Here is a 71043-nt window from a genome sequence, read left to right on the forward strand (position 1 = left end):
CTCATGGTCCTACACAACGAGATTCCAACAAAATATTAGTATCATACTTACATAAATAAAGAAAAATGATAGTAGAAACAATTTCTTACATTAAAACGACTACATGTGTAGAAGCAACGCGCCGCTGTATCCGGATGTTTCGATTAAAAAACATGGGCCAGGAAACCACAGTCACAGTTAGGGACAGGGATGTCAGGAGGGACGGGGACATCTTTGCTAGACGCGTCGGGGTATAATTCTCGAGGACGACACCGTTTTCGTAAAAACTCCTCCCGAAATATTTCTTGCATCTAACCAAACGGATGTAATTTAATAAACATAAATCAAAACATCACAAATAAATATCAATGAGAACCATAACTACAATACAACCAATTTCTTCCTAAGAACCGAAAGCAGTTAACATTAAACCCTAAACCTAGGGCTTTTCATTCGATGCACAACAATGAACCCATAACATAACTACATGTACCTAGGTTTGCTAGATTTTCTACGCCTTAGCATCATCCTATGTTTGTATAATACATATATTGAGGGATAGAATGAAACCCTAAGTGATGATGATTATTACGTTCAAAAATCCATCTAATATATACCGAATCGATACGAAAAAACTAGAAGGGAAGCGAGAATACCTTGCTCTCGAAGATCTATGGATCAAATCAAAGTTTCCAAGGTCCAATATGCCGATTCGTGAGGTAGGGTGAAGTGGGGAGAGAAACAATCCGAGAGGGAGGAAAAAGAAGAGGAAGAACGCTCGGGCATGAAGCTTGGCCCGGGTTAAATGGCAGGGAACTCGGCGTCGAGCTCGGACTCGGCGCCAGTCACTCTGGCGCCGAGCTCGACGCCAAGATCTACGGTGCCGAGCTCGACGCTAGAGTGACTGGCGCCGAGCTCCCTGCCACATCACCTTCCATGTTCGCGTCGAGCCCAGGAGCTCGGCGCTAGAGACGCTGGCACCGAGACGTGTTAGATCAATGCCAGCATCAATGGCGCGGAGCTAAGAATCCATATTCTGAAATCTTTCCTCTAAGGGTCTATTTGTGAGAAACTTTCAAAAAATGACTAAAATGTAAAAAAATCGGTGATCAGAGTCGGAGACTTTGCGGGCGCTGCGGACGGTGGTGGGGGCCACAAGCAAGGTGCGTCCGTATTTAGAGTTGGAGGAGACTAAGGATGTCAACGGGGCGGGTTTGGATCGGTGGAGTGTCTGGGCACCTAAAATCGAAACCCGAATTTAAAATCCGAATTCATCCCGAACACTGATTCAGGTTAAAATCTATCCTCAAAACTAAAACCCGCGGATCCCCGAACAACGACGAATAATCCAAAACCTAAAAAAATCACAACAAATCAACAAGAACAACAATATAAAATATGATAAATTAGCAAAACAGATTGCAGATAACAAGATGTAACCATGAAAGTACTGGTAGGCAGCAGCTACAAATGTACAGAATATGTATAGAATAAATTAGCTAGCCATGTACAGAATAAATTAGCGAGCAACAGTCGCAGCTAGCCATGTACAGCATCAATTAGCAAGCAGTAGCAACAATTATCCAGGACAAGTAGGCACCTGCTCGCCTCCGCGACACCGCCCCCCGGCTAGGTGCGCCCTGCGCCTACGAGCTGCCCGCGGCCCCTGCTGGGCACGCCGCACGCATACGCTGAGTGGGCAGCGCCGGCTGCTAGCTGCTACGGTGCTGCCTTCTGGATGGCGGGCAGCGGCCAAGGCAGCCGTCGGTGGGTGCCTGGGTGGGGTCGAGCCTCGAGCACGGAGCACCGAGATGAGCACGGATCCACGGTTCCACACCGAGAGGAAGAGGTCAAGGGCACTATAGCTCGAGCTCGAGGCGTCCCTACGCCGCCGCCGCGCGCCCGACTACGACTGCCCGAGCGACGGCTGGGTCTAGGGTGACCGGGTGAGGGTTCTGAGGGAGAGGATTTCAGGCTTATATGCTAGGGTTGTTGATGGGCTGCTAGTGGGCCAAATTATTTCGGGGCTCCGATACTGGTCCACGGGTGAAACTAAAAACCCGCCTCAAACCCGCTAACTTTCGGGTATCCGAACCCGAAAAACCATGGGCGAGAACCAAACACCAAAACTGAAACCGCCAGACCCGAAAACCGTGGATATCCGACCCGAACCTGCACCACTGCCATCCTTAGAGGAGACCTTGCGGGCACTGCAGACGGTGGTGGGGCCAGCAGGAAAGGCGCGCCCGCGAAATTTTCATTGGACGAAACCTGTCCTCGTTTTTTAAGTAGTAATAGATAATAGATATAGCGTAATAGGTATCAAATATAACTTGGTAAACACAGATATATACTTGGTGAACAAAGGCATATGGTCCCGTTCGGCTTGCTGAATTTTGACTGAAACTGGCTAAAAATAATATTCTGACTGAATTGTTGTGAGATAAAAATACTGTTCCGACTGAAAAAGAAGTCGAACAAGCCGGTTTCTGGATAAGCCGAACGGGGCCTATTCAGGCTAATCATCGAGAAGAGCAGCGACACAGATATAGTTATTGTGGCTAATTATTATTTAGAAAAGGCAGCGACTACTAATATCTGAGATGGTTCAGATTCTTAATCTTCTTAGGAGGCAGAAGCACGGAGCTGAGTGTGTTGCGACTCAACAGCACAGCCCTTTGTAGCTCCATAACATGTTCCATGTACCAGTTGTACAAAGAAGTCAATATAGGCCTTGTTGGGCTTGTTGAAACTTGGCAGAAAGTGGCTGAAAAACACTGTTCTGACTGAAATGTTATGAGAAAAAAATACTATTCTGGCTAAAAAAAGAAGCCGAACAAGCCGAATATAAGATAAGTCGAACGGGCCATATAGTCTAGCAAAAAAAAAATAGTCTAGCACAAAGCAAAGAAAGTGGCGAGTTATAAAGCTGTACTCATAAACAAACCCCAACGTTGGCACCCTTCTTTGGGTGTTGCGCTTCTAAGATCCTTCAGTTGACGAAATAGCCCCAAGAGAACTGACGATCAATGCCTGCTTTGGGTGCTTCAAGAGTGGAAGGTTTTCAGATTTGCCCGTTGTCATGGGAGCACTTACAACCATACTTACCGACGGTATGATCCTAATTGCCTAAATAAGGTGAAGTCCGTCAAACTTTGTGAGGTGAGTCCAAAACAACAAAATGGTGGAAGCGGGAAAGCAGGCGAAGCATATGTGAACGGTGAGAAGACGAAATTCGTGGTCACTGATGACCTGCGTGTTCTTCCACTCTCCTTAGCATCACTGTTCAGATTGTTAGGCCCCGTTTAGATAAAAAAAAATTGGATTTTGGCTACTGTAGCACTTTCGTTTGTATTTAGCAATTAGTGTCTAATTATAGACTAATTAGGTTCAAAAGTTTCGTCTCGCGATTTCTCACCCAACTGTGCAATAAGGTTTTTTTTTGTCTACATTTAGTACTCCATGCATGTACCGCAAGATTCGATGTGACGGGTACTGCGTAAAATTTTTTGGAATATAAACAGGCCCTTAGTGAGGCCAAAATTTAGATAGAGAAACTTGTGGAGAAAGAAATCACACTGACCAAGCCCCAGGTATCTAGTACTACGAAGTTTTTTTTTTATCGGTATAATTTGGACGCATACAACCAACACACTCTACACTTACACCACACGTATACACACGCGTGCGCGTCCGTACACGCAAAGAAGAGATTGGGAGGCACATCGCCTCCAGTACGTGGGAAACACGCAGTACCACCGAACGCGCACGCGTGCGTGTACCCCTAAAATTTCTGAAAAAATTCCAAAAAAAATGCGATCACCAGGGTTCGAACCCTAGTGGGTAACATCCCACTGGACAGCCCTAGCACTAGACTAGTGACCACGAATTTCATCTTCTCCCCGTTCACATATGCTTCGCCTACTTTCCGGCTTCCGCCATTTTGTTGTTTTGGACTCGCCTCACAAAGTTTGACGGACTTCACCTTATTTGGGCAATTAGGATCATACTGTCGGTAAGTATGGTTGTAAGTGCTCCCATGACAACGGGCAGAATCTGAAAACCTTCCACTCTTGATTACTTGAAGCACGCAAAGCAGGCATTGATCGTCAGTTCTCTTGGGGCTATAAAATGGCTCATGAATCATCGGAGTGGACGCATACACCCGTTTCTCTTCAAGGCCAATTTCTCGAGCTACCATGCTCCCCCTCATCATTTCATCCTCTAGGAAGACAGCGTGTCTCGCTTCCACAAACTTTGTATGTCTGTCTGGACAGTAGAAACAAAAATCTTTTGACTTTTTTGGGTAGCCAATAAAATGGCAACTCACTGTTTTGGGATCTAGCTTCTCAAGGTTTTGGTTAAATACTTTAGCCTCAACAGGACTCCCTCCACACGTAAGTGGTTTAGTGAGGGTACTCTTCCTGTCCACAACTCATACGGTGTTTTGGGCACCGACTTACTTGGTACTCTATTGAGAATATGAATGACAATTTTTAACGCCTTCATCCACAGGCTCAACAGTAAGGTGGAGTAATTTATCATACTGCGCACCATATCCATTAGGGTACGATTACGTCTTTTAGCTACTCCATTCTGTTGAGGTTCGTCCGGTGTAGAATACTGGGCTACAATGCCATTTTTCTATAAGAACCTTGCAAAAAGGTCTAGAAACTTGGTCATACGGGGTATGCCGACCGTAGTACTCCCCCCCATGATCGAATCTGACCATCTTAATCTTTAAATTGTGTTGGTTTTCAAGTTCTGCCTTAAATATCTTAAATTTATCCAATGCTTCTATTTTTTCTTTGATTGGATAAATGTAGCCATAACGGGAGTAATCATCTGTGAATATTATGAATGAATCATAACCATTCACACTCTTTACAGGAAAATAGACCACAGATGTCTATGTGAATAATCTATAGAATTCTTGCGCTTCGTTTGGCATCTTTCTTAATTTTCTTTATATACTTTCATTTTATGCATTCTCTATATTGTTCTAAATCTGAGAGCTCTAATAGAGGAAGAATATCATTCTTAACTGGTCTTTCTATTCTCTCCCTCAAAATATGGCCTAAACGACAGTGCTATAATTTCGACAACGCATCGTGAGCTATCTTTCGTTTTCTGTTTACATCCGCAGACAATGATACATTCTTATTACCGCACGCAATGTTCCCATCATTGCATACAACATTCACATCATCACATAGTGATAACAAATAAAGCTCATTTTGTAAGATAGCAAGACTAACACATGCATTATTAAATGTTATCTTACATTTACCATTTCTAAAATGGCAATCATATCTATCATTGTCCAAGCATGAAACACTAATCAAGTTTCTTTGTAGGGAGGGAACATAAAGTACATCTCTCAGTAAAAGTGTGAAACTATCAGCAAGCTCTAGAGAAAGATCGTCAACGGCTTCAATATCTGCTCGGACTCCATTTGCAACTTTAACGTGTCTTTCGCTTCTTTGCGTAGTCCTCATCGAACGGAATCCCTATAAAGAATTAGCAACATGAACAATTGCGCCTGAGTCAATCCACCAAGTAGATTTCGAATAATGTACATACAGGGATTCATTTATGAACGTAATAATGTTCTCACCTTTATTTGCCATGGTCATCTTTAAGTAACCGGGACAATCTTTCTTATAATGTCCCGTCTTCTTGCAATAGAGATACTGGTCTTTCTCTACTGTGAACTTGTTCTGCTGAGGCTGATGCAGTATGGGACCCTTTCCCTTTGACTTTGAGAAGAAGTTAACATTATTATTCTTTTTCTTGTTGTCTTTAAGATAATTGATAGTGCCAACATTGGTAGCTTTTATTCTCTCCTCTTGCACACACGTAGCTATGAGCCTCTCTATGTCCCACTTATCGGGTTGTATGTTGTAGTTGACAACAAAAGTGTTACATTCCTTTGGCAAAGAAGCAAAAATCAGATGGATAAGTAATTCTTCCTTGAGAGCCTGATCCATTGGTTTTAGTTTAAATGCTAAATTGCTCATCCTTAGTATGTGCTCTCTTATACCACCATTTTTAGAGTATATCTCTGTCACTAGCTGCTTTATCAGCTGGGTAGCATATGTCTTTGAAGAGCCAGTGAACTAACTTTTTATTCTATCGAGGTACTCAGTGACGGTGTCACACTCTGGGATTGAGCCCATAATTACAGGTTCAATCGTGTTCTTTATCACAGCCATATATTTTTTATTGGCAGTGATCCACTTCCTATGTTTAAGGTCATAGGACATTTTTGGGATGCCAAATCTCTCTCTCTGGTTGCCTAAGTGGCATCAGCCTCGTTTGTCTCCCTCACCGGTGCCACAGGCTCAGTGGGACACAGTGAGGTGACTACCCAGTCCACCTCAGCTAGGATAAAAGGACAGGTCAAACTTTTTCTTCCACTCTATGTAGTTATCACTTTTGAGAGTGGGGATCTCTTTGATACAACCCATCAAATTGTATCCGCCTGAAAACACAATTCATATAGAGTGAGAACATAAACATAATAATAACAATTGCATGTCTTAGTTCCAACGTTGATCAAAATTTAAACATACAATTGTCCTCTACACTAATTTTACATCATCGTTGGGCAGAAATAGAATTAATGCATGACAAAACTCATCATAATATTGTCATTAATCAACGTTGGTCAGAATAATAACAGTATTATAATAAACTAAAAATATATCTATTTTTCAAAATTAAATTCTTCCGTTGGTTCGAATTTAATAATGAAAATTACAACTTTAAATACGCAGCGGAAAATAATTCAATTTGATGAATTTTACCCACAGGAAAATTCGCTTTTCTATTTTCTTTAAGCCATTTATCCATTTTCTAGGAAATAAAACTTTTACTGGAAAAAGAAAAACAAAAATTGACTCAAATCTACACTGTTCCTTCAGCCCAGCCAGCAAAACGGCCCGGCCCACTCTACTTGCGCGCGTGCTGCCCGCACCTAGGCCATAGCCTGGGCCTGGGCCGGCAAAGCCGCACGGCTATGCGCGCTCGCCTGGGCCGGCCTCCGGCCCAAGCAATCTGAGCCATCCGTTTTCATCCGACGGCCGAGCGTCAATGTCGTAGGATCAAAATCGTCGCGCGGCTGCCTCCCCGGTAACCCTAGCTTCATTTCTCTTCATTGCTCTCTCTCTCTCTCTCTTCGCCGCTCTCCTTTCTCTCCTCAGCGCAGCAACAACAGCAACCGAGCGAAAGCAAGAGCGAGCGGTGATGGCACCGTCGCCGGTCCCCTCGTCGGCGTGCACGCTCCCTAGCGGGTGAGCACGCCGCCGTCGAGCGGTATGGGCGGCGATGCCCTAATCCCCTCCAAAACCTTAGATCTGACCCGGCCTTCGTCTCCTCCTTCTCTGTCTCGGAGACGATGACGGCCCCGTTGTCGGCCCTCTCTCCGGCGCGCGCGCTCCCCAGCGGGTGAACGCGTCGCCGTCGAGCGGCCTGGCCGCGGCGCCCATTTTCCGAGCACCCGCCCACGCGCCGATGAGGCGACAGCATGGTACGGCGGCGAGGTAGGCCTCTTCCTCTTCACCTTTTCTTTTCTTTGATTTTCCTTTCTTCTTTTCTCGGATCTATCCGATTTAGGGTTGGGGATGGGATTAGGGTTGAAATTAGGGTTTGGTTGGGGTTAGGGTTTCAGTGTTGTTCTTCTTTCTTTTACCCAGTTAGTATTAGGAAAACCCTCTTCTTTTCTCAGACCCAAACGGATCTACTCTGTGTTTTATCGTTCACCCGTTCTAGATCTAAAACTCTAGAAAACACTGGCTCTGGTACCATTGTTAAAATCTTATATGATCACTAGGAGTATAGATCTAGCTGGGTACTTGCTGTTGAATAGAATTATGAACCCTAGAACGTCTACTAATGCAGTAACAATAAGTAGAACGAGAGAAAGGGAGGGGTAGAAGATGGACGTGTCAAACCTGACACCGCAGTGGAGGAGGATCCACTCGCGTCCGTCATGGAGTCGGTGTCTGCGCTAGGGCAACGACGAGCGGGGAAGACGGGTGGTGGCGCAGTGCAGTGGTCGCCGGTGACGTAGTCCGGTGGCGGCGCGGCTGGTGGCTTCCCGTCACTGGCTGCGCGCCCTCTAGATCGGGTTTAGGGTTTGTCGGTGGGGTGCTCGGCTCAGGCGAACCTCGTTACTTGAGTCGCCAGCCTCCACCTCTATTTATTGCGTAGTGTGACAGGGGCCCTCCAGCCATAGTGGACTGGGCGTCTCCGATCAGGGCGCGGATCAAATGGCCAACTGAACCGTTGGGCCTAGTTTGGGATTGAGATCAATCTAACACTCCCATCTATGCTCCTGTAAAGATTATCGAGGCAGCCTTTTGCTGAGCACTGACCAAATGACTTCATTACGGATCCTAGTGGAATGCTTAACAAGCCAAAGAGAGAGTCCACGAAATCGCCTCCGACTTCGGCATACAGCAAAGCAGAGTTGTTTGTCATCTGAAGAACCCTGATCTTCAGGTTTCCTAGCCTTTCCTCGTCCTCGATTTCTTGTTTAGGATTCAAGTTCTGAACAAGCGTGTATAGGTTTGCATCATCGTGTGGGACAGGAACATCGAAATAGTGCTCCGTCAGAGGTTGCTTGGTTACGATCACATATTACCTCATAGGAGGTAATATATATATATATATATATATATATATATATATATATATATATATATATATATATATATATATATATATTGTAAATTTATACCTAATAATAAAGAGGTAAAATTTCAGCTATTTTTTGGTCCATCTATTTTTTTCGGTCCGTCTTTCTCTAAGTACCTGACAATGGATATTTTCTTCCATCCATACTTATATATATAATAATATGTGCTCATACGAGTTAGAATAGCTCTTGTCTGGCGTGATACGGAATCCGATTCCAAAACGTATTCGGTTGTGTATGTGACCCGGAATCATAAGCCATGCTCATATATTCATCCATCACCTGTGAGTAATGTAAATAGAACTCTTAATAATCAAATAGAAACGGATAAGAGTTTATTTCTTTATTGTTCTTTATTTTGCTCTGCTTTCTCAATTTAGTTCTCTGTCAAAAGGAAGGCAAACTCCGGTTCGTAAATTCACGTCCGTACTCCATGTTATTTATTTTATATTCTCAGTCCGTTTTATAAAGAAGCAAACTCTAACTCTATCTCCTTTTACTTTCAAGCTTATAGAGTTTGAATGTTTTACAATAACCTCGTGGTAATCTTTCTAAATATTTTGCGCAAATATTATGCAGTGGTAACATGTTCCAACTCGAACTCCGGGTGCGGATCGGCAGAGATATGATTTATGGACGGAGACATATAGATATATCACATCGTATTTTTAGTTTGAAATTTAATTGATTGAAGCTTATCAGGCGCATTAATTTATATTTTTAGATATGTAATGAGCGGCGGCGAGGCCGGTGTTCTGGTACGCCCTCGTGGCGTTGAAGAGAAAAAGGCGGCGGGCACGAGCACGACCATGACCAACGCGGCGTCGTGGTGCGCATGCCCCAATGGCACCATGTTCGCAGCCGGCGGCGGCCTCCGCATTGTCGACAGGAGCACCTTCTGCTCAGGTGACATCGTCGCGTAGGACTTGGATGTCGGTGGCCAGATCGGGGTCGTCACGGGAGTCTCTAGGGCACTCGACCTGGTTCGTTTCGACGACGACGGACGACGCCGGCAACAGGGTGTCGTGTCGTGGCCATCGGAGTAGCTCCCACGCAACTACGGCATGTTGGTTTATCTCATAATCTATATTTTTCAACTTATTTTTTTAATTAGAATAATATTTTTTTCTCACCGAGCAAATAAGCCGGAACCGTGTTTCAGGAGCCAAGCTAACGGGGCCTACGTCATGTCTAGGACGCTCCGAGGTGTGGACGTGGCGTTCAACGACGGCGCACTCTGCACGCTCACCGGGGCAAAGCGTAAACAGGTAGGAGCCCAAGTGTAAACGGCCGGCAGACGAACAGCGTCTTGTACCTGGGCTAGCACGTCGTCGTCCCGATGGATTAAGGCCTTAGTTCAAAAAAGTTTTCTCAAAAAAAAATGTTACACTAATTATCACATCGAATCTTGCGATATATGTATGGAGTATTAAATATAGAAAAAAAATAATTGCACAGTTTAATTAGAAATCACGAGACGAACGTTTTAAATCTAATTAAACCATAATTAAATACTAATTACTAAATAAAAAACAAAATACTACGGTAGCTAAATTCTCAAATTCTGTCCGACTAAACCAGGCTTGAAGGCGAAGTCAAGTCGCATCAGGGGCACCATCTCCAGAGCAGACTTGCTGACGTGCTCGTGCACTGGGTCGCTTTCATGCATCTGGCCACCAACAAGGCGCGCTTATCCAGTCGTCGGCGCCTCCGGCATGGCAGCCCAACGCTGAGAAACTTGCACTCCTCCCTTTTTTTTTTGAGAGAGAGAACAGGAGGGGCCTTGGCCCCTACAGGAAATTTATTTATTTAAGATAAATGCAATAGTCGAGGTTTACAAAAGAAAATTTAGGGAACCAAAAAAGAAGTAAAATAAATCCAAAAGAAATCTACGACTGAATTAATGAAATGGTCTGAAGCCATGATTCAAATCTTGATAGTGCACTTGGCTTAACCCTGAGTAGAACCAAATTCAGTTTTTTTTAAGAAGGTGCGTTTGCAGTTACGCACATCTTTTTTTTTCTCGAAAACACAAGAGAACTGCGCTTCATTGTATTAAGAAGATAATAAGAAGGGGGTAAGAACCCATACAACACAACACACACAAAACACATTGCAGCAGCAGCTGCTGCTACTAGGAAGCTAACGCGCCTTAGACATAGAGGACGCTAACCACCCAGAGCGAGGGCATCCAAGAGGGATAATCCTCGAGCCCCCGCCAAAGACCACGATCTGCTGTCATCTTCCGCTACAGCAAGAGCGCCTGCAACACTTGGGGTTGCACCATCAAAAACACAACTGTTGCGGTGTCTACATAAGGTCCAAGCTCCTAGGATCACGAGAGAGTTGATTCCTTTCCTTGCCATGTCACTAGCAGCACTGTTTACTCTCCCACCACGAGTGAAAGGATATTTCTGTGGACTGCGGGGAAAGGGCTTGGAGTCCCATCCGAGAAAAAAAGCGGAACTAGAATTCTCTTGTAAAGACACACTGAACTAAGAGGTGATCAATGGTTTCTGCAGCCTGATCACACAAAGGGCAGTGCTCAGGATGAGGTAGTCCACGGCGTGCAAGGCGATCCGCTGTCCAACAACGGTTGTGAGCCACCAACCAAACAAAGAAGCGGCATTTGGGCGGCGCCCAGGTCTTCCAAATTCTTTCACAGGGCTCAAAAGATATAGACCCCACAAAAAATCCCTTGTATGCAGTCTTGGCCGAATACTTTCCATCTGAGGAAAACCGCCAAATATGCCTATCTTCAACACCCGGTTGCAAAGAGAAATCAGACAGGATGTCCCAAAGGAGGAGGAAGTCAACCATTACACCGACCGTGCGAGCCCCTTTTATATCAGAAATCCAAGTCTGGTTGGTAAGGGCATCCTGGACAGTTCGTTGTTTGGTCTTCCTTTTAGGGATAGCGGCAAAAAGACGAGGTGCAAGATCTGCGATACATTGGCCATGGAGCCAACGGTCTGTCCAGAAAAGGGTGTTCGCTCCATTCCCAACTTCGGAGTACACAACCACTACAAAGAAGGCTCTAACTTGATCTGGCACATGAATTGGAAGATTAGCCCATGGGTGATATGGTTCTGTTTTTTGTAACCAGGCCCATCTCATTCGCAATGTTACGCACATCTGGCTGAAGCCCTTTGAAGATGAAGTCATTCCTTGTTGTCCAGATGGACCAGCACATCATTATGATTGCTACCATAAAGAATTCTGACTGTAAACTGGCCTTGAAGATTGTCACAATTTCAGGGAATGTGTTCTCCTGCTGGACATCGATTCTGAGTAGATTCCAACATTGTTTAGCAAAGTCACAGTGGAGAAAGAGATGGTCCAAGGTCTCTTCTGTCGACGAGCTGCAAAGAATATAGTTATAACTTTCAATGAGCATGTTCCTTCTCCTGAGGATGTTTCTGGTGCTAAGCCGGTCTTTGAGTAGTAACCAAAAGAACACTTTGTGTTTCGGCTGACATGGGCACTTCCAGATCCATTTGAAGGCTGGATGAGTAACTGGGTGATCTACCAATGCTTTGTAGACTTTGGATGATGAGAATAGATGTGAACCCCAAGTGTAGCTCCATTTGTCCCTTTCTTCTGATAAATTGATGGTAAGGAGGTTAGATTGCAGGTTTTGCATTTGTGTCAGAGCTATTTGGGAAATTGGGAGATGAAAGAGTTCAGAGAAGGTATCACTATTTCCTTTCTGGAGTGATGGCAGATGTGCAAATATTCAAAAGCCCATGCTAGGCAGTCCTGTATTGTTCTAGTGTGGATAAACCCATATTGATTCCTGTGCACCAGCTTGGTAATGACTGGCTGAAGCCTGTTAGCAAGAATTTTGGTTAATAGCTTGACCGAAGAATTTAAGAGGGAGATGGGCCTGTAGTCAGCAATGGTCATTGGGCTATCCACTTTTGGGACCAGAGTAATGTGAGAGGAGTTGATGCTTCTGAGACAAACACCATTTTCATGGAAGGCTCTGCACAAGTTGTAGATGTCTGATTTGATGATATCCCATCATTTCTTGTAAAACTCGTTATTAAAGCCATCAGGGCCAGGTGACTTGTTGTTGGGTAAGTTTTTGATGACTTCATCTACCTCAGTGTTGGAGAAGGGAGCTTCCAGGACATTCAGATTTTCAGCCCTACAAATGAAGTAGGCAGGATCAACCAGGAAGCTTTCAAATTCAGCTTTTCCCAACCTAACTTTGAAGTCCTCCCAAATTGCCAGCTCCTTGTCTTTGTGATTGGTGACAGTGGTTCCATTGGGAAGGGCAATCTGAGTAATGAGGTTTTTTTCTGTGTCTTAAGGTTGCATTTGCATGAAAGAAAGAGGTGCCAGCATCCCCCAACTTAGCCCATTTGATGGAGCCCCTTTGTTTCCAGTATGTCCTTTGTTGTTGTAAGAGCAAGAGTAACTTTTCCTGTAATAGATCTTTAAAGTTCCACTCCTGTAGGCTTAGGTCTCTGTAGTCCCCCACCACTTCCAACAACTGAATGATCATCTTGACATTTTTTATCAAAGTTCTCAGGTTAGTCATACTAGCTTGCCAGTCCCTGAGTATGTGCCTCAGATTTTTGAATTTGGCAGTTATTATCTTTGCTTCGTCTTGCTGATTTGTTGGACTAGACCACCCTTGTTGGATCAGGGGCAGAAACTAGCTGTGGTCCATCCAGTAATTTTCAAACCAAAAAAAGTTTTTCCTTGGGATGGAGGTTGAAATAGTGATAGCACATGGGCAATGATCAGATGGGTCCATTCCAAGAGCTTTAACCGATGTGCTGGGGAATGAAGACCCAGTCCAATTTTTCCAGGAGGGGAGAAGGCTGTTGCTGGTTGGACCATGTGACTTCCTTCCTTGTAGCTCAATTTCATTTAACCCCAAGGTGCTAATTGCATCATTGAACATAAGCATTTCAGAAATGTTGCCCCCTGGTCTGTTTCTGTTTTCAGGTTTCCTCATTAAGTTGAAGTCACCTAGGATGATCCAATCAACTCCATCTGGCATATGTATATCCTTCATCCAATCAACAAAGGTCTGCTTTCTGTCAGCAGTGCATGTGCCATATACACAGGTTAGGATCCAGTTGGCATTATTGTGCAGGGATGTGAATTCAACAGATAGTGCAAACTCATTACTAAATAGGAGTTCCCCAGCAAATAGGGCACTCTTCTAGGCCACCAATATACCCCCAGATGCCCCCACAGAGGGCAGGCACTCAAATGAGTCAAAATCAGCAGGACAGATATGGCCCTGTTCGGTTCCGAGCTCCCAAAACTTTAGTTCCTAAAAGTTTTAGGCAGCCTTCTAAAACCTCCTAAAAAAGTGTTTGGTTGCACCTCCTAAAACTGACTAAAAGCAATAAATGTTGTTGAACAAAGACACTTTTACCCTTCTTCCTCCTACCCCTGCTACCCCTGCGAGCAAAAAGCTCTTCCTCGCCAGCGCCGCTTCTCTGCACCGCGCCGCTTCTCCTCTTTGCTCCGCGGTCGCTGAGTGAGACCCCCATGCCAACCATCCCCACCCCCAACGCAGCAACGCCCGCCCGCAGGTCCCCGCACGTGAGCCCCGCCCGACCTCTCCACCTCACCGCCGCTCCACGTGACCCCGCTCGCAGCCGCCCCAATGCCCGCCCAGAAGCGGTTCTTGGTTGCGGAAGCTGCCGTCGATGGCGGATCGAGCGGCGGCCGGATTGGGGGAGCAGCCGGCGCCGAGGAGAAGTGGGGGCATCGCGGCCGGCCCGTGCGGCGGCGCGAGGGAGCGGGGGCGGTGGATCCAGCGGGGGATGGCGCGGGCGCCGGCGTGGAGGGAGGGAGCAGTGCGCCGCTGGGGGACACCGGAGGGGGCCCATCACCACCACATCAATGGGATTGGGGAGGTCCATCATGGCCGGATGCGCCGAGGGAGGGAGCACCACCACCTGCTTCCCGTGCTTGAGATCCATGGGGGAGAGGGCCCGCCGCTGGCCGAGGGTGAGGAGCCGCCGGGAAGGGGCGCCGCCGCCGTCGGTGGAGGGTAGGGGCCGCAAGAGGCCCGCCGCCGCCAGGATGGAGGGAGAAGGGGGCGTAGGATGGAGGCGCGGGAGGGAGGGAGGGTGGGAGAGAGAGAGAGAGGGAGGGGGCAATAAATGAGGGGTAGTGGGGTCCAGGAAGGACTTTAGGAGGTTTTAAGAGGGAGTGGAGCTTCTAAAGTTTTTGGCATCTTCTAAAGTTTTTAGGAGGTTTTAGGAGGGGGTGTTTGGTTCTTTAGGTAAATTATATCCAGATTTTAGCTCCTAAAGTTTTTAGAAGCTAAAATCTGAATAAAATTTAGGAGCTATTAATATGCCTCCTGGAAATGGAATGCAATTAGGGACAAAGTTGTTGAAGCTGCATGTGCCATTGTGTGTTTCCAAGAAACGAAAAGGGATCACTTTGATTTACAATTTTTAAGACAAAGTGATCCCCTCCTAAAATTTTAGGAGCTAAAGATATCTTTAGGAGCTAAAATCTGTTACCCGCTCACATAACACGCATGCACATGCTAATAATATGCATGTCACGTATCCACTCACCTAAAATGCATACACATGTTAACACAAGCACACACATGCAAATCATAAATTTTGTAACGCTAAAAAAATTTGCATACACACGCTAAAAATCATGTCACGTATCCACTCTCACCTAAACTGCATACACTCGCTAAAAATTTAATGCAAATCAAAATATATGAAGTCCAAAGTTATAAAATAAAAAAGATTTACCATATCTATCATATCACGGATGTATCAACCAAATCTTAGAAAAAGATTTTCTATTCCTAAAACTTTCCTTATTTATCATAACTAGCAAATATGCTCGTGCATTGCAACGGGGCGTATGTCTTGCATGGTCATAGACAAGCATCAGACATTTCAATTGGTTGTGTAATTTGAATCCATAGCGAAGTTGGACATGTGCTACTCGTGTGTTTAATTCTTGTCCTGCTTTCAGCAACTTTAAATTAAATAAGTTATCACATTTCATTGAAATAGATAACTACCAGTTTATATTTGTGCTAAAACTATTCAAATTCATTGCTCTACTTACATAAACTGGCAGTTATCTATAAACTGGCAGTTATCTATTTCAATGAAATGTGATAACTTATTTAATTTAAAGTTGCTGAAAGCAGGACGAGAATTAAACACACGAGTAGCACATGTCCAACTTCACTATGAATTCAAATTACACAACCAATTGAAATGTCTGATGCTTGTCTACGACCATGCAAGACATACGCCCCATTGCAATGCACGTGCATATTTGCTAGTTATGATAAATAAGAAAAGTTTTAGGTATACAAAATCTTTTCCTAAGATTTGGTTGATACATCCGTGACATGATAGATATGGTAAATCTTTTTTATTTTATAACTTTGGACTTCATATATTTTGATTTGCATTAAATTTTTAGCGTGTGTATACAGTTTAGGTGAGAGTGGATACGTGACATGATTTTTAGCGTGTGTATGCAAATTTTTTAGCGTGACAAAATTTATGATTTGCATGTGCGTGCTTGTGTTAACGTGTGTATGCATTTTAGGTGAGTGGATACGTGACATGCATATTATTAGCATGTGCATGCGTGTTATGTGAGCGGGTAACGTGTTAGCTAGTGCATGTAACGTAATTTCATTTGTAACTTTAGAATTTGATAGAAAATATGTTTGTAACTTTAGGATTTGATAAAAGTTTCTATGCTATATATTATTTTGGTGACATTTTGTTTAATTGCTGCAAGCTCTAATACTGATAAAAACTATATTAATTTATTGAAATTTCGTTGGAAACATCACACGTATTATATGTGTATATGAATCGAATAGTTCAAATTTAAATTTATATTTGGATATCAACTTGATTTTGAAGACAACAAATATCCACGTACTTTATCTATTATTTTATTAGAATAAATAATTGTGCATGTTCAAATTTAAAACACGTCTCCACGGAAGGAAGGAAGGAAGGGCCACGCCTCGGTCGCATATAGAAAGGAGGGATGACGCGCTTGAGTCTGTCTCCGTGATCGAAGAGGGGATTCAGCAAGATTTTTTTTTTTTATTTTCCTAGCTTAATTAATCAATTAATTAATTTAGAAACTCAAAAAAATCAAGAGCTCAGATTTATTTGAGATATTACCTACCATAGAGTTGAAGCTAAAATTCTAAAATAAGAGTTCAAGCTCTGTGATAGACAAACCTTTTCTGAACTGAACTGTAGAACCTGCTGCTCAAGAACAGCTGGATCCCGCACACCAAATTTCTCGAAGACAGACATCATAAGAGAGGTCAACGCTGGCGCAACATGGAGATCATCAGTGACGATAAACTTCAGGCAACCTTTGACAAAAACTCCATCCTCTGAACAAGCAGCAGCGGTTCCAGTATCGCCATCGTATTTTAGGCACTGCCCAGAGGACTCCATGACCTTTCCGCATTCGCAGACCGTGTCAGGGAACGAACTGAACGCGTTGTCGCTGTGAGCGCTGCAGGATGTGTCTTTGCAGACGTAGACCACCCTTGGAACGCTTCCATCGACGTTGATCTTGAGCCGACAGCAGTGTCTGGAAGCCGCGTTGAGCGGTTTCAGAAGCATCGCCTTGCAAGCCTTGGTCTGGAAGTAGTCGGTGCTGAGATCCTCCACGCTCTTGTACACCTCGTCGAGACACCCCATCTGAGACTGCTTGTCCAGCAGGCGAACGACGGTGCCGAGAGGCATGGTGAGGAGGCCGAAGAGCACGTCGACGAACTCCTTCTCGGACTCTGCAAAGAGCACCTTCCTCTTCTCCTTGTCGACAAACAGCTTCACACCAATGGTTGGCGCTTTATTCTTAGCCACCCTGTTCGCTTGTTGGTTTTAGAGAGGCTTATTTAACCCGCCAACAGTGTTTTCCTCTAAAAAAAAAAAACCAGCACCAGCCAGCCCAAACCAGCACCAGCACCAACCAGTGAACACGCCGATGGTGGTGATTTTGCTTGATGAAGTGGTATGGTTTCTGCTTGGGCTACATGAAACGTGCAATGCAAATGTGATTCCTTAAAATACCTGGTGCAGCCTGCGCTGAATGGCCTGGAATCAGACAGGCCACGGTATAGAAAATGAAAGGACAAAAAACTATTTGCAGTTCGCACGAAGAGTCGGGGGCATTGAAGCGCTAGTTACTTCAGAAACTTCTCGTTTTCCTGTTTTCCACACGGAGAATTTAGGGCTGCCATTCAATCCAGAGACGATAAGTTTCCTATTTGTGTGAACTGCATTTCATACCGATGCCAATTTATATATCGTTATAAAAAAAAAACTAGCCCGTGATACGAGCAATAACAGGCTTTCAGCCAATTTAGGCCCATAAGTCGGCCCTCCAAGCCCGTCAAGGGGCAAGGCCCCGTGAATTACCTTTGTTTCTACACCTTTAGGCAGTTTAAATGGCGATTTATAGCCCTTTGACGGCTAAGGAGAATGCCGATGTTTCGGTTCATATGAAACATGATATATCGCAATTTAAAAGTGCATTCAATAGTTGTATTAGATAGTTTAGATATAGTGACCCACTAATTCGGGCTGCACTGAGTGACTTTGACAACAACAAATGTTAGTGGCATGATTTTTTTATGAGGCACTAACATGAATACAGGATCATAGATAGAACCAAGCGACATTTGTGTTCATACTAAATAGAATAAACTATGAGATGGTTACTTGATAGTTTGAATTTTGTGTTTTTGTCGATGTCAGGTGGCCTTCTACACAGTCATGATCGTCAACCAGGGCTTTCGATTTTGTTATTAGAATTTTTTTGGCCACCCATAAATTACCAAAATTCGACGGAATTTCACTGATTTTTTTTAAGACTTGAACATGAAGTATGATATTTCTAGAATTTTTAGCTCTAAACAAAATGTTAGCGTAATGAGTCGACATCTATTGAGTAGAAGTGTCGGGGTCATAACCCGGGGTGTCTCAAGGCACCGATTAGTTAGCAGGCCATACGCCTTGCAACGCAACAGTCAGCAAGGGCCCAAACGACCGAGGCCCAGCGAAAGCCGAACAGAGCAGGCCGGGCGTTGAGTCCAGGGGTGTTCACGACCCCTTCCTCCAGCACAGGTCACGCGACGCTCAGATGCACGGCCTCTCCCCCGTCACGACCCCTAAAAGGGACGGGGAGAGGTCGGGCCCTGCCTGACGAACCTACTCTGAGAGGGGTGTTGGCACGAAATTTCGTCCCGTGCCGAGGGCACACGAGCAAGCCAGAAGGGTCTGCTCGATGGAGCTATAGATCCGTCTGGCTTCAATGCAGGGGTGGTCAATCCTGCGTACTCTTCCCGAGATGTGCCAGTCAATTTGACCCTGCAATTGACAAGGTGAAAGCTCTAGTTTGGTTTTGGTGAATTGATAAAACCCTAAGTGCTAACCTAGTTGATCAAAGTGATTATGAGATAGGTGGCACATTTCAAGTGATGAGACAAATGAAGATCATATTATGACGATGTTGATGTCATGGTGATGATCAAGTGCTTGGACTTGAAAAGAAGAAAGAGAAAAACAAAAGGCCCAAGGCAAAGGTATAAGTGGTAGGACCCATTTTGTTTTAGTGATCGAGACACTTAGAGAATGTGATCATATTTAGGATTGATAGCTGTACTATTAAGAGGGGTAAAACTTGTATCAAAATATGGTTATCAAAGTGCCACTAGATGCTTTAACTCATTGCATATGCATTTAGGATCTAGTGGAGTGCTAACACCCTTAAAAATATTTGTGAAAATATGCTAACACATGTGCACAAGGTGATACACTTGGTGGTTGGCACATTTGAGCAAAGGGTAAGAAACTTCACCGGCAGAGTGTCCGCTCGTAGAGTGCGGATAGTTCGACGGTGCCACCGGCGCTCTATACAGAAAAGACGAATGTCACTGTAAGTGACCGGACGCTGGTCACGATAGGACCGGTGCATCCGGTCAGTGGAAGCGTGAAGACACTGGCGTCGGTCTTCGACCAGACGCTGGGTTACTTAGTGACCGGATGCTGGGTGAGTCCGGTCGGGCATGACCGTACGCGTCCGGTCGTGATTTTTTGCTTTTGGATGTTTACTGGAAACGACTGGACGCTGAGGTCCTACGTCCGGTCACTTCGAAGCAGCGCGTCCGATCACAACTTAAATGTACCGATGACCGTTGAGATTGGGCAATCAGTGTTTGAAGTAGGGGCCACATGGCATGCATCGCGCGACCGAATGCTGGGGTCCAGCGTCCGGTCGATCTGATCGGCGCGTCCGGTCGTCCTGTTTTTCCGTGGGCTATGGAGCCAACGGCTCTATTTTGTGGGGGCTTCTATTTAAGCCCCATGGCTGGCTCAAGCTCACTCTCTTGGCCATTTGCATTGACATAGCAACCTTGTGAGCTTAGCCAAAGCCCTTCCACTCATCTCCATCATTGATCCATCATCATTGTGAGATTGGGAGAGAATCTAAGTGCATTGCTTGAGTGATTGCATCTAGAGGCACTTGGTATTCGTGTTTCGCTGCGGGATTCACTTGTTTCTCTTGGTGGTTGTCGCCATCTAGACGGCTTAGAGCAGCGAGGATCGTTGAGCGGAGGTTGGTGGTTGTCTCTGGCTCCGATCATGGTGATTGTGAGGGGTCCTGTGCCTTTCCCCAGCGGAGCACCGAAAGATAACTCTAGTGGATTGCTCGTGTCATTGAGTTACCTCACTTGTGGGTAGGTTCTTGCGGTGTCTAATTGTGTGGACGAGATTCGTGCAACATCTCTTAGCCGTCGAACCACCAAGTGTTGGTCGACACAACGGGAACTAGCGTGCCGGCAAGCACCTGAACCTCGGGAGAAAAATTAGTTGTCTCTTGCCCTTTGGTATTCTCCCGGTGATTGATTTAGTATTCATCTTGTGATTGGTTTACTCCTCTACACGACGGTATAATCACCCTACTCACTTATTTATATTCTTGCAAACTAATTGTAGCAAGCTCTTTGATGTAATTAGAATTGAGAGCTTGCTTTGTTGTTTTAAGTTCATCTAGTGGAGCTCTTTAGTGTAGCAAGTGTGAGAGCTCTTAGTGAGTAGTGACATAGCAAATTGTGTGTCTAGAGATCATAGCAACTAGAATTGTTGGATAGGTGGCTTGCAACCCTTGTAGAGCTAGAGCAAGTTTGCATTTCGCTATTTGTTATATTAATCAAATTGTTCTAGTTGATTTGTAGATTTTTAATAGGCTATTCACCCCCCTCTAGCCATATTAGGACCTTTCATAAGGAGAGAAAGCTAATCAGTAATTTAAGGCGGAACGTGCCGGTGTTGCCAGACAGTTCTGAATGTGCGGCTCGAGAGCCGATATGAAAGGAGATCGACTAAATAGTCGATTCCAGCATATTCATAAGAACAAATCAGTTAAAGCTCATGGGGTTATAAAGAAAAAATCGGTTATCATCCATGATGAATATCATTATTTAAACAAATATTAGTCAATGGCAATAGAATGTTAACAATAATCAGTTTATGTTAAGCCAATGATTGCAAGTAACCAAATCTCTTTTTATGTAAAAGAAGCAACCCATCATCATTTAACCATTTAATAAAGATAAATCTAATAAACATGTTAGATCTCATCTATCGTTATGACCAGTGTGGCATGAGGCAGAATCATGCAGGTCGTAGAAACAACAATAGATTTGACGACCCTAACTTATTACTAATATCAGTAGGGCATGAGGCAGAATCATGCAGACCGTAATACAATAATAAGATCATGGGGTTAACACATCTTTCAACCTATCTTTACTTTAACGATCTCGTGACGTGAACTGCGTATGTGAAAGTGCTCGATATCGGCTAAAACAACCGATTCAGGCATAGCGCACAGTTAAGGTCATGCCCTATCAGGAACAAATCTACCAAATAACGATCTCTACTCCGCGGTGCTAACAGTGGGGTGTGAGGCAGAATCACATAGGCTGTGATAACGGGCCACAGAACAGTTTTCGTTAGCCAATAGATCTATTTAAGACAAAACATGCCTCAACTGAACACTATGCATGATCAAGATAGACATAAAGCAGTCGATAAAATATAACTCATCGTTTAAGGTGCAGATTAGATCAATTTAGATTAACAAACGATGGGTTAAACAGGATATAAGGTCGATCTAGACCGGTCCCAATCGGGCGAAGTGATATTGCTGTAATTAAATAAATAATGGAAGCAATAAGCAATATCGGTAACTTAATGAATCTATCCGAAGGAACGCCATTCTTAGATAGAGCCGAAACTTGACCTTAATCTAGTTCGAGCAGTGGAGGTTGACCGGGTCGATGCAGTCGTACTTGAACTAAACAAGAGTTGATAACTAGCTTATACCAGAGTCGCAGTGGAGGTCGACCGGATCGATGTAGCCGTACGAACAGAAGTATAAGGCATGACGGTACTTACAAACAAGCCGGAGGTCGGCCGGACCGATGCAGCCCTGCTCGCTGAAGAACTCATCGAGATCTACTCTACTCCTACTCCTAAGAGGTGCCCAGAGCCAAAAAAGTAAGTAACTTGTATTTGATTGATTGTGTGCCCTTTACAATAGCCGGGGTCCAATATTTATACCCGGAACCTACGCATGATTGCTACCTAAGCACGACTCATCACAATTTTTGGCCTAAGAGAAAATATTCTGAATTTAAGGTAACTTGGACTCTAATATTTCCCTTTTTGTAGAGTACAACATGTTTTGTCCCGGCGCCGATCGTAGACTTTGTCATTATCTGCTGGCGATATCTAAAGAAAGCCGATTCCATTGTTGCATTCGAATTAGTTGATACCGATCTGCACGCAATTGATTCCTTGATGGCATGATCTTGGGAGCTTTCGAGTCCCTGCTATTCTTCTTTCAAATTTTGGTATAAATAAGGGGCGAGCATGCCGCACCGATCCCTTAAGGACCGGTGTGACGACAGTCACCTCGGTCCAGTCGAACACCATCCCAGTGTCGCGTCGCACCAATAAGACAACACCGCACAACGGTAGGCACGGGCATGATGCCCACCATCCAAATACAGACCGACGGGACACGTATCCATTCCCACCCACAACAGGATGGGATCCATGACAAAGGTCTCGACGAAGAAACCTCCCGGCTGGCGGAGTGTCCTGACCCCAATGATCGGGGTCGTGGCCCTCAGCCCCACGAAGCGACCAGGTGAACAACGACCCAGGGTGGCTACCTACTACGGGTACGAAATCCCGGGAAGCCTGGAGACGACGACGAAGACCATGACGGATGTCGCATTGCACAGGACAACTGACAAACCATCACCATGGCTACAATGCTGCCACAACCAGCACAGTAGCACCATGTCAGACCTTGCCGCAACGTGGCCACAAGACCATGATGATAGCCATGTCTGAGCGAGCATCAGAAGACGACGTAGCTTATAAGCCAAGTTAGCTAGGACATCCCTCGGGCTCTCGACCCTTCAGTCGAGGGAACCTCCTCTTTGTAATGAGCCCTGGCCCTGAACTCTATATAAGGGCAGCCAGGGCTCCCATCTCTGATCTTCTTCATCTTCTACCATTCCATCCATAGCAGTAGGGCTCCTGGAGCTTCTCTTCTTGCGCCCCTTGTCTAGCATTGGTTGTACCACCTCTTTCATCATTCTTGCACCCCCATTGTAAGAACTTTAGAGCATTCAAGCGAGGAACACCCACTCGATCTTCTCTGAGACTGGATGTAGGGCTCCGGCCTAAACCAGTATAAATCCTCGTGTCTATTGGATGCTACCATCGTCTTCCTAGAGGAGCGCGGTAATCGTATAAATTTACTAGTCCGGTTTACGAAACATCGATAAGAAGAATATACAACTTAAATAAATAATACAAAATGTGATTCTAGAGTTATATAGTACATGTATTGGTGTAATATGGACTTTCTTTTTTTCCTTTCGGCCACCCCCAAAATTACTAGAATTCGTGAAATTTTGATGAAATTCTACCAAAAATTTGAACCATAGATAATTGAAGCATCTATTAGCAAATAAACACCACAGTGGACCATGGAAAATTCAAATAATTAACTCCAATCTATGCATAAGAAGGTAGAGCACGATTTTAGGAAAAAACTAAAACATGTTTCATATTTCTCTAAGCTAAAACAATTTTTCTATGAAGCTTCTAAACTAAACCAAGATTTAAGATTTTTAATTGCATAACTTTTTCATAATATTTAAGATTTAAGATTTTAAATTGCATAATTTAGGACGGAGGGAGTACATTGCCCTCACTTTTGCCAATTACGAGTCTTGTCGAGTTATCTTTTGCAAGAACATGTCCATTGATGTGGGGTCGAGTCAGCCCTCACTTTTGCCAAGAGTCAAGTTATCTTTTTCAAGAACACGTCCGTCGACGTGGGGTCGAGTCATCGAGAGACTTTGGCTGGTCTATGAATATTGGCTCCCGCGCTTGGAAAACATTTTCACAGACTACGCCTTGTAGTTGTTAAGAATTCCTCAATTAGAGAATTGATGGACTCATATCATATACGTTCTGATGGGCTCCTACTATATATGCCCTGAAGACATCTATATAAAGGGACTACATGTCCGTCTATATTGACTAATGAAGAGATGGCTCCCCTTATATACTTGTCTCCCGTGTGTTCTTGTGTGTTGTTCATGAGGATTGAGAGAGGGATACGTGATTTATCTACAACTTCTACACGTCTCTTTCTGGGGGATCGGAAACCGGAAAACGGATCTGCCAATCCATGAATAGGCTGATTTTCAGCACGTTATCGGCAGCTTTTCCAATTGAGTTTGTCGTTCTTCATTGTTCAATTTTAGATCATTTTTTTTTTTGAAGTCACTAATCAAAGATTGATCTCTTGATTTCCTCTCGGCCGGTCTGCTCGATCGTTGACTCGCCGACTGTTTTGGATCCTTCCGTTGCGGCGCGGGAGAGAGGCGCATCCAACAGGCCGCGGTATCTTGACATACGGCCGGATCCACGCGCGAGTGATCCATCCGGTCGAGTCGTGCTGCGTGCGTGTACGTACGTATTGATCCGCCGTGTGTGGAGGACGCGTAAGATGGCGATCATCACCTGATCCGTGGATCGGATAAATGATATGAGAGGCTACGGTTTGCTGCAGACCCATCGTCATGCGTTTAATTAGCCTTGCATGAAGGTTACTGTTTTTTAGATAAATCTATCATATATGAATTAATAACAGATTAATTCTCTTCTACATGAATCTTGATCACACGGAGGTACTTGCTGAACGCATCATGAATGTGATAACTTCCGTGAGACGGCCGATTGCCATCATCCCGTACGATGCGGCAGCAAGCAACACTTCGGGCAAGCAACATCCAAGATGGGTCATCGTTCCTGCGGCCAAGTCGACGAGCAGGCAGGTCATGGCCTAGCCTATATGCCCTACGCGGCACGAATTATTCACAACAACGAATGTACATCGGTTTGTCGTTGAATATCTTCGTCATTACTGCTCTACTAGATTTATATTTATATTATAAATCCTGTAGATTTTAATATTTCTAGTAGATCTTCTGAAGCGCACAGACTAGTAGATTTTTTTTCCATATAACACCCGATGTGTCCTGCTAGTACGTTCCACAGACCCGGTTAATGGCGCTCACATGCTAGCCTATAAGATCTTTGCATGTTATTAGTTTTTGCGATTGAACCGTGCTGTCATGCTTTTCCGGTCCAGTTCAGCTAGATCAATCCTGAAGATTACTTATATGCTAGTAGAATTTTTTTTGTCATGGACAAACACATGCTGGATGTATCGTTGTTTGACATGCCCAATTGAACTCTACATAGAGCTCTTTTTGATCGGTACAGCCCACACCAGGCCTGAAGGCATATCGGCCCCACTACCGCTATACTGGAATCGTGCCGCTTGAAGTTGTACATAACATGTGTGACGCCTAAAGTCGTCGTTGTTCGCCTTTTGCTTTCCGCATACCACCATCAAGCGGCCAATCTGCACAAACGTCTCCAATGCAGTTGTGCGGCCTCATCGTCGCCTGTTGCGGCGCACTGCTCAGTGCTCACCACCAGAAGTAGAAGCTGGAGCAGCCATACACCTGTCAATACACAAAACCAACCACCTTGGTGCCTCCGCGCCATTCGCTAGCACATCTATGCATTTTTTAATTGTGTGTTTGAAAAGCCCTGAAGGTTTATGTTTTTTTTGCAATATCTTGCACATGAGCTTGAGTGCACGGTACATTTTTTTTGCTATTATAAGAAAACCTGAAGTTAAAATAATAGTACGAATATTTTTTGGTGGTGGTATATTATGCGGATATTTTGTTATCCGGACATGAAGTACCTTTTTTTAGTATTAATTTGTTTGAATATAGTGTTTTTCCACTATACAATCTAGAAGCAGAATTTTCTAGATTTATGAGCTTCCATAAAATTTGTGTTAAATTGTTAGACCCCCTTGGAAGTTTAATATGGGTTTATGTTTTCCTTGCAATATTTATATATATGATTATATTTCTATGGGTTATATAATCTCAAATTATTATCCTAAGACCACTATAAATACCATAGAACAACACATATGCTTGGAAAATTCCGGGAAATAAATGAAAACATGTATGACTATATATAAGATCATTTCTTTCTCTCTCTCTCTCTCTCTCTCTCTCTCTCTCTCTCTCTCTCTCTCTCTCTATAGCGCTCTCTTTAATGCTTTGGTTTATTTACCTGAAGTAACCTGAAGAAAAATCATTGCATGAGACTTGTCGGTATATCAGACAACTGAATTTGGGATTCTTTTGTAACTTCCCTCGAGATTAACTAATGCCTTGCCTAGGTATATTTGTCAAACATGATAATATAGGCTTACAACACTAGTTGGGTCAACACAAGATCTGAAGTCAACATGTTTGCCCTTGTCTCTCCGCTGCGGAACAAGCATGAGGTGTCATTCTAACTGAGGTTTGTTTCAAACCAATGTTTTGACTTTAAGCTAATATATAATACATTTCCCTAGGCAACATGAAGTTGCTAAAAACCCAAAAGAATTAATTTTCTGGTTTTTTTTCTGATTAGTGCGAAAGCACAATACTTTTTCCTTATGAGGAACATTGTTTGTCCTTTCTTGGACTAGTGAAGCCCCGAAGTGCATATCAGAACTCGGAATTAGAGGTACCCGCTATCACTGAAATGGCAGTGGGTATCATACAGGGAAACCATTGTATTATCTATAAGAAAAGTACGCCAAATGATATGGGTTCACCCACAAAGAACAACATAATGAAAGTGGCAGCTATGTGGAGTTACTACTCTATGGGGCAATATACCGGCTAGTAGCAGTGTATATGTCACACCCCGCCTACTATAAGATCTACATGCCAACTGCCAGAAGATGGAAAGCAGGTAAACAAGTTTTAGTCCCAAATCACAACCAGCTAGAAGCTAACTTGGTATTAACCAACTGTCGGTTATAGTAGTTATCCTAGGCTATGAAATGCCACAGAAATCTTGACAACTACAATGGTAGTAATGATATTTCTTACATGTATCTTTTACCTACGAAAATTACGCTATCAGTTGAGAGTTCATCCCAAAAGGATATTGGTCACTATTGCTCTTGCGAACCAACAATTTTTTTGCTTAAGTTAATGACTTTGTATTAAAATAATATTTCCTAGATAAATAAAAATTCCTAGTCTTATCTGGTCTATTTAAAAGCTTCTCTTCATGCTGAACAATGAATTGACCGAAGCCATGCTTTATATAGAACATGAAATATGTTGCAATAAATATAATGACTCGATTTTTCTATATGGTATGAGTAATTGGGTCAAGTTTTAGGCAATAAAGTAAAGAGGTGGACTATGATATTACTCTGCATAACAACTCCCACAACAATTGGTGAGCATTAGTCCCAGAAGGATTGTTATGGCTAAATTATGGGATACATCAGTAACTACATGTGTTGAGTCTAGAAGACTGCATATGCATTTGTTGAAACCAAGAACTTGCATAGCAATAGTTTATAATTCACCATAAGTTATGCACTCAACAAGAAGTTGAGGATACTCCTCCTGTAGAAGGAGATACACGCAATATTCATGCAAGTGCATTAATAAAGTCTGAGCTCACTGCATATAAAAAAGTAATCGGCTCCCTAATATTAAAGTGCGTAATATTTCCCAAATGAATCACCACTAAAGCATACATATGCACCACTAGAAGTTGGTGAATGGGGAATTTTAGTATGCTATTAAATATCTCGGCATTAGGGGAGATGAATGCCCATTTTATGGAATAATGCCTTGATATTTATGAATCAAAACTCACAAATTCAAACTAAACTAGTTGTTTAGTTACACTCATCTATTCTATAGCATGGAGTTATGCCAGATAACTTTTTGTATCGATGAGGAGCAACTAGATTGTTTAAAATCTAAATAAATGCTTCTACCTGAAGTAGATGTGGATATACCCGGGATTAATTTCATATCCACTTGACCTCGGCATTTTGATCAAATTATGCGGGGACACCGGCAAATAAGATCTAGTGGTCTAAGTTAAAAGCATTTGCTCATGAAGCAAACTCACATTATGTGTGACAAAACTCCTCTCTTACTTATGTAGAGAAATCACCCTTCTGGTGAGTTACCTCATGATGAGGTTCATCCTGAAAATGTGTAGGGTCGAGATGGCGGACTAGAGGGGGGTGAATAGTCCTTTCTAAAATTAAACACGTTGGCTAACCGAGATAAATACGAAATTAAAACTAACGGTCTAGCCAAGACTACACCCCTCTATCTAAGTTCACAAGTACCTTATAAAGATCCTAATTAGGCAATAAAGGTATCGGGCTAGCTAGAGCTCTCCTAATCGATTCTAGGAGCAAGGTCACATAAACCTATGCCACTAGTACTTCAAGCAACCGGAGGAGCTCCTACATAACTCGTAATGCAAAAGCACAAAGCTCCTAAGCTTACTAGCATTGTTTAATAACAAGGCTACGCAAGCCTAATTAGAGAGCGTAAATTACTTAGCTACACAAACTAAGCAATGCAACTAACAAGGCTATTCAAGCTAAATTAGCTGCGCAAGGGAACTACTTCTATGCAACACAAGCAAGAAGGTAACTAGCAAGCTACACAAGCTAGCTAATTACAAGAGCAACTACACAAGCACAATGTAAATGAAGTAAATACAAGCTTGTGTAACGAGGATGCAAACCAACGGAAACACAAAGATGACACAGTGATTTTTATCCTGAGGTTCACGTGCTTGCCAACACGCTAGTTCCTGTCGAGACAAGCTCTAAGGTTGCCGTTGGTCCTCTTGCTAGTGGTGACCCGCAAGTCACACTCTCCCACGTGGAGTGCTTACCACAAACTCTAGCATTTGACCCGGACGGACCACTTGTCTCCCTTCGCGTCTCGCTCTACTAGAGTTACTCTTCACGGCTCCCGCAGGGTGAGCACAATCCCCCTCACAATCACTTCTTCGGAGCACCGCACAATCTTCTTTACGTGCTTCGACGGAGACCACCACCAAGCCGTCTAGGAGGTGGCAACCTCTAAGAGTAACAAGCACCATCGTCTTGCAACTCGATTACCTAGTGCTACTCGATGCAACCTCATGATGCAATCGCACTAGAATCACACTCACTCGCAATCGTATGCAACCACTATGTGCACAAGTGAGTTAGAGGCTCTCCTAGCACTCTTCAAGCATGGACACTAAGTCTCAAGGGTGCTAAGCATGTGCCAAGGTCGGCCACACACTCCTTTTATAGTCCCAAGGGCTAAAATAGTTGTTACCCCCTTCATCCTGATTTCTGCGCATTGACCGGACTCGCCCCAGAGTTCAGTCCAGACTCCGGTCATGCTGCGCACGCCACGTGTACTAGTCGTTCGAAAGTTACTGTTGGGCGCCAACGGCTCCCAACGTGCGCAATCGAACTCCGCGTCCGATCGATCGACCGGACTCACCATCACCTAGTGTCCGGTCACAAACAGAGAGGCACCAGAGAGGTTTTTCATCGACCGAACACGTCCGGTCAACACTGACCGGACTCGCCGTAGCGTCTGGTCGCTTTCCCTCAGCAATTCTAGTCCCGGAACAGTGGCACGGGCGCGCCCCAGTGCCAGCGTCCGACCACAGCCCCTAAACAGCCCTCTTAGGAACACTGACCGGACTCTGTGACCGGACTCGCAGGTCCTGACTGAACTTGCGTCTGGTCCAGCGTCCAGTCACTAATTGTTCACCGCTAAAATGACCATATCTCTTAGCTCCGAACTCCAATTTCGATGATCTTGGACATTTTGGAAAGCTTACTCAGAGGGCTACATATTCCACTTGCATATTTGATCCAAAGCACAATGGATCAATGTATAATTCCAATCTAAGGACCATCACAAAGTTCGAAGCACACTAAAAAATCTTTCTCTCTTCTCCAAGTTGATCCAATTCAACTCCAACAACTTCTCCTTTGCAAATGTGCCAACACCACTAAGTGTACACCATCATGTGCAAGTGTGTTAGCATTTTTACAACCATTTTTAAGGAGTTAATCACTCAATTCACCACGCCACTCGATTCTAGTAACGATGCAAAGTTAGATTACTCGAGTTGCACTAGATGACCGATATGCAAATAAGTTTACCCTTCTTGATGGTACAACCATCTATCATAAATCCGGTCATAAACTTCTCTACACACCTATGACCGGTGAAATGAAATGCCCTACAAATATACCTTTGCCTTGCGCATTCCATTCTATCTCCTCCAATGTCGATGCAACACATGCACCAACTTGATCAACAATGATATGATCCACTTCATATCATCACATGACCTTATTGGTTCGTTAATATTGACCTCACTTGCTTTTCACCGTTGCCTTCATCCATTAGCGCCAAGTCTTGCTCAAGCTTCACCGTCACACGGTCCATCACTCCAAAGCCTCAAACTTGCCCTTCACGCTTGCAACCGGTCCATCAAGTTAAGTCTTGTCTTGATCTTCTCCACCTTAGTCATATGACTCAATGTCATATCTCATATGCAATGAGCTCCTTCATCACATGTGTAAGCCTTGCAACAAATCCAAGCCATCTTCACCGTCATGACATGAGTTGCTCATACAAGTGTTCCTGTGGACTAATTACCTGTGTATCTCACATAAACACATATTAGTCCATCTAGATTGTCACTCAATTACCAAAACCAAACAAGTACCTTTCAAGATGAAAATCCTAGCAATGTGCGCGTACTATAAAGCTAGGAAAATGGAACAACAATGGATCTATCGTTTTGAGAAATAACAAAGATCATTATTAAGTCGGAAAAATATGTGTCACACTTGTTTGCCTCTATAATTGCTAAATGAGTCTCTTTATGAGAACCCGGATCCGGAACAAAGTCCATGGCAAGAATGCTTGAAGCTCTCATATCGGGTCAATTGAAATGTGCAATTGAGGTTGAACCAAAAATTGCTAAGTGAATATCTTGAACCTGATGTTCGAATAATTATGGGTCATCATTGAAATCATGGGTGATGAAAAGCGATGGTCCAAAAGGTCCTAATAGAGACCAGTTCCAGCATAAGTTTTGCAAAATATGTTCCACTATATAATGAATCTGGCTAATGGCATGAATCAAAATATGCAGTTAGGGGATTCTGAAAATCCATAAAGAGCAACATCGAAATCTCATACCAATATTGTCTTTAAGAGAAATGATCTCCCTATAAATATAACAACCCTCTGAAGGATTTTTCCTTGAATGAATATATGGTTATAAGTCTGAATGCACCAAAATAAGTGAATTCCTTGATAGAAATAAAGACCCATATAAGGCCCGAGAGATAAGAATGAAAAGAGAAACTGAAAGAAACAAAGGTATACCGTATAAGCACATGTGCATTTTCATGAGCTTTTACTATGAGTGTATATATACTTGTGATATAATGCATTCTCCACCTGAAGTTTTGGAGTTGAAGTATCCTTTGAAAACCGATATGATATATTTGGTCTTATTAGCAATACTTTCCCCGTTATGCTAGAAATATAGACTTGTGATATCTTACTATGTATTAAAGATTCTCGAAGAATCCGTAATCAATCCCGGAAGGAGTCACGGCTATTATGAATCGAGAAAATTATAATGATATAAAGAATAATGATTATTAATCACATCTCGAATATGCGTGTCATTGCTACTTTAAAGTGCATAAATATGCATCCTGATGTATGCATGCTAGAATATAATAAATTCCTCTGCATTATTCTTTATTCTTTATCTCAATGTTCTTGAAGAATAGCGAGACAAACGTCATGGGAATGAATGATTTAAACAGATGTTGTCATCAGGGGGAGTATTTACAAGATATTGATCGTCGTTCATGAGACTTTGAAAGTCTCAAACACGATACCTAGACGTTGTTATTCTAACTATGACTTCCTAACCTCTATTGAAGGCTCTATCGTGACACCATTTATGAAAGTGGGTTTATTGTTTATGTGCACTTCATATTTTTACCTCACGAGTTTCAGAAGTAGGATGAGGTTAAGATTATGAAATGATCCTTGTAATGTATGTGATATACTTGTTAAGTCTCTATGTGCATATGTGCAAATGCTTCCTGTAGAAAGCGTTTTTGGCATAGCTGGACAATGTGGCAAGGTTCAGGGGAAGAACTTCCCTAGAATATTAATCCTTGATCATAATTCTAGAGAATTCAAAATGACATGATCCAGAAGGTTACAATTTGTCTTGAAGACATGTGTTGTATTCTTTTTTCCTTAATGAGTTTTCCTAAAGTTTCTCATGTAAGGTTTTTAACGAGACAACAATGTGCAAATGCATTAAGCGACAATAATGTACTCTTTCTCCATATTTTTTTCACACTGGGTTTTTGGAGTTTTAATGAGACATGTATTTGTCATGGTATTCGCCCAAGGGAGAGTGTTAAGAATTCCTCAATTAGAGAATTGATGGGATCATACCATATGTGCCCTGAAGGCATCTATATAAAGAGACTACATGTACGTCTGTATTGACTAATGAAGAGATGGCTCCCCTCATATACTTGTCTCTCATGTGTTCTTGTGTGTTGTTTGTGAGGATTGAGATAGGGAGACGGGATCTATCTACAACTTCTACACGCCTCTTTCTGGGGATCGGGAACAGAAAAACTGATCTGCCAATCCATGAATAGGCCGATTTTCAACAGTAGTGTGCTTGCTCTGCCGGAACAGAGGCTCCAACACACATCAAGGGGAAATCCGTACTCCGTAGGACAAGTTCTGACGATACATACGAGCTCAATTTTATTGACAGCGAACAGGATATTATGAGACCACGATAGATGCCTCCATCACGAAGGCACGTTAGCAAGTACTACTACATTTTACTGATGCAGTATGCAAACACGGAAGGAGGAACGCGGTATGCTTCTGATTCTTGGCCTCAGATGATGCAGTGGCCGTCTGGCGGATGAGTTTGACGACAGGTGAATCTCTCTACTGATGGGGAAGCCGCTTCATTTTAGGAGGCAAAAGAACGTTGCTGAGTGCCTCACGAGTCGCTATTGCAGCTCTCAGTATCTTCAGGACCTGCACAAGCAGAGGCAGAGGACCTGGTGAGAACCTAAAACTAAAACCAGGAGATTTGAGAAAAGGGATTGAATCTATTCTTTTTTTTGAAAGTGGAATCTATTTTTTTACCACATATTGTTCAATAGTAGTAATAGGTCGAGAATTACCTGATTTCTGTCGAGACTGAGTTCTTTCTCCACGAGTTTCTCCTTGGGAATATTGGATGCACTCATGCACGCATGACTTTGGAGTGTGTTGGCCAAGGAGAAATGAAGGATGCGTAGGTCGTCGGTCACGATGAAGTTTCTTAGCCCTGCCTTGATATATGCTCTACTAGTGTCATGTACTCCACTCATAGATTTCAGGTTCGTCTCGTAAAACACATGGCAACGATGAATATATGAAGAGCAAGTGCATTTTTTGTCACCCCCAGCCTTGAAGCACTGAAAACACTTGTCGAGCAACACGCTTCTAGGATTTGATTCTTCAACTTGCAGCGCTTTGATGCTGCAACCAAAGAAGGGCGCCAACTTTGGAGATAGCAGCAAGTTCTGGCAATCTTCCCTTATGCATTCCCTTGCACTCCCTTCTACACTCAGGTAAAGATTATCGACACATCCATTTGTGGGCCACTGACCGTAGCACTTGATTATGGAACCAAGTGGAAAGCCAAGGAGGCCAAATATAAGATCAATAAAATCTTGCCCAACCTCCGCATAGAGTACTGCGGAGTTATCTGCAGTCTGAATAAGCTTTATCTTGATAACATTTAACTTATGTGCGTCGTTGCTTTCTTCCTTTGGGAACATATTTGCTGGGAGCTCATCTAGACTCACAGGCACAACATCCGGCGTGGCAACAGTATCAAAATACAGGCCAGTTAAAGGTTCCTTGGAGATCAATGTTCGATTGAGCAAGCTGATTACCTATAAGAAACAGATATATTGATCACTTAAAATGAAATTCAAAGTTCAAACATCGGGTTTTGTTATTATACTCAGTTTTTTTAAGGAACACTGGAGGGGCTAGGTGCCCCTGCAACCAAAACGATGCATTAAAATAAATAGGGGGAAGCAAGAGGATCTATGGTGTTGGTTATTCTGTGTTTGCGGTGTTGGTTATTCATGTAACAAAACAATGTAAAACATGTGTTTGCTCCCTTTTTATATGATATGGCAGAGCTCCTGCCAATGTTTCAAAAAAGAAGCAGGAGGATCTATGGTACTCAGAAGTGACTGTGGATTGAGGATCTAGATGTTAATTATCACATATTACTTCCTTGGAGGTAGGAGTCTAGGAGAAATACGGAAACTATCTTGCAGTTGAGACTTGAGAGACTAACCTTGCTGTAATCGAGATGCAGAAACTCCTCCTTAATATCAGCTCTCTCATTTAGCCCAAACTTCTCGAGCAGTGAGAACACAAGACATGTAGAAGCAGGAGCCACTTGGAGATCATCTGTTATGATTAGCGTCGGACCACTTTTGACAAAACCCCCATCAGCATCATATCCAACCGCAGCATTACCATTCCTGGGCAATTCCCGAAGCATACGCTGCAGACCTTTACAACTTTTGCAAATAGCATTATGAACTGAACTGAAGACACGCTCATGGCAAGTCGTACTCCTGCAAACATATATTGATCTAGGATTTGTATTGTCAATCTTCACTTTAAGTCGACCGCACTGAGTTGCAGTAGAACTGAGGGGCTCGAGAAGCATGGTCTTGCAGGCCTTGGTCTGGAAGTGCTCTAGTTTGAGACTCTCGACGCTCTTGTACACCTCATCAAGGCACCCTACTCCAGATTGCTTGCCAAGAAGCCAAACGATGGTGCCAAGAGGCAGCGTCCAGAAACTGAAGAGCACGTCGACGAAATCCTTGTCAGATTCTGCAAACAACACCCTTTGCTTCTCCTTGTCGATGAACAACTTCACTGCAACTGTTGGTACATAGCTCGACATGGTGTACGCGGGAGTCTATACTCTGTATGTGGGCTGTTTGCCTGTTCTAACTGGTGGGTAGGATCAGTTTTGCACGAGTTGCTGCCTGTGCAGTCCTTTAAATACCCTACGTAATCAACGATTCAAGTTCGACATCTGCAGATCTGATATCAAAGGGCGCTCAATGCTTCATATCACGAGCAGTCAGATATTCAATGGACGGTTCACACATGCAAAGTCGCTTCGTTTTCTAGGAGACCAGGAGGTGGTCAGCCTCCTTGCAGAATTTGAAGCGATTTAAGCCGTGTTTTGGTTCTGCTGAAAAAGGTAGCCTCCCCTCGCCCAGTGAGAAATTGGAGAGAAAAACGTGTTTGGTTTGTTTGCCATGTAGCCTTGTGTAAACGAGTTATTTCTTGCTGGGCTGGGAGAGCCAAATTGGCTCATCTCAATGAGGCATGGCCTTACCTTGCTAAGCAAGGCGAAGCAAAAGTTGTCTTGAATCCAAACATGCCTATTATTTTCTATTTTTTCTTCCATTTTACTACTTGAGTAAAATGCCCCGACGGTTCTTAAATTTAAGAGGCGGTATCATCTAGATCCCAAAGTTCTATTTTTTTATTTCTAGATTCCTAAACTTATCCTAGGCTTTAGCATTAGTCCAAACGGGTTTTGACCCACTCCATACGATGTAGATCTGAGTTCGGTACCTAAACTTGCACATCGGTGTCTAGGTTCCAAACTTTTAACATTGCAAATCTAGGTTCCCAAACTTGCTAATTGGGTTGTATGAGGTTCCTAAAACTTGCATGACAGCGCCATCGGTCCCTAACTTCCAAAAATGTTGATCTAGGTCCCTAAACTTGATAATCAATCCACACACGAGGTCCAAATTACCATGCGAAGCCGTCTGCGCATGGCTGTTGACTATGCACCTAGCACGTGGGGGCCTATACGCCCGTCCCTCTCTCTCATCTCTTTCTCCACTCCTCGTGCAACCCACATGTTGTCTCGTACGTTTTCTCATCTCCTTCCCTTCCCTGTTGTCTCTATTCGGTTAGTGACAACAACTCTCTACCCTTGGTCGGTGGCGTCTGAGTCTAGACAACACCTTATAGAAAGGTCTTGCTGAAGCGTGAACCCGACCATCAGTAGAGCCAAGGGCGAGGATCCCGGCTAACCCATGACTGGACACCATCGGGCCTTGGTCGTGACCAAGCCTGATAGGTGTGTTGGAGGATAGGAGCGAGCTATGTTGAGGCCAACTACCGTCACTTTGGTCCTGGTGGCATGCTCAGAGACGCTCTAGTTGTTGGTGGTGGTTTGCTATTGGTGTAGGTGCTAAGGCCACGCCGATGCAAGAGAAAGTGGTGGAGATGGCACGAGAGGGATTTGGGAAGGATTTGAGAGATAAGGACGACATGTGGACTCTACATGCTAGGTGCACGGTCAGCAATCACGCAAGCGGCTTATCACATGGTAATTTGGACCTCATGTGACCCTATTAACAAATTTAGTAACCTAGATATGCAATCTGGGAATAAACCACCCATCTGGCCTAGCCCAAAAAGGGTTCTGATAGCCTACCCACTTTAGACGGTAGAAGATAAGGATCACATGTGCACCTCACCTGCTAGATGTACGGTCAACAGTCACACAAGTGGCTTATCACATAATAATTTGGACCTAGCGTGGCCATATTAACAAGTTTATAGTAACATACAATCTTAGAATAGCCCACTCATGTGGCCTAACCCAAAAAGACTCCTGAGTAGCCTATCCATTTGAGACTGTAGAAGAGTCTATGCAAACTAGTCTCGTGGGCAGTGTGGTCCTATTAACAAGTTTAGTAACATACAGTTTTAGTAACCTAGCCAAAAAGACTCAATAGTCCACCCATTTGAGACCATAGAAGAGTCCATACAAACTAGTCTCATGGGCAGTGTGTCCTATTAACAAGTTTAATACTTCCTCCATCCCAAATTATAAGATGTTTGACTTTTTTTATACCAAGTTTGACCGTCTTATTCAAAAATTTGTGCAAAATATCACTTCTTTTGTCGTGACTTGCTTTATTAATAAAAATTCTTCAAGAATGACTTAAATTTGACTATGTTTGCATAATTTTTTTTGAATAAGACGAGTGGTCAAATTTAGGGTAAAAAAAAAGTCAAACGTCTTGTAATTTAGGACGAAGAAAGTAACATATAATCTTAGAATAGTCCATCCATGTGGCCTAGCCTAAAAAGACTTCTGAATACCCTACCCATTTTAGACTGTAGCTAGTCTCATGGGCAGCCGGTGTTGCGTAAGCTGATTTTGCCTCGAAACGCGCCAGCAGACGCGGGCGCCGCGCACGGCACCACGACACGAGTCGAGGCCGGACCGCCGAGGCGAACCCGTTCCGCGGATCGTTGTCGTGCCACTGCCGTTCGGCGCTCGCGCTCCGCACCACCAGCCAAGTGCGACTGTGCGGCGCGTCTGCCAGCCATCGGAGCCTAGTCCGCGCCTGACTCTGCCTGCGCGCCGAACCATCGTTACCGCTACCCCGTACGTGCAAACCATCGATCGCTAGGCGCTGAGATCGCGTTCGGCACGGCACGGAAGCCGTATCCCGTCTACGTGCATCGTTTAGCCTGGACACAATCTCTGCATGTGGGCTGGCAGCTAAACATGGGGAGTCATTGACTGCTTGCATGCACCATGACCTGCGTGTTGGATGCATGCATGGTACGGTATAGTGTGATGCACGGACGCGCCAGGTGAGCGATGAATCCTGCACGGCATTACGTCCCGGTACAGTTCCCACCGCGTAATTATGGGGAAACAGTTGGGTACATTGATCTTGTGATGAAATTTTCCTAAATTTAAAACACAAACAGATTGGAAGTTATCTTTCCACTTCGCGGATCAGCTGATCCAGCCGTCCATCCATTGAGCGCCATCCGAGCTGGCCACTCGGTGGCCGTAGGATAGCTGATTCGGTGGAGGCAAAAACAGCACAGGCGTAGCTTGAAACAGAGAAAGATCCAGTTACGCCTGGCCTGCCATTTGCCCAAGATACCTATTTGGACCCAAGATTCTCTCGTCTTCTCCAACAAACCACGAGCGATACGGATCTCCAAGGCGTGATATTTATACTGCCCCGTCCAACACCCACGCGCATTCTAAACCCCAGCAGATCTAAACTGAAAAATCCTCCACCCTGCAGCAGGGCCTCGGAGGCGCCAAGCGGCGACGATGGAGATCGAGCGGCACCCGAGCCGTAGGGTTGCGGCTGTGGGTGAGGAGGACGACGGCGACGTGGTGCTGGTGGAGCAGGTCCGGCTGACCGTGCCGACGACCGACGACCCGACGCTGCCCGTGTGGACGTTCCGCATGTGGACCATCGGCATCGTCTCCTGCGCGCTCCTCTCCTTCTTCAACCAGTTCTTCGCCTACCGCACCGAGCCACTCGTCATCAGCCAGATCACCGTCCAGGTCCATTGCATCGATCGTCGGGGTCACGATCGTCGTCTATCTCCTTATTACTACTAACATCTGATCTGATGGCGATGGCGTACGTGTGCGTGCATGCAGGTGGCGGCGCTGCCGGTCGGGCATTTCATGGCGCGGGTGCTGCCGGAGACGAAGCGCTCGGCGTTGGGCAGAGAGTGGACGATGAACCCGGGGCCCTTCAACGTGAAGGAGCACGTGCTGATATGCATCTTCGCCAACGCCGGCACCGCGTTCGGCAACGGCGGCGCCTACGCCGTCGGCATCATCAACATCATCAAGGCGTTCTACAAGAGGAACATCTCGTTCGTCGTCGGCCTGCTCCTCATCATGACCACTCAGGTGCCGCCGGCCGTTTTGCATGCATGCATTCTGTTACCGCACGATCTGATCGATCGATTAGCATATATGCAACCTGACATTGTTGCTGTCCATTATATTTGTGCACGCACGCGTGTATAGGTGTTGGGGTACGGATGGGCAGGGCTGATGAGGAAGTATGTGGTGGAACCGGCTCAAATGTGGTGGCCGCAGAGTCTTGTGCAGGTTTCTCTCCTCAGGTGAGTGGGCACGGGCTACTTACTGTACTGAACTGATGATGGCTAGCTGCATATCGATCACTGACAATCTACGTACACGTGCACGATCTTTCGAGTTCATCAGGGCGTTGCACGAGAAGGAGGAACGGCGGATGACGCGGGGCAAGTTCTTCCTGATCGCGCTCATCTGCAGCTTCGCGTGGTACATCTTCCCGGGCTACCTGTTCCCGAGCATAAGCACGGTGTCGTGGGTGTGCTGGGCGTTCCCCAAGTCGGTCACCATGCACCAGATCGGCTCCGGCATGAACGGCATCGGCATCGGCGCCTTCACGCTGGACTGGTCCGTCGTCGCCTCCTTCCTGCAGAGCCCGCTCGTGTCGCCCTTCTTCGCCATCGTCAACGTCTTCGTCGGCTTCGTGCTCTTCATCTACATCATACTGCCCGTGTGCTACTGGGCGTTCAACCTCTACAACGCCAGCACGTTCCCCATCTTCTCCACCGACCTCTTCACAGGCGCCGGCCAGCTGTACAACATCTCCGCCATCGTCAACGACAGCTTCGAGATCGACATGGACGCCTACGCCAAGCAAGGGAAGATCCACCTCAGCTTGCTGTTCGCCATATCGTACGGCCTAGGCTTCGCATCCATAGCCGCCACGCTGTCGCATGTCGCCCTGTTCTACGGGAAGTACGTGCACGAACACACGCTCTGTTGTTGGCCGTCGATCCACATCTGCCTTTTGCTGCTAGACTGATCACTGCCTGTATCGTGGTCTGTTTCTGTTCTGAAGGGAGATATACCAGAGGATGCGAGAGTCATACAAGGGCAAGCCGGACGTGCACACGAGGATGATGAGGAAGTACGACGACATACCCAACTGGTGGTTCTACTTGCTGCTCGTGGTGACCATGGCCGTGGCGCTGGTGCTCTGCACGGCGTTCAAGAGCGAGGTGCAGCTGCCGTGGTGGGGGCTCCTCTTCGCCTGTGCCCTCGCCTTCTTCTTCACGCTCCCCATCAGCATCATCACCGCCACCACAAACATGGTACGTGTCTAGCCTACTTACCACACGATCCAACAATATAATTCCCAGTCGTGTTGAACGTGTGTTGTTTGCAGACACCAGGGCTGAACGTCATCACGGAGTACTGCATGGGGCTGATCTTGCCGGGGAAACCCATAGCCAACGTGTGCTTCAAGGTCTACGGTTACATGAGCATGAACCAGTCCGTCTCCTTCCTCACCGACTTCAAGCTTGGCCACTACATGAAGATCCCGCCGAGATCCATGTTCCTAGTTCAGGTACATATATACTGCACATTTCACTCTCGATCTCTCTCTTTGATCGATCAGTGGCCAATTAACTGCATGCAGTTGATGTCTGATCAAGCAACTCAGTGTTATGTTTGGCAATTAATATATCCTTCGTTTAGTTGATCGGGACGCTCGTGGCGGGGACGGTGAACACGATAGTGGCGTGGTGGCTGCTGACCACGGTGCCGCACATCTGCGAGAAGGAGCTCCTCCCGGAGGGCAGCCCGTGGACGTGCCCCGGCGACCACGTCTTCTTCGACGCGTCCGTGATCTGGGGCCTGGTCGGCCCGCGCCGCATCTTCGGCCCGCTGGGCTACTACAACGCCCTCAACTGGTTCTTCCTCGGCGGGCTCATCCTCCCAGCGGTCGTGTGGCTCCTGGCCAGGGCGCTGCCGGGGCACGCCTGGTGGATCAGCCTCATCAACCTGCCCGTCGTCCTGGGCGCCACGGCCAACATGCCGCCGGCGTCGCCCATCAACTACACGGCCTGGTGCTTCGTGGGCACCGTGTTCAACTTCTTCGTGTTCCGCTACCGCAAGGCGTGGTGGAAGCGCTACAACTACGTGCTGTCGGCGGCCATGGACGCCGGCGTGGCCATCATGGGTGTCGTCATCTACTTCGCGCTGTCGGGACACCCGCTCGACTGGTGGGGGTCCAGGGGCGAGCACTGCGACCTCGCCACCTGCCCCACGGCCAGGGGCGTGCTGGTGGACGGCTGCCCCGTCCTCTGATGATGATGATCAGAATACCAAGAAATACCTGCCTGCCTAGAGGTCCAGATGCGTGTATGCAGATTTATTTATATATATTGTTGGTATTGGCTCTTGACACCATCGTATTCAATCTGTACATATAAAGATTGTGAATTGCCATTGGACCTTGAAAAAGTGCCATTGAGTGTGGTATTGGTATGGCGTATGCAAATGTTCCCGTGCTCTTTTTCTTCTTGTCTGTTTTGTTCTGTTTGCATTTGTGAATTTGTCCTCCAATTCAGCGTATGCAAAACTTTTGCCATTAGTTTTATGAAAAGGAAAAAAATAAAAACAAGTGTCACTGATTTAGAAACTGTTTCGTTGTGCTCCTATGCAATGCTGCCTGGAATCTCAAGCAACCGATTTCGGTCGACTGGTCGTCGAGCCAGTTCTGAATCTCTTGGCTATGAACTTCAGGGATCAGAAACCCCCAATAGTTTTGGCATGTTTCAGTTACTACAAAACTGAAAACTACACAATTTTGCCACATGAATCAAATCTGCCACAATTTTTTTAAGACCCGAGGTAAACCCCATTTCCATTCAAACGTAAATACAAGTCATTCAAACGGAAATACAAGTCATTCATCAAAAGGAAATACAAGTGTATGTGGATAGTAGCGACAAACCAGACAGTACTCACAAGACGAGTCCTCGCACACAACAAGATAGCAAAGAATAACTCGACCAGACTCAAACTTCATCTGCCTTCCTGACACAAGTCCAAATTTGCCACAAATTGAATGCATATACTTTTCGAGAACGTGCAGAAGACTGCACTGAATGACTGAACTGAAAATTGCCATCAGGTAGAAGAACCCTCCCTGCCTCGTCACGTCTTTGGAACTTAGTAGCGGTGACGAGGCCATCTCTTTGGTTTGGTTGACAAGCAGGCGAGGGTCAGCGCATCGCGAGAGATCAATGCAGCCCTCAACAGGTTGAGTGCCTGCGAAAAACAATTGTCACGCAAGTAGATTTGTGGTGTGCAAACATGAAGATAGAAAAAATGTTACTCTGATCACCTCCACTTGTGTGAATGTGACCTCTGTTGTCTCAAGCTTTGACACGGAGAGTTCCTTGCCCTTCAGTTCGTGCAAGGCGTTGGTTAGCGAGAATGGAACCACGCCAAGTCCATCAGTTACCAAGAACTTGCCTGGTCCTTTTGCGTAGCCACCACCGATCTCTGTTGTCAAGGTTGGCACCTTGGGATTCACTGCCAACAATTTCGTGTTGTCGTGGGAGCATTTCATTTTTTCAAGCACCAAATGACTACAGTTTCTTATGCAAGGAGAGCAGAAAGTGACAGAAGATACAGTTGGGGGCTCCTCATCACTTGGGAGCAAGGGATTGCTACAACTGAAGAAGGGGGGCAGCCTGGGGGAGATGACCATGTCTCGACTTTCATCTATGCAATCAACCAGGTTTAGTTCCACACTCCTATAGAGGTTAACAACGCATGAGATTGATGAGCTCGCTCCAAGGAGCTTGATCACGTGCCCAAGTGGTAAGGTCAGGAAACTGAACAGAAGATTGCAAAATTCTTCACCCACCTCTGCATGTACTACCGATTGATCTGTTTTTGCCACGAGAAGTTTCACTTTAATGACATTAGAATCTGAACCTGAATCGTCCTCAGAACTAACATAGGCATCCATAGAGATGGCCTCATCTGTCCTTGTGGATTCGTGAGATGGATTGAATATTATATCAGTCAGGGGTTGATCAGATGTCAGTATTTGCTTAAGTAAGTTTCTGATCTGTTGATAAAAGAGGAAAATGACAAAACTCAAGACCATGCATGCGTGCTAAGATAATTTGAAGAAAATGTTCGCAAAAAAAAATAGTAATGTCAAGCAGGCATCAATTAGTACTAACCTCCTCCAAGCCAAGTTCCAATGCCTTCTCTTCAAGGATGTCTACGTCCTCAACTCCCAAGTCACGTAAGAGCAACATGAGATTGTCCGTATCAGCAGGCACAACTTGCAGACCATCTGTAATGCCATAGCTCATCCCACCTCTTACAAAAACCCCATCATCTTTGGCTTCCCTGTCTCCCTTGGTCCAACTCGACCAAAGGACGACCAAGGATTCCCCACACTGCCCGCACGGCACATCTCGAACTGAACTATAGTAAGGCGTATCAGTGACGCACTTAGGCTGCCTGCAAACCCTAATTGCCCTGTGGTTCGTGTCGTCAATCCTGACAACAAGATCCTCGCACAACTTCCCGGCAGCGCTGAGGGGCCTGAGCAGCATGTTCTTGCACGCCTTGGTCTGGAAATGGCTCGCATCAAGGCTCTCCACGCTCTTATACAACTCATCGAAGCATCCTAGAGATGACTCCTTGCCCAGCAGACGAACAATGGTGCCCAGAGGCAGAGTGAGGAAGCTGAGGAGCACGTCCACGAACTCCTTCCCGGACTCTGCAAACACCACCTTTTTCTTCTCGTTGTTCACTAGGAACTTGACCCGGATCTTGCCAGTTCCAGCAGGCCCAGCTCCGGCCATGGATATCGGCGATCGAATGTTCATTCAGAGAACCTGAAGCTTTGTGGGAGGGTTGAATGGAGTGCTTGAGTTAGGATTCAGAACCCACCTAGTTTTATAATGTCGTGATACCTTCAGAGCAGTCTCTTCAGATCCAGTGCTCCACTTTAATGGCAACATATCATATGCAAACCAATCAACCTGTGCAAACTTAAAAACTAACAATCAGGACCACTAAATGCTGATCCAATGAATGGGGTGAGAGGTGGAATGATTTTGCGCTTAAGCCCCCCCCCCCCCCCCCCCCACCCCACCTGCCGGCCTTTTTCCCAAAACCCCCTGGCTATTCGAATGCACCTACGCCAGGCGGTTGCATCGCGATCAAGCGAGCCGCGACTGCGCCGCCAGACTCTTCCGCCGTCCGTGTGCCTGGCCTGATCAGGTGCTCTGCGTTCCTCGCGTGCCGGCCTTGCGTCCTCACCAGTGCGCCGCCAGAATCTTCCGCCGCCCGTGCACCTGATCAGGTGCTCTGCGTTCCTCACGTGTAGGCGTGTGTGAGTTCCTTTTCGTGACCTTTCTTTTCGTTTTCGTTTTCGTGGCCTGGTTTCCTTTTCGTTTGATTGCAAGTTCTATCAATCTGATTGCTAGAGAACGTACTCGGACAGCGTGACGATGCAGAACGATAGCGATAGCCAACAGCAGCAAAGAGCAGCAGCAGCCATGGACAGGGAACGACGCCCTCTCTGAAGCCGTCGTCGTTGATCCCGCTGTCGCGGGACTTACAGGAAGAAGTTTTGAGGCCGCCGCCATGGATCATTTGAAGCCTGTGGTTGGAATGATATTTGATACACTTACAAATGTGGAGAAATTTTACAAATCGTATGCACATGAAGCTGGTTTCTCTGTTCGTGTTGGTCAGCACAAGAAGCAAAATGATGAAATATTATTCAAGCGGTATTATTGTTTAAGAGAAGGGTACAGAAAGGAGAATGTAAAAAATGTTACTGACGAATCCGAAAAAAGAGAAAGACACATAATGTGATGGAAACCAGATGTGGTTATGAGGCACATATTGTTGTCAAGCTTGGCAGTGACAAGAAGTATCGGATAGCTTCAATGGTTGAGGAACACATCCATGGTTTTGTGTCACCAGATAAGAGGCATTTGCTAAGATCCAACCGTAATGTTAGTGAGAGGGCAAAGAGTACCTTGTTCAGTTGTCATAAGGTTAGCAATGGCACCTCACAGGCATATAGACTTCTCCATGTCAGTGAGGGTGAGTTTCAGAATGTTGGGTGCACGCTGAGGGATTTGCAAAACTATTACCATGACCTCAGGAGCAAAATCAATGATGCAGATGCACAAATGTTTGTGGCACAACTTGAGCGAAAGAAGGAAGTAAACCCTGCCTTCTTTTATGACTTTATAGTGGATGAACAAGGAATACTTGTTCGTGTGTTTTGGGCAGATGCCTTATGCAGGAAAAAACTATAGCGTTTTTTGTGATGTGGTTTTGGTAGATTCAACATACACCACTAACTAGTATAACATGATTTTTGTGTCATTTACAGGAGTTAATAATCACTTGCAAAGTGTTTTCCTAGGGGCAGCATTCTTGGCAAATGAAAAGATCGAGCCATATGAATGGTTGTTTAACACCTTTCTTAAGGCTATAAGTGGAGTAGCACCTCATCTAATCATAACAGATGAAGATGCGAGCATGAAGGCTGCTATTGCTCATATTCTACCGAATACAACTCACAGACTTTGCATGTGGCATATCATGGAAAAGGTACCTGAGAAGGTCGGGCCCTCTATAAGAGAGGATGAACAGTTCTGGGATATACTACACACATGTGTTTGGGGCTCTGAGACTTCAGATGATTTTGAGTCACAATGAAATTCTATCATAACAGATTTTGCACTCATGACAAATGATTGGTTTTCCACAAAGTTTGGCATGCGTCAATCATGGATTCCGGCTTACTTTATGGACATACCTCTAGCATGAATCCTTAGGAGTATGTCACGATCGAAGAGTGCAAATTCTTTTTTTAACCGTTTCATTCATCGAAAATTGACCTTTGTTGAGTTCTGGCTAAGGTTTGACACAGCTTTGGAGTGCCAACGCCGAGAGGAGTTAAAAGCCAACAATGCAAGTCTTCACACCACTCCTAAATTGATGACACCATGGGCCATGGAGAAGCAATGTAGTGTAATATATACACATGAAGTTTTCAGTAAATTTCAGGAACAAATCATAGTTGCAAGAGACCATTGCATTATTCAAGGCATTACAGAGTGTGAAGATATAAAAATTATCACCATCAGCAGTTTATCTAGAAAAGAGCGAGTGGTTCAGTTGAACAAGTCAGACATGTTTGGTAGGTGCTCCTATAAATTATGAGTCCTATGGCATCCCGTGCTATCATATCATACAAGTGCTTAGAGCCGAGAAGCAAAATGAGATACCATTGATTTATATTATGAAGAGATGGGAGAAAAGATGTAAAAGGTTTGTATTGTATGATTTTTTTCTATGGTTGTTTTGTACAATAGTCTTGATCAGATATTTAATTTTACAGGGATCTATTCTTTGATGAAGAAGGTAACCTGCTAGATGAAAAGCCTGAAGATCCTATGGAGATGGCAATGCGGAAAAAGATTTCAGATTCACGCAACCAGTTTGAAGATCTTATCCAGATGGCCAAGAACTCTGAACAAGGGATGGACTTTTTATTTTCTAGTTTATCCAACCTAGTAGAACCTCTCCAAAAGATCACGCCTACTACGAGAGTTAATAAACAGGATGAGTATGAATCTTGCCTTCGTAGTAAAATCCCAAATCAAGTCGATATACATCCACCAAATGATACCAAGTCGAAAGGGAGATGCAAAAGAATTAAGAAGAGCAAGGAGATGAAGGCTGCAAGCAATGGTAAAAGTAAACAGACGTGTGAAAAATGTAAGCAAGTAGGGGGTCATGATGCACGCACTTGCCCAAACAATGTTGTTGGCTGATATTTCAAGTTCGTGTAAACACTTTTTTTACTAGTGACATCATTCAGCTTATTACTGCCAATTTTCGGTGTTTCATTGCATATACAACATGGACATGGAGTTCACTGCAATTTGATCATTTTGATCATATTTCTTTTCGTTTGTGATTAGAATACAGTCATTGAGAACTTCCAAAACAGGTCCATCCATGCCAAACAATTCTCGCAGATTAACAATTTTCACAATTACAAGTACCTGCACAAGAACTAGCTACCTTCACAATTTTCACAATCACAATTACAGTATCACTGTATCAGTTGCATCTTCTTCACCAGCAAGATCACGGCACAACATCAATTCCAAATCAATCAGTCATCGAGGGCGGCGACCAGAGGGCGAGCAGCCTGGCCATCAGGCGTCGGCGGCCAGTGGGGGCAGCAGCCTGGCCATCAGGCGGCGGTGCCCAGCGAGACTGGATCTAGCTTCTCATCCTTCTCTCCTTGTGACTCCTCCAATTCACTGACTCGTGACAGGGGCGCCGCTGGCGCGAAGCCAGGGGCGCGGCGGCGCGGATCCGAGTGGTGAGCCTCGGCGACTGGCTCGTGACGGAGGGTGGAGGCGGGTAGGAGGCCGGCGGGGGCAGGGGCCCGTGCACCCGGCGAGGGTGGAGGCGGGTAGGAGGCCGGAGGGGGAAGGGGCGACGGTGGCCATGGGGCAGGGGTGGAATCGCCTGGCGGCGGGGACCGGGCGGCGGAATCCCTTGGCGGCGCACTCGCGGCGGTGTCCGGCGATGGTGGAAGAGGGGCAGGGGCGACTCGCTCGCGATGGGAACCGTTCTGCGCACGGGGACCAGAAAAAATGACGCGAATCGCCAGTGCAGGGGGTTTTTGGAAAAAAGGCCGGCAGGGGGGGGGGGCTTAAGCGCAAAATCGTCCCACCTCTCACCCCATCCATTAGATCAGCATCTAGTGGTCTTGATTGATAGTTTTCAAATTTGCACAGGTTGGTTGGTTTGCATATGATATGTTGGCCACTTTAATACCTTCAGAACGGCCTCTTCAGATTCAGTGCTCCACTTTAATTGTATCTCAATTCTCAAATGCAGCACCGGGGCCCAAGGTTTGCTTGAATCCAAGCTGTGGCGTTTGGTCTTCTGAATCCAAGCGGTGATCTCAGTGGTACGTATATGAATGGTGAAGCACTGCACGTATTCATAGGGAAACACAAGTGCTACTGTAATTATGTCATCACTTAATGCACAAAAAATTATGTCATCACTTGAACCGGAGAGTGGACCGTTATTCTGTCACGAGCATTGACGATTTTTTTTTTGTTTGAAAGGAAGGTTTTCCCCGCTTTATATTCATAAAGCATAAACGGTTCACAGCATAGTTTGTGGCATATCAGCCAACGTAGTCAGGCCTTATGGCCGAAACAGAACACAACACAGAGCCAACACAAGCATGCTCAGAATTAACAGATCCATGATTAGAACCAGTAGCTTCATGCTGAGCCGAGTGAGGAAGCTGAGGAGCATTGACGATTATATAAGTCCTACATTTCGCGGTTCAGACTCGTTTCACTTTATATCAACACACCGATCACCGATGCAATTGTGTGATAGTGATACGGCAAAGCTGACACTACTTTTGCAACCAAGATCAACTGCTCTATTCGTGATTGGCTGAATGAAAATGAAGCCAAAGTTCTGACACCCCCTTTTTAAGAATGCCACACACTGCTGCACAAAACTTAACGGAGGCGGACAAAAAACCTTAACCGAGGCGGGCAAGACAACCACCTCCGTCGAAAGGTCACGGTTAATCGTGGTCTTAAGGAAACCGCCTCGGTTAATAGATTAACCGAGACAATCGTCATAATACAATCGCCTCGCTTAACACATATTAACCGAGGCGGTTTCCTTAACCAGCCCGCCTCCGTTAAGATTTTAACCGAGACAGTTGGCTAAAGCCACCCGCCTCAGTAAAATGATTAAAGGAGACGGCTGTTATTAAATGTCCGCCTCTGTTAATGGTTTTCAGATTAAAAAATACTTTTCTAAATTTGAATTTGAATTTGAATTTCGCTAATGAAAACACAGATAAAGCAGAAAATATAGGACAAACATATATTACATTCATTCATGTGACGTTCTCGTTCCACGAACCAACATTAAGTTATTATTACATTACATATGTCTTCATAATTGTTTCACAGACACACATCACATTCGCACAGGTGCAACTAAGGTCACCTAATCAAAGATGTCCGGCAACTTGTAATCCGTTAGGCCCATGGTTCTCCAGTCTCTTAACTTCTCGTACTTCTCCGCCGTCGCCAACTCGCTCTCAAAACATATATATGGTTCTATAATAATAATAATAATAATAATTAGTTACAAAACTTCTCGTTAATCAATAAGTGACTACATTATTACATATATGTGTGGCATACATATCATTTTGCTGCAGGTGCTCCCACGGTCTTCTTCTCACTGTCGGGGCGGAACCAGGGCATCATCTTGGTCTTGTTGAAGCGGGTCTCGACGGCCTTGATCTTCCGTGGATGATCGGTAAAAAGCGAGAGCTCTGCGTAGTTGTATTCTTCGGGACTCTGGACTCCATTAGCTCCCACAATCCTCTGTTTTTCTGACACAACCACGTGCCTGTTGTTGTCCTTGGGCACCCCATAATAGGCTACTTGTGCGCAGCGGCTTGCTAGTACCCACTAATCATCTTTGTAGCCAACACTTTGAAGCTCCACGGTGGTTAGCCCATAGTCGTCCACGACAACCCCTTTGGTTTGACCCACTGGCACCGAAAGACAGACTATAAGTCACCGCCGTAGTCAAGTTCCCATATCTCTTCAATCTGCCTAAAGTATGTCCTGGTCTCCCCTGTCGACTCGTCTATACCTCATATCGAACACCACTGTTCTGTGACGCGCTCTTCTTGTCCTTCTCTTTCGTTTGGAACATGTATCCATTGATGTCATACCCTTGCCACGTGGTGATTTGGGTGAACGGGCTAGACGCAAGCCTCGCTTCATCGGATTCTCCATGAGGTATGTCCTGCAGCTCTTTGATCCACGTCGTGAAACTGATCTTGTGCTATTTCGGGACCCATGCCTCCGTGCGCTGTCCGTCATGAGCGGCGCGGATCTCCTCTAGGTGCTTGTCAACATATGGTTCCATGACCACTAGTTGATTGAGGACGCTGTGATGAGCTTCTTGCACCGTTTCGTACTGTACATCGATCGGTGCGTACTTTCCTCCCCGTGCAACCCATTCTCGAGGTTCTGCCTTCATGCTGAGGGACGGGCAGGCCAATCGCCCTTCCATCCCGGATGTACTTGGTGCAGCAGTTAACGGCCTCCTCAGTTGTGTATGCCTCGATCATAGAGCCCTCTGGGTAGGCACAATTAAAGACGTATTCGTTGAGGGTCGACATGAACTGCTCGTACGTCCACGTCTGGTGCATGTAGATGGGGCCCAGTTCCTGTATCTGATCAACCATGTGCATCATCAGGTGTGGCATAATATACGGCGGGAAGCACATCTCGAGCTGGCAAAGAGTCTCCATGATGAACTGTTTCAGGTCAGACAACTCAGCTTCATCGATGACCTTCTGTGTGATGCAGTTGAAGAAGTAGAACATGCGTGTGATGACCATCTTCACGTACTCTGAACCAATAGCCTTGATCACAATTGGAAGGAATACCGTTAGCATGACGTGGCAGTCATGTGAGTTGAAGCTGGTTAGTGTGAGGTCCTTCATCGAGACCAGGCTCTTGATGTTGGAAGAGAAACCAGTCGGCACCTTGACACCCCTAAGCCACTGGCACATGGCCCTCTTCTCATCTCTCGTCAGGTTGTAGCTCACGCCCGGAAGGTCGACTTTCCTGCTCTGCGTCGCCGGTGTTGGGTGAATTTCGGTCCTTATGCCCTGGTTGACAAGATCCATCCGTGACTTCAGACCAGGACACCAATGGTGCTTTCGATGGCATTTCGAAGGGTTGCCTAGATGTAACTAGGGCTGTGTTGTTTGGAACCTAGATGTAATTAGAGCTGTGGCCTTTGGTCTTCTGAATCCAAGTTGCGATCCCAGTGGTATATGAAAGGCGAAGCCAACTGCACATATTCATAGGGAAACACAAGTGCTACTATAGTTATGTAATCACTTGAACCCTAAAACAGACCATTCTTCTGTCACGAGCAATCGAGTATTGACGATTATGAGCCATGGCTGAAAGTACTGTTAGCTGATTTGGTGTAAGAGAAAGATATTGTTCGTTGGTTGATAAGTCATGGCTTATAAGCCGAATACGACCAAGCGAACAGGGCCTGAGTCCTACATTTTGCGACTCGTTTCAATTTATACCAAACACTGATGCACAGTGGCGAAGCTACAACTTGTGGGTGAAGATGCATCTACAAAAATTTAAAAACCATTATTATGATAAATTTTTTACCATATTTATAGCTTAAATTTTCACACCTATAAAAAAAACGCCTTACCCTCTAATTTACTCTAACTTCGCCATTGGATGCAGTTACGTGTGATTATGGCACGGCAAAGCTGATACTCCCTCCATCCCGTTTTACCCGGCGTGAGAGCCTCTGTTCCACATACCAAGACACGTATTAATTCAACGCTAGTAAACACCGTGCAAAAAAAAAACCGCATGTCTCTTGGCCTATCTGCTGCACGCTTTTTCCACTCCCAAAAAAACTCACCCAATCTTCTCTCGTCCACCATGCCTCGGAACTGCATGTCGCTTAGTTTTTTTTTTTTAATAATGCGGCGGAGTAATGACATTGCCACATGTGAGAGAATCAAGGGGCATGTATTAATAGAGAAGATCAAACATGTCTTATTACCTACAATTAAACTCTATGAAAACTCGCCATCCCTAAACCCCTTCTAACTCTATGAACTTTCGTTATTGAGTTATTAATAAATAAACTTGTATTGCTACGCTATCTTAGGCCCCGTTTGGCAGGGCTTCTCCATCGGCTTCAGGAGCTATTTGGAGCCGTTTTCTGCCAAACGGGGTAAAGTGAAATAGCTTCACTGGTGAAGCCCCTAAAAACATGCTCTCACAGTGATTTTGGGTGGGATAGAGCCAAAAAAAGTGGCTTCTCCCGGCTCCTCCTCCAGACCTCTAAAAACATGCTCTCATAGGGAAGCCATTTTGCCAAATGTTTTACCAAAACCGCTTCAGCTCCACTGGTGGAGCTGTTCGTGGAGCTGAAACAAAAAAAATGGCTTCACTAGTGAAGTGAAGCTCTGCCAAACGGGGCCTTAGTATTAGATAGTTTTATAGCGTTGTTGTTTAGAATGCCACGTCAGATATAATAGTACAATGAAACATGACGAAACAACCATCATCAATGCATGGTTTTATTCTATTATTTTATAGACATTTAATTTTATGACTCATCTAGAGTTGAAAATAAACTAAAAGAGTTTCATCTACATGATGCTCAGTTCTTCTATCTTCATAAAAACAATGCCATGTGTGGCAATCTATTTAATGTGTGGACTTCTTAGAAACATTGCCACATGTGGCAATCTATTTAATGTGTGGACCAAACACAGATAAAACTCTTACTGAAATTGATCTCATAAACTTATATTGATCAAATTACAATTACATCCACTTTAAATAAACGATTTCATTATTGAGCTAACGTTTAATTAATTATATATTGTTAATAATAAATAATTTTTTATTGTTTTGGTAGGAATGACACGAACATGTATTAGAGTTAATAATCAATTAATAATAACAAATAAAGTATTTCATTACTAAGTTAATGTTAAATTATAATTATATATGAATAACAATTAATAATTTAATAACAAAATAAATCTGTATTGCTTTGGTACAGACCGCACAAACACATTAGAGTTAATAGTTAATAATTAATTAATAATAAATAAATAAACTTTTTCATTATTAATCTAATGTTTAATCATAATCATATATTGATTTATTAATATTAATATAATTTATTTTAATAATAAAATTAATTATAAAATTATAAAATAAATTAAAACTAAAACTAAAATAACTTTTAAAATACATTATTTTGGTAGGGACCGCGCGAACGCGTATCCCCTCTGCCATAAATTATGACGCCCACTCTCCTACTTAGAGAAGAGGGTAAGCTAGTGCTCCTCCCAAGTGCAATGGAAGCCACTAGCCTAGGCCATGACTATCCATGATCAGCCATAGACCCCGTCCAGGTAAGTATGTTTCAAAGCCGTACCTCTGTCTTCCTTTATTGCTTACCCGCTTATTTCCTCCGGTTGATTAGCCGATATGGTACTATTCAATCAATGCACTAAACACGTGTGGTTAGCGCTTGGCAGGACGATGGGCTGATTGCGGCCGGGAGTCCTTTGTGTTCCTACTATTGGACTCGCCTTATCAATACAGGCCTTCCCCGGCTCGCCTAGGACAAGTGCCAACGCGCGGCCCTTCCAGGTTCCAAGCTCCTCCTACTAGTAGAACAACGGAAGAGCAGGGAGATAGTAGTGTTACAGACTTTACAGTGAAGAAGTTTGATTGATTGACGGGTAAGATCCAGAACGTGGTCGAGTGATTTCGGAAAACCTCTACTAGCATCGTCCATACTGATTGTTTTTTTTAATCAATCGTCGATACTGATTGTTGGAACTATCGTATTTGTACTTATATCGACTGCGCTCAGAGGTCATGAGTTTGTACAGGGGTCGCCTTCCCAAATCCCAACTGAGGCTCAACCGACCATCAACTACGGATCGGCTGCCGTGCACCCACCCGAGTGAGCTGGAAGCCTGCAACCCTTTGCTTCCCTGGTTGATTTGATCGCCTCACGCACGATAGTTGTCATCTGGCATAATTAGTGCGTCGTTTCTACGAGCTGTTCGGCTAATAGTTTATGCGGCTGATAAATCGGTTGAAGATGATTTATTGTGAGTTCAAGCGAACAGGCCTGCACGCCACAAGCATCACATACCTACCGCCGTTCAGAGCCGCCGGCGCGTTTGAGGGCGACGTGGACACGACCGCACGAGGCGTCAGCAGATTCCAAATTCTGGAGCAGGGGAATCCCGAGCTATGAAGCAACATAAGTGCCTCAGCTGTACTCCTCCCACTACTCCCTATATATATATGACAGTAACAACACAATAAATTATAGTGCAACACGGGTAGTCTGATGCCATCAAAGCATCCTCTGTGCGTCGTCATCGTTTTAGATAAGCAGAACAGAGGTAGAACAAAGAGATTATGATCGAGGACGAAAGAAATGTAAATGCTACCATCCTTATTCGTTCTCGCCTCCACACGGCACTGCTCTATTAATATCCACAGGGATAGGGTAGAGTAGAGAACGAGAGGCCGTCTAGTATTATAAACCTAAGACTGACGTGCCTTTTGCTTATAATTGTCCACTACCCACCCAAGCGCCACCACTCCACCAAGCTTTGGGGGTGTGTTCGCTTGAGCTACGCCTCCGCTCGCGCCTTATGAACTAGTACCAACTATTGTGTTGTTCGTTTGGTTAATAAGTCATGGTTGAAAGTACTGTTGGCTGATTTGCTGTGAGAGAAAAATACTATTCATTTGCTGAAAAAGTACAGCTTATAAGACAAGCCAACAGGACGGCTGAGAACTGTTGCAGCTACAGCCACAGCTGCTGCGAGCAAAAGTAAACAGAGCATTCGAATCTAACCATGTTGTGTGAGGATGAGAGACATCAGGAGGCATTCTCTTGCTATTACATCTACTCCAGCTGCAAGTTCGCTGCGGCAGTGCTGCACCGAGCGCCAGGTGCGACACCACACATGCTTTCGCTGTGTGTCTTCCGATCCCACGCGCAGATCGACGCTAAGCCTCGGCACACGCTTGCTGACCCCATGCGCATACCGACGCAGGCACTGAGCCGCGACACCCACACGATTGCACAAAGAATGTTTAGCTGAGTGTGCTTTCACTTTCACCGGGATCTTCTCTTGTATATAGAGAACGGTTATGGCAAGCTTTGTTTGTGGATCACATTATGTTTGAAACAATGACACCCAGGTTTTTCCAAGCGCCCTATGCTCCAGGAGTCCATGTAATCAGGGGGGACTTGTTGCTTCTCAGGCAGTAGCAGCACATAAGAGCATTGTTGGTGATCGGTGATCATGACTGAACAACCGGATCGAAACGCACCCTACAAGGTGTCCATGTAGAAGAACTAATTAGCCGAGTAAAAAAAAGTATCCTAAAGCCTAAAGTATGAATTCAGTAAACAAATTAATTTCAAAACATACAACAATGTGATCTTAAACATTGAATTTGGTTAATTTAGCTTCAAAGACATCACGGGAACGTGTAATATCTCTGCCTAAAGTATGACATCCACTCTCTCATTTAGGAGGATGGTAAGCTAGTGCTCCTCCAAGTGCAAGGAGGCCATTATAAGCTTACATCGTTGCCCTTCTTGATCGGCTATCGGCCTCGTTCAGAGTTGTACTACTCGCTAGCAGCTTTCCTGCGGGCTAATCGCTCTCAGAACCGTCAGAGGTCATGATTTCGTATGGAGTTGCCTTCCTACTAGTACTAGGGGCTCAAGCGGCCCATCAAATTCAGATTGGACTCTTGACCTATTCAAATTCTACCAAATGCTCAAAACATAAACCGCATAAACAGCAGATTAAACTATGAAGTAGATGTCTCTTTGCAATATGAAATCCTATAAAGTAGATGTCTCTTTGCAATATGAAATCTTACTTATTTAATTTATATTGATTTGACACTATAAATTTGTAGCTCTTCTAATATTGTATTTTGTAACAGGACGGATTTCCAGCGAAAAAAAATTCCCCACACGAAAACGAAAATGGGAGAAAAAGCTTCCCGTGAGCGTTCATGGGAACAGAGACGGAGAGTGAGAATTTTTCTCTCCACGGGAACGGGATGAGAAGCTATTCCCCGACAGGGAATTCTCCATTGGCGTCCCTAGTTGGAGGCGACGGGGCGTCCAGAGCATGGAATTCCCAGCAATGGAGCAGACAATATCTCCCCGGGTACAGTGCCACTGATTCGGAGTATTTGTAGTAATTACATAGCAATAACAACACAATACTTAAATCACAGGGGCACGGACAGTTGCTCGGTAGGTATAGGAGGACGACATTGCCATCAAAGCCTCCCTGCGCGTCGTCACTGCTAGCTCCCAGCGGCAACACTCTCGGCAGCTTCATTTTTATATAAGCAGAATGGAGGTTCTAGTAGAAAGATCATGATCCACGAAAGAAATGCGAACGCTACCACCTCATTCTTTTCTCCAGACACAGGGCTGCATAGGGTAGAGTAGAGAGCTAGAGACCGACTAGTAAACCCAAGACTGACGTCTCTTCTGGAGTAGTTATTACTTATCCAGTATCCACCCATATGTGAGGATGAGAGACATCAGGAACCATTCTCCTGTAATTTCATCCAACTCAGTCACATGTTTCTTTCGGGCTATCGCCACGAGATGCCCGTGGTTTGCAGCGCGCAGAGATGGATCGGCAAGCTCAAACTCGCTTGCACGTTTCTTTGGGGCTATCGCCCGAATCACCAGTGAAAATGGCCCGGATAATTCTCCGAACTGATCCGAATCCGAATTTTAAGGATACAGAGAAGAACTCTTAATATCCATGCGGATGCGGATAATCCGAACCTGATTACATGGATGTGGGATAGGATATGGAATAGATAAAATCTAACGGATATATATGTAGGATATCCGAAAGTTTCTCTCCCTAAACTAAAGGTCTACAACCAAGAGGAATTCATGATTTAAAAAATAATCGTTGAGAACTCTTATTTTGTGATGCGATTGTTTGATGTTTTAATTTTTAAATTAAGAATTTTTACATGTTAGTACTTATTGGCTAATAGTTTATCATTTTTAAGTGAAGATACCATGTTAAGTGTTAATTATGTCAGTGTGATAGCCACAACATGGAATGAATGCAAGATTATTAATTATCTATTATTGTTCTTGGTTTTCTACTAAACCAATCCTTGACAAGCATATAATTCTCTACGTATGCACATATTACTCTACTATTTAAATCCGTCTCCGATCTGATTCTGCTCCATATCCATCCACATCCACATCCACATATGTATATTATTCGCTCTGCACTAAATCCGATATTAGGATTATTAGGATACAGGGAAGGCATTATGGGCCTGTTTGGATGGTGACTGCCAGGCAACTCAGAAGACAGGCAAGAATGCCAGGCGTCCGATTTCTTGTGCCTGTGGCCAGGATGCGTTGCCTGACATGCAGCCAGGGGCCAGGGCGTCATCCAAACAGGCCCTATCCGCACCGATTCGATCCATTTTCATCCCTACCCTGAAATGCATGTGGTCTGCATGCGGCGCTGTCCTTACAAGTAGGGATGCAAATTGTACAGATATTTTTTCGACCGTATTCGAGTCCGAATCCGTTTAGAGGAGTTCAAATCCGTGCGTATCCGAGTCCCGATATTTAACATCTTCGTATCCGAATACTCAAATCGCATATTTATAATGTCTATATCCATTCGTATCCTATCTGATATAGCTGATACTATCCTTATTATGAATTTGAATAAAAAAAATATGAAAACAAATATAATATCAGCAATATACATCCGTATCTGATCCATTTTCACCCCTACTTATGAGAGCCTATTGAGCCGATTGTTGTTTGTCCCTCAACGAGATCTTCTTCTTGTCTAAAGCAGATTGAGAAAATATGCAATAGAGAATGAGTATGCGTACAAAGAACGCTTATTGTTAGATTTAGGGCATATTTGGATACAAGGATGTTGTGTTCCGAGATGAACACAACGAATAACATGGGAAATTGGAAGTTAGATTGGGGAACAACAAGAATTAGGGATAGTATTTAGAAGAACAGAGTTTAGAATGGGAGTAGCAATACAGGCTGCACCCTGTTCGCTTGATCGTATCAGTCATGCTTTATCAGCCATGATACAGTATTTTTCTCTCATAACAAAACAGTATCAGCTAGCTTTTATAAGCCACAGAAACGATCAAACGAACAGGATGCAGAGAGCTTTCAATTGTTCGATGCCAATCACAAACGATTACAAGGGCTTTTATAGCTGCCCTGCCTCAGCAACTAGGCAACCGATTAACAAACTACTCCCCAGCGGGACCCGCTTGAGTAACCGACTTGATCAGGTTCAGACGCCAGGAAAGCCACTTGCGCCAGCTGTTGTTGGACGCCCAACAGTAGCGCGACGCCTCTTGCCCAAGCACCTGACAAAGGACTATTACGTGCTAGCTAAAAATTAGTTAAAATTAACTCTAGTGCATCCAAACATGAATCTAATAGATGGACTAATTTTTTAGCCTAAAGCTTTAACTAGCTGTTAGGTGACTAGCTAGCCAACTCCATAGGTAATTTGAGTATATGTATCAAGCAGATCCTTAGCTTCACAGTTTTTTTTTGATGTAATTGATGTGATGAGGGCACAGATCCAGTTTGTGATCGTTATCCAGTTTGGCGGTCGTTCTGGAGAACGTTCCACGTGACAGGTCCCGCGGTGTTCTGGTCTCTTTTCTCTTCCCCAAAATTACCGCTAAATGTGCTCTGCTCTCCATTTATTCCCTACGTTTTGCATCTGGCGGTCTTGCTTGCGCTGATTGTCTGAGTAGCGTGTAGTGTCGCTCCATATATCTCTTACAGTATGTAATAGAATCTCAAGAACTGTAGAGTTGGCTGTGGCTGCAAGCTTGGCGATTGGCATGCCTTAGCACGCCTGTCTGTCTATCTAACCATTATGTACTGATCTATTTCCCTCTTAATGAAACACATGCTAAGCAAGTAATCACTCTCGGTCTTGTAGCTTGCCTACCGAGTGTGACTTAGAGTTCTGTACCTCGATTTGCGACGTGGTTTGGCATCAGGCTTGCAACGCATTGGGTTGTTCTACTAGTCGATCTCTAGCTACACTATGAAAATCAACAGATCATTTCATTCTCTTTTTTTTGGACCTTGCTGAATTCGTTCTTATTGCCACCGCTATAAAACGAACCTGCTGAGAGGTAGCTGTCACACGACGCGAAGGGAAACCTACCGACCAACCGCTCGTGCATTGTGATTTAAAATACTCCATCTGTTTTTAAATGTCATGTTAGTTTTGTCCCTGTGCACAGGGTAGTTTCTCGGTAGGTATAGTAGGACGTCATAGCCATCAAAGCCTCCCTGTGCGTCTGTCACACTCACAATCTCCCCTGGTCGGCACGCTCGGCAGCTTCATTTGTATATATAAGCAGAACGGAGGTAGAGTAGAGAGATCAAGATCCAGGAAAGAAATGTGAATGTTACCGACCATCCTTATTCATTCTCTTCTATAGACACTGGACAACTATGTTGATTTCTATAGGGTAGAGCCGTAGATCGAGTGGGCAGTGGAGATGGACAGGTAGAAACCAATACAACACAAAGCCTGGCGTCTCTTTTACCCACCCACTGCATGCATCGGCTAAGCTTTGAACCTAACTACGATGTGTGAGAATGAGAAACATCAGGATGAAAAATATCACAGGTATCAGAGAAACCGGTATCCTTTGCTCCTGGCCGGCCTGCATGTTATATAGGCGCGGAACACCACCACGTGTGGGATTTACGAAGTATGGAATGCCGTCTGTGATTGACTAATAATTTAGACTAGAAGGCAAATCTACATTTACAGTAATAGAAAGATATATGCAGCTAAAGTCAAGTCAATCACAGATCGCACCACCTGCTCTTTTCGTGTTCGGCTGAATGACAATGAAATCAAGGTTTTGACATCCTCTTTTTTTTTTTTAAGTCCGCAAACGCCAAAAAAGTTGAGCCAGCGCACTCGCATACTAGAGAGAAAGGTAGAATAAGTTGCACTTAATTCAACCAGCACGAGGCTGAAATCACTTTGGAGCTTGCCTAGCGAGTGTGACTTTAGAGTTCTGTACCTCTTGATTTCCGTCATTCAAAGCTTTGTGCGGTGCGGGGGTGGGTGGGTCATAAGTAGAAGAGGCATCAGGCTTGCAACGCTTTGGGTTCTACTAGTCGATCTCTACAGTGTGAAAATCAACAGAGCATTTCACTCTCTTTTTTTGCAGGGCGAATCTACTTGGAGTCGCCGGGGTCGCGTGACCCCGATGGTTTTCTACCAATCCATTATACGTGTATTTTTTCACCAGCTATGATCCCGGTAAAAAAATACGATGACCCCGGTGGCCTAGCAACAATAACGCTATAGCAGCCCAACACAGCCCAAGAGAGAAGGTCAAAAGTCACGTACTCACGTTCAGTAGCTCGACGCAGCCCGCAGAAAGCCGAAACATTGCACTATTCTTCTCCCGTCGTCAGCCCTTCCGCCTTCGAAACGTCCATGTCGGCGCTCTTGTCGCCGTTCTGTGATTGCAGGCTTGCAGCCGTCGCTCGGTGTTGACGGTGACGACGGACGACGGACGCTGCCGCTGCTGCTCTCCGAGTATCCGTTTATTCAATCTTGCTCAAGTACGGAATATCCCCTATTCCCCTACAAGTATTCTACCGAGGTAACCTAATATCCCTAATCCTATCTCGAAATTATTCTTTGCTCCCCAGTCTTGCAGGTTATGTTTTTTTATTTTTTTCAGCGACAGGCAATTTGCTTGCATTCCAACAAAGTAGATACTACTATACTAGTTACTGGAGAAGTGGAGAGTACGTTCCAGCAAACATGTCACGTAAGTAAAATAGTAAATTATTGACTTTTTTAATCATAGTGTAGCTAATGCCTAACTGTGCACTTAATATCTACTTGTGTGTTTAATTTTCTTGATTGAATAATTTGATAGGCAACCAAAGCACAATGGATCGTTTTTTGAAAAGAAAATTGAGTGATAATGAAAATGTTGATGGAGATGGAGGCACCTCCAGAAGAGATGGAATGGAATCTTGATGGGGGTACTTCAAGAAGAGATGACAGTGAGAATCTTGGTAGAGGAACTTCCACAAGAGATGCAAATGCAGCAAACACCAACTATACAACTCATCGTTCTTCACGAATCTCACAACATGAGGTAAATTTTGATGAGCTTTCATATGATCCAGCAGATAGAAGGAGAATTTCAGATTACATCAGTGAAAAGCTACAAAATGAGATAAGAAGGAAGTATTTGATTAGAGGTCATTTTAGACCACCACCTGGTTTTAATTATCCACAGAAAATCATAGCAGGTCATCCACGTCGGTTTAGAGCTGAATGGTACACAAAATATGATGTGAGAAGGTGGATAAATGCTTCTGTTTATACTGCTATTTATTCAGGGATAGCAATGAGGGCCAAGGTGGGAATGATGCATTTGCAAAAGATGGTTGGGATGGCTTTAACAAATTGGATAGGCTGCAAGATCATGTAGGCACCCGACCTAATAGTTTTCATAACACATCAGTCAAAAATGTAATAATTTGATGAAGCCTGATCGATCCATTGCCAATGCCCTCGAGAACCAGAGAGATGTCAATAAAAAGGAGTATCTTATTAGATTGAATACTTCTATTGATGCTGTTCGATTCTTGTTGCATCAAGGTTTAGCTTTTCGTGGTCATGATAAATCAGAAACGTCCAAAAATAAGGGAAATTCCCGAGAGTTGGTGCGGCTTTTGGCAAAGCAAAATGAGAAAAACAAAAGGCTTATTTTGAGGAATGCTCAAATGGTGGCTGCAGACATCCAAAGAGATATTGCAAATTGTTTTGCTGAGGTAAGAAAAAGAATGATTTATTGCTTTGGTTACATATAATATTATATCTCTCATAGACTATTTATACATATGTATTAATGGTGTCTACATTTTTTTCAGACCATAGTGAAATCAATTGTTGAAGAAATTGGTGGCGATGTGTTTTGTTTATTGGTACAGTTGATGTTTCTGGCAAGGAGCAAATGATCCACTGATCCGGCGTCGATCTTCGCCGTCTCGCGACCATCCACAGTTCCGCCTGAGAGCGTGCTTTCAAGTTTCAACCAGCATCCAGCTTGTCTCCAGTCTCTACTGTGCACGCCGTGTACATCTTGATTTTTTTTAACAAAACGATCACGACGTGAAGATGCACGAGCATTCGTTACATTGTTAGACGTTCGCTGCAAGATGTGCACGGTAGCTTTTACGGCTGCACGATGGTAGCAAGATAAACCGGCAATTTGTTACAAGATTTTTTTTTTAATGTATACACACTATACACTGACATGACCTACCATTTAGTAATGCATATATAGGGGAAGTTTGGGCAAGGCCGAGAACAAAAATTCTGTACAAATCGCCGGGACAAAATGAAGCAGCAGCCAAGACACTATAAACCACCAAGCTACCAAAAACCACTTGGTATGACTTCCTCTACATGTTTTGCGCCGGGCTACACCAAAGATAATTTCGCTGGAAGACACATGAGTTTTGTTCCTTCCATAATTCTCAAGAGGACTTTGATCCACACACAAGAGAAATTCAAAGTACCCTCAAAAAAAGAAGTGCCTCAACCAGATAGAGAATAAGTCAAGGATTTCAAACAATAAGTTGAATTGGATGAGATTAGACTTCAAACAAAACCATAATTCAATTTCTAATAAGGTCACCAGACCGTTAATCAGGCCACTAGATCGTCCAGTGACACTATGCTATATTGTGTGTTAGGAAGTGTTGCCATACCAGATTACATGGGTCCTATGTGAACTAGCACATAATCCGGTGACATTGTCCTGTCCAAGTTCAAATTAGACATAATCACTGAAGTGCACAATATGATGGAGTGGCACCTTGGTGGCCTCGGCAAATCATCCAACATCATTGTGCACCAATCAAATCAAGTTAGACATGCTCACTGGACTGCATAGTATGATCCAATGACAGGGCATGGCGGGCAGTTGCTCAATAAATCATAGGGCACAGTAGTTAGGTGGTGTCCAGGGTGTAAAATTTTGGGTGTCATATCGGATGTTACATGAGGTGTCACATGGGGTATTCGGATACTGATAAAAAAATAAATTACAGAATCCATCAGTACACCGCGAGACGAATTTATTAAGTCTAATTAATACTGTCGGTGTTTTGGAACCGGGGGTCCCTCAACCAACGAGTGAATTTGTGCTGCGTGCCCCTAATCCCGGATGGTGATGCAAAGAGACACAAGGTTTATACTGGTTCAGACAATCGAGGCCCTACGTCCAGTCTGAGAGATCGATCTTCTGTTCCTTGCACTGGAGTGCTCGTAGTAGGGGGTTACAAGCTAGGTGAGAGAGGGAGCTAGCCCTAGGTCTCGGCGAGGGTGGTGCGGGCTGCTTGAGGCGTTGTTCTCAAGCAGCGTAGAAGTGTGTAGTTCTATCGGTGTGTTCGTCTTTTCTCCTCTAGAAATGGCCCCGGTCCTTCCCTTTTATACTCTAAGGGAGAACCAGGGACGTCCAAACATAGCGCTCTATAAATGGGGGTGGCGTGTCCGAACCCTGTAGCCGGCCACTGTTATGGTATGGTCGATGGAGTGGCCCCGTCCTTGTCATGCAGAAGTGACGCGCCGGTCATACTTGATCTTGTGCGTCGTGGGGCCCCAGTACAGCTTGATGCAGGACATGGCGGGCGACGTGCTGGTCATCGTGCGATGACATCGTAGGGAGCTGCGGCTCTGCAGATGCCGAGGCCGAGCCATCGTGGGGGGCTCGGCGGACATGGATCCTCAGGCTGCCGAGCCCCTGAAGCAAACTGCCGAGGCCTTGGAGGGAATTATTGGTCCTGGGTACTGATTCCGAGGCCACAGTATCCCAGACGTGGCTCCCCACGCTGCGTTGTTCTCGGAGCAGGAGTTGGCAGCACAGTGAGGCATGGGCGTCAACCATGTGCATGGTGGTTAGTACAGTGGCGGGTAACCCCTGCCCAGTCCGGGCGACGTGCTGGTCATCGTGCGATGACATCGTAGGGAGCTGTGGCTCTGCAGATGCCAAGGCCGAACCATCGCGGGGGGCTCGGCGGACATGTATCCTCAGGCTGCCGAGCCCCTGAAGCAAACTGCCGAGGCCTTGGAGGGAATTATTGGTCCTGGGTACTGATTCCGAGGCCACAGTAGCCCAGACGTGGCTCCCCACGCTGCGTTGTTCTCGGAGCAGGAGTTGGCAGCACAGTGAGGCATGGGCGTCAACCATGTGCATAGTGGTTAGCACAGTGGCGGGTAACCCCTGCCCAGTCCTGCCTCCTGTCCCGTCGGCCATTTCGCTGTACTGTGCCGAGCATGCGGCCGATGTCAGGGGCAGCAGTTGGCTGAGTTAATGCGACATGACGTTTTGTCAGAGGGACGGGTGAAGGAAGAGGCAGTGGAGTGCTGCCGAGCCCGCCTCGCGCGAGACGGAGGGTCGGCGGCCCGGCCGAGGCCTGCGACGAGAGGGGGTCGGCCGAGGCCTTTGGTGGGGGATCGCCCGAGGTCAGCGGTGAGGGGGCCTCGGGCGAGTCGGAGAATCGGCCGAGGCCAGCGGTGTTTAGCTGTTTCGACTTTTACGAAGTCTAAGCAGTCGTTTTTTGGTTCTTGCTTAGGGTACCCCTTCTCACTGTATCCGACAGTAGCCCCCGAGCCTTGGGGGGAGTGGAGGCACTCCCCCTGAGGTTCTGACGAGAATTGGCTCTTGATAGTTCCTGTTGGGATGGTGTTTTGTACTTGAGGTTTCGGTGGGTGCGCGCGAGCGCACCCGCCGGGTGTAGCCCCCGAGGCTCTGGAGGAGTGATTTCACTTCTTCAGGGGCTTTTTTCTCTCTCGAGTGAGGGGTTTTCATTGTGTTTGCCGGGCCCGTGGGTGCGAGTTCGGATCGCAGGGCCTCGACGATGCTGCGGAAAGAGCCCCTTAGCCTCCGCCTGGTGCGAGAGGGCCGTCAGGGGTTCCCCGGCTTTTTGTACGACCCTCGTGCTTCCTTTTCGCCCGGAAGGAGGGGTGGAAGATGCCATGCTACCCTCGGTGGGCGCGAGCGACGGCATTTCCGGTGAGCTGTTATCGGGTAAGTCCGAGTGGAGGCCCGTACCCCGTTCGCTGGGGGTCGGCTAGCGGTCCGGAGATGCGCTCCAAGAGTACCGGTGGGTTTCTCTAGTGGGTGCCGAGGCCGTTCGCTGGGCCTCGGTGGCTCGGTGCCTCCCTACGGTGGGATCCCATTCGGACACCTCCCTGCCGGTCTCGGACACGACATAGGGCGCGCCTGTACAGGCTCGCCCGTAGTTGTCCCTGACTCTTTTGCCCTGGGGCAGCTGTCGAAACCCCTGGGGGCCCAGCCTTCGAACCCCTGGACCGTAACGGGCTCGGGTCGCTTGTCTTTATCTTGGGTGCAGGAAGAGCCCCCGAGCCTCCGCACGGAGCGAGAGGGCAGTCAGGGGTCCTCCCGACTTTTTTGTCCGTCCCCCGCACGTCCTTTTCGCTCGGACGGGGGGCTGTTTGCCGAGCCCACTCGTGTGCGAGCCTGAGCCGCTGGGTCTCGGCAAAGTTGCAGGAGGAGCCCCCGAGTCTCTCGCACGGAGCAAGAGAGCGGTCAGAGGTCCCCCTAGCTTTTGGTTCGCCCCTCGCGCATGAGGGTCTGTCTGCCGAGCCCCCCTCGGGTGCGAGCCTAGGTCGCGGGGTCTCGGCGTCTTTTGTAGAAGGAGCTCCCTAGCCTCTGCACGGAGCAAGAGGGCCATCAGGAGATCTTCTGGCTTTTTGAACAACCCTCGCGCTTCCTTTTCGCTCGGAAGGAGGGTTTGTTTTGCCGAGCCCCCTCGTGTGCGAGCCCAAGTCGCTGGGCCTCGGCAATGGTTTGCAGGAAGAGTCCCTTAGCCTCTGCGTGGAGCAAGAGGGCCGTCGGGGATTCTCCTGACTTTTTATTCAACCCTCACGCTTCCTTTTCGCTCGGAAGGAGGGGTGGAATGTGCCGCGCTACCCTCGGTGGGCGCGAGCGACGGCATTTCCGGTGAGCTGTTATCGGGTAAGTCCGAGTGGAGGCCCATACCCCGTTCGCTGGGGGTCGGCTAGCGGTCCGGAGACGCGCTCCAAGAGTACCGGAGGGTTTCTCTAGTGGGTGCCGAGGCCGTTCGCTGGGCCTCGGTGGCTCGGTGCCTCCCTACGGTGGGATCCCATTCGGAGACCTCCCTACCGGTCTCAGACACGACACAGGGCGTCCCAAGCATTTCGCTTGCTTGGGCCTCGGCCTCGTATAGGCTCGCCCATAGTCGCCCCTGACTCTGTTGCCCTGGGGCGGCTGTTGAAACCCCTAAAGGCCTAGCCTTCGAACCCCTGGACCATAGCGGGCTCGGTGCCCAGTTCCTTTGCCTGAAAGGCATCGGGGGGGGGGGGGTTATTTCTCTCCCTACGGCTAATAACGGCAGGCGTGTCTTTTGAGGCGGCTTTTTCGGGGAGGCAAAACGGCGCCTGCTGCTGCTGTGGTTGGATGCGACGTGGCGTCAGCCGACGGGACGTACCTGCACGCGCGATTAATGAGGAGGGAGTGGGTGCGTGGGCGGTAAGACCGGATCTGGATAACCGCGCCGGATTTTTTGGGGGAAACTTCCCCGATTTCGTCGCCCGGTGGTTTCGTCTCGTCCCTGCATAAATACGCAAAGAGCCTCGCCCTCCCCCTTCTTACCTTTTCCGCATTCGCTTTCGCTGCCTTTGTGCCGTTGCTGAGAGCATAGAGCGCCGGGGAGGAGAAGGGCGAGAGCGAGAGACTGAAAGAAAGAGAGAGAGAGATTACCGCCGTAGCAGCGACCTCCACCGCGCAATGGCTGGTGGTCCCGTCATCCTCCCGGCGGATCCCTGGGAGCGGTCTGACGTCACCGAGGAGAAGCTGCAGTCGCTCGTGGGGGCCGGTCTTCTTTGCCCGATCACCGACCCTGACGAGCCGGAGTGGATTGCTCCGGGGAACGAGTCAGAGCCGAGGCCGCGCGACGGCTACGTGGTGAGCTTCGTCGTCTTCCACGAGCAAGGCCTCGGGTCGCCGGTGGATAAGTTCATGCGGGTGCTCCCGCACTACTATGGCGTGGAGCTTCACAATTTTAGCCCCAACTCCATCGCGCAGGCGGCCATCTTCGTCGCCGTCTGTGAGGGGTACTTGGGGATCGCTCCCCACTGGGAGTTGTGGCTCCACTTGTTCCGAGCGACGTTCACCACCAAGCCGGGGGGAGCGAGGGGGGCTCGGAAGGTGTAGAGGGCCGGCGGCTGCACCCTTCACGTGCGCCAAGACCGGCAGTCTCTCTACATCCCGGCCCAGCTGTCATTGTCCAACCGTCGTTGGTACGACGGCTGGTTCTACCTCCGCAATGACGACGGAGAACTTCCTCCTTATACCGGGCGGGTTGTAGAGAGTCAACTAGAGAAATGGGGATATGGCGTTATCAAGGTTGATCAGCCTAGGCTGGAGCCGCTCTTGCGGGCCTTGGGGAAGCTGCGTGACCGTGGCCTTTCAGCGGCCGTGGTCGTGGCGGCCTTTCACCGCTGGAGGGTGTTGCCGCAGATGGCCCGGCGGCGGCGGCTGTTCGAGATGACCCCGAGCGACCCGATTGCTGGTACCAAGATGTCCGCCTTCGCCCTTACCGACGATGAGACCCTGCGTCGGGTGAGAGAGGCGGTAGATGGGAAGCCAAAGATCGACGATTTGATGCCGTTCCCGATGCGCCCGTCGTGGGGGTACATTTCACTGGTGAGTTGGATGTTGCCGATGCTTTCGCGGCCTTCTTGTTTTCTGCCTTTTTGTCTGTTGTCTTACTTCGTCGTTCCCGCAGGGGATAAGAGACGTGCGAGACTCCCCACCGCCCGTTCCCGAGGACGCCCGGCTGCGAGCCATGAACAGGGCACGCGCCGAGGAGGAGAAGAAGAAGAAAGATGCCAAGGAGGCGAAGCGCACAAAGAAGCTCCTCACGCGCGAAAAGCTGGACGCCCATCGCCGGCGTCAGAAGCTCGACGGTCTCCCGTTGGAGTCGTCTCCCTCGTCGTCGGTGTCGGATTCTTCGGGCGACGGCGGCGGGTGCGAGGTGGGGACGGCCTACCTGGAACACCTCCCCGACATTAGGGAGATGGTGCCCGGGGCGCCGGCAAGGAGCCTGACGCTCCTAGGAGGAGGAGGTGTCCCGGAGCCGGTGGTGGCCCGTCCCGAGGCCGAGGCCGACACGCCCGAGGCGTGGGTGTCAGAGGAGCGTGCCGTCAGCCCGATGGGTTTGACGGTGGAGGTGGAGCGAGCGACGGTGGGGGCGACCCCATTGTCTCCGCGAAGGGTCGAGGAGGTGCCAGGGTCCGGCGGAGGCCAGCTGGCACCGGTGGACACCGAGGCCGCGCTGCTCCCACCACCGCCGCCGTTGCAGAGGAGGCTGGCGGTGTCGAAGCGGCTGCATCCCCGTTCGCGGTAAGTGTCTTTTCTGGTGGAGTCCGTAGTACTTCTTGTTTGCCCCTTGGTCGCATGCTGACCTTGGGAGTGTCTTTGCTTCCAGCCAGAAGCATCTGGTGGAAGATCCTGCCTTGGTGCCCCATAAGGCGCTCAAGGTGAATGTTAGCTCCTCCGCCCATTAGGCAGCGGAGGCACAGCTGGCGTGCAGCGTGGCGCGGCGTCGGGCGGGGCCATTTTGGAGGAGGCGGCTGCCCAGGAAAAGGGTGCCGAGGCGGCCGCGGAGTGAGTGGAGGAGGAGCCCACGCCTCGCGATGTCGTGAGTCTTGGGGCGAAGGAGGCTGGGGCATCCACCATTGCCGAGGCCATTGAGGGTGAGGCCGGAGCCCCCAAGACCTCTAAAGTTAGGGCGGTGGACGCCGGGGCCACCGAGGTAGGGATGGCGGAGGCCAGAGCCCCTGGATCCGTTGAGGCCGAGGCGATGGAGGTGGAGACGGAGCAAGTTTTGGCGCCGCCCCTGGTTCAGACAATCTCGTCTGATGATTCCTCCCAAGGGAAGAAGGCGGCGGACGTCGAGGCGGCCAGTACCGTGGAGCAGCCAGTCCCAGATCCCGCCGAGGGGAGTTCGGCCCTTGCCCGGCTACGGCCTGAGCCCCATGGGTGGAACTTCCCGCGTGTTTTCTGGCGGAATCGGGCTGATCCCGAGGGGGAGCCTATGTTCGCCCTTGAAGATATCGCAGAGGGGGGGCGGTGGGATACCCTCGAGCAGTACCGCCAACTGGCAGTGCGGTCGCTGCAGACAGCGATGACTACCATGGGAGGGGACTTGCCCGGTGTCACCCAGGTAAGTACTTTCCTCTCCCGTGCCGCGTTGTTTTCTCTCCGAGCCCCCTCGCAATGTTTGACGTGCGTTTTTTGTTTTGCCTCTTTAGGAGCTCGAGACCCGATCCCTTGGGAAATCGGTATTCCTACGAAGGGAGAGGGATATCTGGGACCAGCTCCAGCGGCAGAAGGGCCTGCTCACCGATGCTCAGGGGCTTTTGTCGGCGTGGAGTGCAGAAGTGGAGGACCTCCGCCTTCGTTGTGCTAACATTCAGGCCGAGTTGGCCACGGCTAAAGAGCAGTCTGCCCCTCTGGTAGCGAAGATCAAGGAACTGGAGGAGGAGCAAGACGCCTCTAGGTCTTGGGCCCAAGAAGCGACGACCTCTGCCAAGGCCATAGCCGGGCAGCTGGGTGCGGAGCAGAGCGAGCATCAGCTGACGAAAGTCGCCTTGGCCGAGGCTACCAAGGCGGCCGAGGCCTCTCGGGTCGAGGCCTTAGACTGGAAGAGCAAGGCCAAGGGTAAGTTCCGCCGAACCATGCTCCTTGTTCTTTTTGTTCTGGTTCGTGTTTGACTCCTGACCCCTCGTTGCGATGTAGATCTAAAGAAAGAGGCCTCCCAGGCGGCTGAGGCCTCCGTCGCAGCGCAAGCGGCGCTGGATGTTGAGGTCCGGGAGCACGAGGCGCTGCGCAGCGTAGTCCGTACCGCCTGTGAGGCCCTGGACGTCGAGGGAGTCCAATCGGCCAGCTCCCTTAGGAGCTGCCTGATTGTGTTGAGTGGCCGCGTCCACGAGAGGCTCCGGGGGGCGTTGCACACGGGCGTCAAGCGCGCCCTGGCCGTCGTCTCCTCGCACTATGCTATCAACCTTGAGGCTGTTAGCGACGGCTACGTGTTGCCAGAAGATGACGAGGAAGCTGATGCAGAGGTCGTGAAGCTGTTGGAGGCGGCCGAGGCACCTGGCGCAGCACTGGCTGGTCTATTTGAAGAAGAGGTGGTCCCTCCCGCGCCGACCGCCGATCCTTGAGCTTTGACCTGGGCCGAAAGGGGCCATGTAACCGAATTGAGTTAGTTGTCGTATCGTGACATTTTTGTGGCCGTCGAGGCCTTTAAAGTATTTGCGTACGTGGGTCTTTTAACCGTTTTCTGTTCTACTTCCGAGCCTGTGTCCTCTATCTCGATCTTGGGAACCTGCAAAGAAATCCCTCGGAACCTAAGCCGTCCTTCGGTGAAGGGTGGTGAGGGAGCCACCGTAGCCCAGAGGCATAGGCCGTTCTCACGACTCGACCGGCCCTTTGGCCTCGAGACAAGCTTTTGGTCTTTGGGTTTCTTGTGTGGGTCCCGTCGGAGCGCGAGAGAGTTTGGCGTAGAAATTTTTTGAAAGACCATTAACAAACGGTGCTCGGGACTTAGGGGGTTCCCCCTTTTTAGCCCCCGAGGGAGGCTCGGCTTTGTAGAGGCAGAGCCGAGTCTCCCTTATAGCGCTATTGTGACGTCGAGCCCCTATTGATAGACAAGCTCTCTGTACAGAACTTCCTCGGAGCCTACGTTGTCCTTTGGGTGAAAAGGTGGTGAGGGAGCTGCCATAGCCCGGAGGCGTAGGCCGTTCTCACGGCTCGGCCGGCCTTTTCGCCTTTGAGACGATCATACTGTCCTTAGGTTCTATACAATCGACTTATCTATAAGGGGGTTCCTCGAAAGATTATAACAACTAAGAACGCTTCTTTATTGTATTTCGAGAAACAATGTAAACGACGTTTGGAAATTTAAGGGTAGAAACGACGTAGTTGTTCTATATTCCAAGCGTTAGTGAAGATTTCGCCCTTCTCGTTGGCTAACTTGTAGGTCCCGGGCTTCAGCACTTGAGCGACGATGTACGGCCCTTCCCAGGGTGGGGTCAGCTTGTGGCGGCCCTTGTTGCTCTGCCTCAGTCTCAGCACCAGGTCGCCCACCTTCAGGTCTCGGCTTTGGACGCGCCGGGCTTGGTAGCGTCGTAGGGCTTGCTGGTACCTGGCTGAGTGT

The 71043-nt window shown here is 46.4% G+C and overlaps 4 protein-coding genes and 1 non-coding gene across 5 annotated transcripts; 1 reads left to right on the forward strand and 4 right to left on the reverse strand.

Annotated features, from left to right (window-relative positions):
- Positions 1–2570: 2570 nt before the first annotated feature.
- LOC136496073 (uncharacterized) lies at positions 2571–25854 on the reverse strand. Its single transcript, XM_066491797.1, has 10 exons — positions 25719–25854; positions 17872–17960; positions 17755–17778; positions 17655–17713; positions 17137–17548; positions 16905–17067; positions 11150–11170; positions 8302–8615; positions 3905–3988; positions 2571–2765 (listed from the first exon to the last, which is right to left on the reverse strand). The coding sequence occupies exons 1-10, from the start codon at positions 25852–25854 to the stop codon at positions 2571–2573; spliced, it is 1497 nt and encodes a 498-aa protein (XP_066347894.1).
- Positions 25855–33227: 7373 nt separating this feature from the next.
- LOC136496074 (uncharacterized) lies at positions 33228–35265 on the reverse strand. Its single transcript, XM_066491798.1, has 3 exons — positions 34645–35265; positions 33470–34228; positions 33228–33320 (listed from the first exon to the last, which is right to left on the reverse strand). Exons 1-3 carry the CDS (start codon positions 35263–35265, stop codon positions 33228–33230), a joined length of 1473 nt encoding a protein of 490 aa, XP_066347895.1.
- A 3135-nt stretch (positions 35266–38400) lies between these two features.
- On the forward strand, positions 38401–41545 carry LOC136497554 (oligopeptide transporter 4-like). Its single transcript, XM_066493392.1, has 7 exons — positions 38401–38721; positions 38821–39078; positions 39199–39296; positions 39400–39963; positions 40067–40319; positions 40394–40576; positions 40708–41545. Exons 1-7 carry the CDS (start codon positions 38482–38484, stop codon positions 41317–41319), a joined length of 2208 nt encoding a protein of 735 aa, XP_066349489.1. The 5' UTR covers positions 38401–38481; the 3' UTR covers positions 41320–41545.
- Positions 41546–42301: 756 nt separating this feature from the next.
- LOC136496075 (uncharacterized) lies at positions 42302–43847 on the reverse strand. The gene is made up of 2 exons (XM_066491799.1): positions 43215–43847; positions 42302–43096 (listed from the first exon to the last, which is right to left on the reverse strand). Exons 1-2 carry the CDS (start codon positions 43845–43847, stop codon positions 42302–42304), a joined length of 1428 nt encoding a protein of 475 aa, XP_066347896.1.
- Positions 43848–52923: 9076 nt separating this feature from the next.
- Positions 52924–53085, reverse strand: LOC136498775 (U1 spliceosomal RNA). The gene has a single exon (XR_010769776.1). It is a non-coding gene; the product is annotated as a U1 spliceosomal RNA (small nuclear RNA).
- Positions 53086–71043: the final 17958 nt, after the last annotated feature.

Source organism: Miscanthus floridulus, chromosome 12 (assembly GCF_019320115.1).
Source record: "Miscanthus floridulus cultivar M001 chromosome 12, ASM1932011v1, whole genome shotgun sequence".
In the NCBI taxonomy this organism is placed as follows: Eukaryota; Viridiplantae; Streptophyta; class Magnoliopsida; order Poales; family Poaceae; genus Miscanthus; species Miscanthus floridulus.

What these genes read in the sequence shown, in the direction of transcription:
- LOC136496075 (XM_066491799.1), bottom strand. Translation starts at nt 43,847, where the DNA reads ATGGCCGGAGCTGGGCCTGCTGGAACTGGCAAGATCCGGGTCAAGTTC. An exon ending in TGGAACTTGGCTTGGAGGAG is followed by an intron (nt 43,097 to 43,214) that starts GTTAGTACTAAT and finishes TTTTATCAACAG; the next exon opens with ATCAGAAACTTACTTAAGCA.
- LOC136497554 (XM_066493392.1), top strand. Translation starts at nt 38,482, where the DNA reads ATGGAGATCGAGCGGCACCCGAGCCGTAGGGTTGCGGCTGTGGGTGAG. An exon ending in TCCTCATCATGACCACTCAG is followed by an intron (nt 39,079 to 39,198) that starts GTGCCGCCGGCC and finishes ACGCGTGTATAG; the next exon opens with GTGTTGGGGTACGGATGGGC. An exon ending in GTCGCCCTGTTCTACGGGAA is followed by an intron (nt 39,964 to 40,066) that starts GTACGTGCACGA and finishes TCTGTTCTGAAG; the next exon opens with GGAGATATACCAGAGGATGC.
- LOC136496073 (XM_066491797.1), bottom strand. Translation starts at nt 25,854, where the DNA reads ATGGCGCGGAGGCACCAAGGTGGTTGGTTTTGTGTATTGACAGGTGTA. An exon ending in CGGTCTGCGAATGCGGAAAG is followed by an intron (nt 17,068 to 17,136) that starts GTCATGGAGTCC and finishes GCTTGTTCAGAG; the next exon opens with GATGGAGTTTTTGTCAAAGG. An exon ending in AAAATGGCGGAAGCCGGAAA is followed by an intron (nt 2,766 to 3,904) that starts GTAGGCGAAGCA and finishes ATAACATTTCAG; the next exon opens with TCAGAACAGTGTTTTTCAGC.
- LOC136496074 (XM_066491798.1), bottom strand. Translation starts at nt 35,265, where the DNA reads ATGTCGAGCTATGTACCAACAGTTGCAGTGAAGTTGTTCATCGACAAG. An exon ending in TGCATCTCGATTACAGCAAG is followed by an intron (nt 34,229 to 34,644) that starts GTTAGTCTCTCA and finishes TGTTTCTTATAG; the next exon opens with GTAATCAGCTTGCTCAATCG. An exon ending in TCAGTCTCGACAGAAATCAG is followed by an intron (nt 33,321 to 33,469) that starts GTAATTCTCGAC and finishes CTGCTTGTGCAG; the next exon opens with GTCCTGAAGATACTGAGAGC.